This window comes from Labeo rohita, chromosome 2 (assembly GCF_022985175.1).
Source record: "Labeo rohita strain BAU-BD-2019 chromosome 2, IGBB_LRoh.1.0, whole genome shotgun sequence".
Taxonomy (NCBI): domain Eukaryota; kingdom Metazoa; phylum Chordata; class Actinopteri; order Cypriniformes; family Cyprinidae; genus Labeo; species Labeo rohita.
The window spans coordinates 26,939,894-27,008,852 of NC_066870.1; the positions used below are offsets into that span (position 1 = coordinate 26,939,894).

General features: G+C 35.2%; 7 protein-coding genes and 1 long non-coding RNA gene across 14 annotated transcripts in view; 3 read left to right on the forward strand and 5 right to left on the reverse strand.

Moving 5' to 3' along the window:
• Positions 1–898: 898 nt before the first annotated feature.
• Positions 899–17,130, reverse strand: nfatc4 (nuclear factor of activated T cells 4). 2 transcript variants are annotated; one of them, XM_051122164.1, is made up of 13 exons: positions 16,162–17,130; positions 13,804–13,955; positions 10,624–11,130; positions 10,343–10,518; positions 8,584–8,746; positions 8,055–8,155; positions 6,499–6,600; positions 6,234–6,421; positions 5,698–5,838; positions 5,540–5,595; positions 5,304–5,430; positions 3,032–3,724; positions 899–1,235 (listed from the first exon to the last, which is right to left on the reverse strand). In XM_051122164.1, exons 1-13 carry the CDS (start codon positions 16,304–16,306, stop codon positions 1,165–1,167), a joined length of 2,622 nt encoding a protein of 873 aa, XP_050978121.1. In that variant the 5' UTR covers positions 16,307–17,130; the 3' UTR covers positions 899–1,164. The 2 variants fall into 2 exon arrangements, with proteins under 2 accessions (XP_050978121.1, XP_050978128.1); XM_051122171.1 differs by having other exon boundaries at positions 16,171–17,129.
• Positions 17,131–21,954: 4,824 nt separating this feature from the next.
• On the forward strand, positions 21,955–26,316 carry ltb4r2b (leukotriene B4 receptor 2b). 2 transcript variants are annotated; one of them, XM_051093936.1, is made up of 5 exons: positions 21,955–22,217; positions 23,653–24,253; positions 25,396–25,596; positions 25,688–25,728; positions 25,809–26,316. In XM_051093936.1, exons 2-5 carry the CDS (start codon positions 23,735–23,737, stop codon positions 26,014–26,016), a joined length of 969 nt encoding a protein of 322 aa, XP_050949893.1. In that variant the 5' UTR covers positions 21,955–22,217; positions 23,653–23,734; the 3' UTR covers positions 26,017–26,316. The 2 variants fall into 2 exon arrangements, with proteins under 2 accessions (XP_050949893.1, XP_050949885.1); XM_051093928.1 differs by having other exon boundaries at positions 23,712–24,253.
• Positions 26,317–26,571: 255 nt separating this feature from the next.
• Positions 26,572–28,428, reverse strand: LOC127153124 (uncharacterized). Of its 2 annotated transcripts, XR_007825196.1 has the most exons (3): positions 28,127–28,428; positions 27,354–27,785; positions 26,572–27,250 (listed from the first exon to the last, which is right to left on the reverse strand). It is a non-coding gene; the product is annotated as an uncharacterized LOC127153124 (long non-coding RNA). The 2 variants fall into 2 exon arrangements; XR_007825194.1 differs by having other exon boundaries at positions 27,354–28,428.
• Positions 28,429–28,875: 447 nt separating this feature from the next.
• sdr39u1 (short chain dehydrogenase/reductase family 39U, member 1) lies at positions 28,876–32,002 on the forward strand. Its single transcript, XM_051093948.1, has 6 exons — positions 28,876–29,023; positions 29,507–29,613; positions 30,418–30,500; positions 30,608–30,729; positions 30,953–31,105; positions 31,322–32,002. The coding sequence occupies exons 1-6, from the start codon at positions 29,008–29,010 to the stop codon at positions 31,747–31,749; spliced, it is 909 nt and encodes a 302-aa protein (XP_050949905.1). The 5' UTR covers positions 28,876–29,007; the 3' UTR covers positions 31,750–32,002.
• Positions 32,003–36,221: 4,219 nt separating this feature from the next.
• On the reverse strand, positions 36,222–42,731 carry mettl17 (methyltransferase like 17). The gene is made up of 14 exons (XM_051093899.1): positions 42,519–42,731; positions 39,879–40,017; positions 39,609–39,758; positions 39,433–39,520; positions 38,495–38,576; positions 38,343–38,416; positions 37,849–37,943; positions 37,697–37,767; positions 37,492–37,599; positions 37,131–37,199; positions 36,984–37,034; positions 36,789–36,881; positions 36,503–36,702; positions 36,222–36,399 (listed from the first exon to the last, which is right to left on the reverse strand). The coding sequence occupies exons 1-14, from the start codon at positions 42,600–42,602 to the stop codon at positions 36,303–36,305; spliced, it is 1,401 nt and encodes a 466-aa protein (XP_050949856.1). The 5' UTR covers positions 42,603–42,731; the 3' UTR covers positions 36,222–36,302.
• On the forward strand, positions 42,716–51,507 carry parp2 (poly (ADP-ribose) polymerase 2). 3 transcript variants are annotated; one of them, XM_051093872.1, is made up of 18 exons: positions 42,716–42,837; positions 43,091–43,179; positions 43,439–43,642; positions 43,718–43,891; positions 44,878–44,951; positions 45,116–45,166; positions 45,680–45,776; positions 45,875–45,950; positions 46,033–46,135; positions 46,241–46,397; positions 47,667–47,805; positions 48,247–48,310; positions 48,408–48,542; positions 49,154–49,281; positions 49,436–49,535; positions 50,540–50,638; positions 50,903–51,027; positions 51,117–51,507. In XM_051093872.1, the coding sequence occupies exons 2-18, from the start codon at positions 43,107–43,109 to the stop codon at positions 51,274–51,276; spliced, it is 1,959 nt and encodes a 652-aa protein (XP_050949829.1). In that variant the 5' UTR covers positions 42,716–42,837; positions 43,091–43,106; the 3' UTR covers positions 51,277–51,507. The 3 variants fall into 3 exon arrangements, with proteins under 3 accessions (XP_050949829.1, XP_050949837.1, XP_050949845.1); XM_051093880.1 differs by having other exon boundaries at positions 46,244–46,397; XM_051093888.1 differs by lacking the exons at positions 50,540–50,638; positions 50,903–51,027; positions 51,117–51,507 and adding an exon at positions 49,666–50,525.
• Positions 51,508–54,230: 2,723 nt separating this feature from the next.
• LOC127152991 (protein lifeguard 1) lies at positions 54,231–59,713 on the reverse strand. Of its 2 annotated transcripts, XM_051093916.1 has the most exons (7): positions 59,635–59,713; positions 57,535–57,758; positions 57,363–57,430; positions 57,078–57,278; positions 55,054–55,182; positions 54,794–54,937; positions 54,231–54,692 (listed from the first exon to the last, which is right to left on the reverse strand). In XM_051093916.1, the coding sequence occupies exons 2-7, from the start codon at positions 57,755–57,757 to the stop codon at positions 54,540–54,542; spliced, it is 918 nt and encodes a 305-aa protein (XP_050949873.1). In that variant the 5' UTR covers position 57,758; positions 59,635–59,713; the 3' UTR covers positions 54,231–54,539. The 2 variants fall into 2 exon arrangements, with proteins under 2 accessions (XP_050949873.1, XP_050949866.1); XM_051093909.1 differs by having other exon boundaries at positions 57,078–57,430.
• A 2,783-nt stretch (positions 59,714–62,496) lies between these two features.
• The window catches only part of zgc:66427 (uncharacterized protein LOC406256 homolog), a 6,945-nt gene continuing 482 nt past the window's right edge, over positions 62,497–68,959 (reverse strand). The window contains exons 1-5 of the mRNA XM_051093960.1: positions 68,682–68,959; positions 67,279–67,374; positions 67,099–67,204; positions 66,915–67,007; positions 62,497–64,394 (exon numbers count right to left, since the gene is read on the reverse strand). The exon at positions 68,682–68,959 is cut by the window's right edge and continues 482 nt beyond it. Coding sequence (XP_050949917.1) covers positions 66,950–67,007; positions 67,099–67,204; positions 67,279–67,374; positions 68,682–68,959 — 538 coding nt within the window. The 3' untranslated portion in view covers positions 62,497–64,394; positions 66,915–66,949. The remainder of the gene's footprint in view (positions 64,395–66,914; positions 67,008–67,098; positions 67,205–67,278; positions 67,375–68,681) is intronic.

The window sequence follows — 68,959 nt, forward strand, 5'->3', positions numbered from 1 at the left end:
CACGTCTGAACGCCTCAGAACTACTGTAGTGAAATGTTCCTGACTTACCCTCTCACCCATTGCCCTCTCTTACTGAAACATTCAAAGTAAACTTGGCCACTGTTAAGCATCTAAATGGCGTAATAAGATGTCATGGGACTAAATGTGTTTTACAAAACTTTATGAGAAGACTCTCATCCAAAACCTAAACTAAACACGTCGTGGACGCAGTTTCTTGTGTTAGAACATACAAAAATACCACTGTATATGTTAATATCATCTATCTATAGCGTTAAAGCGTTTACCTTGTAAATAACTGTTCACGTTAAAGCCAATATATTTCGAGTATCTCGTACTTAACTTCATTCAGTCACTCTATCGACATCCTGCAAGAGTAGCCTACCTTTTTATGGTTGAAATAGAACAAGAACCAACTAACAAGTACTGCTGTTGGTCCGTAATGTATTCAAAATACCAATTTAATAAAAATGTTACACTTTCCAGTAGGGGGCAGAGATCCTCTGTCATCCAAATAGGGAAGTATGTCACTTCATTTACACTTGTCAACTAACCAAAACAGCCACTAAACTATTCCACATTGTTTTCTGACAGTTCATTGACTGTGGTAATAACCTGTATTTAATTACTGTAAATCTTGATTTTCTGCCTTTACAAATGTTTGGATGTTTGAAAGGGCTGTAATATTTCCTGTGTGGGGGCAGGGGTGAAGTCACAGTAAAGACATTGTGTACAAAGGACATGTTCAGTGATCCCACAAATAGACATTAAGTCAAAAACTGAAAAAGTCAGTTTCTCAAATAACAGAGGGAATGAGAAAGAGTTTTGATTTATATTACCCGTTCTTTAAATGACTATCTTCATGAATGCACATATTAGTGGACTAAAAACATATTATCATGATAATTTATTTTGCATACAGATTAAAAACATTAGTTCCATTCAAATACGCAGTCAGGAAGGAGTAACAGTTACATACTTACATACTTACAACTGTATGCCTGCCTTCTGTTTTACCACAGATTTACCACTTAAGTAGCACAGTCTTTATTATTATTGCCATATTTTAGCAATATACCGTAATTCAAATAAAAAATTATACATGAAATGTTGGTATGATATTAACTATACACTGATTATCATTGGACTGTTAGTGGGAGGATGTTGTCATCCAGGTCGACTGTCCATGTGTGACCCCATCTGAAAGGATCTGATATCCTCTCCAATGAATTCAGTCACTGTGAAGAGGAGAAATTGTGGTAGAAATCATTTAATTGATTCATACAGATCTGTAGGATGCTGGTTAAAGAAACAGTTTACAAATAAAGTAATTATTTAGCAACTCTCATAATGAAAATCAATTTTCATACTGCACACTGCAATGTTGAGATGCCTAAGTTCACTTGTATTTAATTTCAAATTCACATTTTTTTGGACAAAAAAAATATTTTTATTATTAGCCATTTATTGGTTATTGGCCATAAAAATAATTACTGGCTTATGGGCTTATCTGTATCATGACATTCAGAAATATGATTATATTATATACATATGATATTCAAAATTATAATATTAATACAAAATATTACATTATTTTAGTAAATATTTTGTAAATAATTATATAGAATATTAAATAATTATTTCGTATAATTACACTACAACATCAAAAGTTTTAGAAAAAGTCTCTCATGCTCACCAAGGCTGCATATTTTGATTAAAAATACAGTAAAAATTGTAATATAGTACAATTTTACTATAATTTAAAATAACTTCGGAATAGATTTGAAACAGATTTTTGTAACATTATAAATAAGTAATTTATATAATAAAATAAAAATTATTAATAAAGCTAATTTTTTTCTTTTTTTTTTTAAATAGGAGGAAAAAATATTTTAGTTATTAGTGTTTTATTTTAAAAATTTTTAGACAAACTAGTATAGAATTTTAATATGACCAACATGAAATAATTATTGGCTTATGGGTATCTGTATCAGGACATTCAGAAAAATAATTATACTACATACAAAAGATATTCAATATTATAACAATATAATGATTGATATTAAACAAAATTTAATACAAAATATTACATAGTTACAATTTTCTTTAATAATTATATGTAATATTAAAACATTATTTTTAAAAAATATATGGTTTTGAAAAAGTTCTCATGCTCATCAAGCCTGTATTTATTTGATCAAAAATACAGTAAAAACTGTAATATAAGAAAATATTACTATAATTTGAAATAAATTCTGAATAGATTCGAAACAGATTTTTGTAACATTATAAATAAGTAACTTCTAAAATAAAATAATTATAAATAAAACAAATTTCTTAAAAAAAAAAAAAATAGGAGGAAAAAACAGATTTTAGCTTGTAGTGTTTCATTTTTTATTTTTTTTAGACCAACTAGTATAGAATTTTAACTTAAGAAATTTACTGGTTATCAGCCATATAATCAATAATTATTGGCTTATTAGTATCTGAATCAATATATTCAGAAAAAAAGTATATTACATAGAAATGATATTCAATATTATAACAAAGTTTTAGGTGAAATAGTAATTAATACAGAATATAACATTTTTAGTCAATATTTTATAAACAATTATATATAATATTAAATAACAATTTTATATAATTACACTACCAATCAAAAGTTTTGAAGTCAGATTTTTAATGTTTTTAAAAAAAGTCTCTCACCAAGACATTTTTTGCATGTATTTGATTAAAAATACAGTAAAAACTGTAATATAGTAAAATACTACTATAATTTAAAATAACTTCTGATTAGAAATGAAATAGATTTTTGTAACATTATAAATAAGTAATTTCTATAATAAAATAATTATTAATAAAAATAAGTTTTTAATGTTTTATTTAACCTTTTTTTAGACAAAGTAGTATAGAATTTTAATATGAGCGACTTATTGGTTATCAGCCATAACATAAAAATAATTACTGGCTTAGTCATTTATAATCTTAATTTTGGTGCATCTGTAATTTGACACACACAATCAATTATACTCACCTTCCTCTAATGTGATATGCTGCATTGGAGAGGGGCCTGTGAAATCCGGTGGTCCCTCCAACTTCAGACCAGGGCCTGTGTCTCTTTCAGCAGGACGCATCTGGTGCTCCCAGCTCTCGTATTGGCCGTACGGAGGCGGGCACAGGTCCTGATACTGGCTAGTGTTTGATGGAGGTGAGGAGCACATCTCTTGGGGGCAAGGACAGTGTGGATATGGAGAGTGAGAGAGTGGAGGAAGAGGCGAAGTGGAGATCGGACTGCTTGCAGGGAACGGGCTCAGAGAGCAAGAGTGTGAGGGAGAAGGTGAGGAAGACAGATAGGGTGAGTCAAGCCACGGAGAGGGAGACGGGGAGGGGGAAAGAGGTTGTGAGGCTCTTGGGTACATGGGAGGAAGAAGCTCTGTGAAGCCCAGCTCCAGGCTCTCAAAGCTGGGATGCCTTTCGGTCAGGGCACTTCGACCTCCACCGTCCTCGGAAACCTCTGGTTTGCGGCAGTAGTCCTCCTGGTAGCCATGCGAGGGGTAAGAGTACTCATTGGGATATGGTGGCAGGTGGAAAGACATGCTTCTGTCATCTGCGGATAGGTCTGACCTCATGTCGACAGAGCTGCCGCTCCCCATGGGGCAAAGCGTCACCCCATCCAGGGGCAAGATGGAGGGACGGGACAGCAGCGGGTCTTCCTCTTTAAACATGACTAGAAAATGAGGAAAACACAGAAGCCAACATCACAGATGTGCCATGGCATTCAGTAAATAATCAAATTTTATAAACTGAACATGAATTATGATAAAATACACTGACGTTCAAAAGTTTGGGATCAGTACGATTTTTAATGTTTTTTAAATATGTGTATGCTCATCAAGGGTGCATTTTATCTGATTGAAAATGCAGAAAAAACAGTAGTATTTTGAAATATTATTGCAATTTAAAGTAACAGTCTTTTATTTTAATATGCTTTAAAATATAATTTATTCCTGTGATGCAAAGCTGAAGTGTCATCAGCTATTAGTCCAGTCTTAAGTGTCACATGATTCTTCAGAAATCATTCTAATATGCTGATTTATTATCAATGTTGAAACTATTGTGCTGTGTAATTTTTTTTCAGTATTCTTTGATAAATAGAAAGTTTCAAAGAGCAGCATTTATTTGAAATAGAAATATACAATATACAATACCATTCAAACATTTGGTGTCAATACATTTCTTTCTTTCTTTTTCTAAAAGAAATTAATACTTTTATTCAGCAAGGATGTGTTAAATAAATAAAAAGTCATAGTAAAGACTTAATTTGTTAGAAAAGATTTGTATTTTGACTAAATGCTGTTCCTTGTAACATTTTATTCAGCAAAGAATCCTCAAAAATGTATCACAGGTTCCAAACAAAATATTAACCAGCACAAATGTTTTCAACGTTTGATAATAAATCAGCATTAGACTGATTTCTGAAGGAACGTTGAAGACTGGAGTAATGGCTGATGAAAATTCAGCTTTGCATCACATAAATAAATTATATTTAAAATTGAAACTATTATATTAAATTGTAATAATATTTCACAATATTACTATTTTTGATTAAATAAATGCAGTCTTTTTGAGCATAAGAGATTTTAAAAAAAAAAACATTAAAAATCTTACTGATCCCAAACTTTTGAATGGCAGCGTGTATATTACCTAATATACAACACCAAATTGTTTTAATTTATTGTTTTACATTTAATTATATGTAACATTATTTTATATAATTATTAGACTACCATTCAAAAATCTGGGATTGGTAAGATTTTATAATGTTTAAAATCAGTAAAAACTCATATAATATTGTAAAATATTATTATAATTTAAAAGAAGTTTTCTACTTTCTATTTTGCTGTTTAATATTTTTGAAAATTGTAATATTTTATAAAATAAAAAAGACATTTATTAGGCATTTCATTTGAAATAGAAATCTTTTGTAATATTATACATCTTTACTTTCACTTTTGATCAAATTAAAAAATCTTTAAAAAATTAAAATTAAAATGTATTTAAAAAAAATGTAAAACTGCTCTTCTGTGATGCTATTTGGAACATTTTATTGGAGATCAAAGCAGCATATGATGCTTTGATGCTTGAACTGAAAAAGCCTTTAGATTATGAAAGAGAATCTGTTCTGTATTACACACAACATGCAAAAAACATATTTTGCATTTCTTGTCAACAGCACAGATAAATACAATATGCAGAGGGATTCTCCCATGTAAAGCGTAGCTAATTTTCACCTGTGTAACACTTACTGGGCAGATATTTAAAACAGTGCGTGCTGCTCCTTTTCCTCTTCCCATTGGACACATACAGGCACACAGATACTGGGTGATTCAGTGAAAGATCGTTATAGGCTGGCACTCGTACACACAGCAAATTCTGCACCATTGGAAAATACATAAAGACATAAAAAATTTTCATTTATTTTCAATTTACACACTGTGAAAACAGTAACCTTTTTCATAGATACAGTTTATAGTTGATTTACCTCATTGCTTTTGTCCCTGTCCACATGTGCCTCCTCCTCCCACTGGACTTTGCCATCTAGAAATAAAAAATAAGCAATAAATATGAAATCAGCACTAATCCTGTGATATTATGTCAGTTTTTTCCTTTGCCTTTACTAATGTAGGCCTACTACAATACCTGATCCTCTCTCCATAAAGAAAACTCTGGAGGTGGGTAGAAAGTTGGTCCCACCTAGAAGTAGTTCCTCACCTCCCTCTGTTGAACAGGAAGTAAGACTGATAGACTCCACTACAGGAAGTTCCTGTGCAGAGCGCTGTGCTGCAGGCAGAAATTTAAGCTTAAATTTGCACCTTGTTTTGACGTAAGAGTGAGGCCATTTGTAAATTTTATGGGTTGTCTTCCGGTCTCAGCCGCGTTCAGCTTTTTTTAGCTGTACAAACCTCGTTTTGCTGCTTGATATTGCAAATTGGTGTGTCTTACCATATTATTTCAATGTATTATCTTAATTATGAACACACTGGTTTGTGGTTCAAACAGTTTTACCGTTTACTGCACGTTGTTATTCTTCTCATTATTTCCCTACAGCGGCTAATAAACCAGAAGTCTCTCCCATACGCTTACTTCCGCGTTTGGAAAGTAAGGTGGATAGGACAAAATTAAAAAGTGAAATAAGAGACCATTAAACATGCATAATTGTGATTTGCCACACTCACAGCATTCAATGGGTAAAGAGGCCACCTGCAGGGCTAAGACTCGTCCCGGAGGGACAACGGGTGGAGACAGAGGAAGGTGTGTGCGGAAAACCAAACGCACTCGAGTGTTCTTTCTGCCTACATCCGTCTCTCCTTTCCGGAGCTCAATGTCAGAGTTCCTCAGCTTTAGAATACCTGCACAGTCAATGCTGAGAGAGAAACAGAATTCTCATATGATCATTTACTGAGGTGTCTAAGACACACAATCAGGGGACAAGAATCTTACAGGGCAGTCATGTTGTTCTCTGGGTTGAGTGGGATGTCCAGGAGTTTGGTGCCAGCCTGGATGCTCTCCTGACTAGCTGTGCCTACCATCTTCCCTGTTACTCTGTGTGGAGAGAAGTATTTCATGTTAAAGGAATAGTTCACTTTCAAGTGTTTCTTTCTTCTGTCGAAAAGAAATTAAGGTTTTTGTGGATATATAAGTCCATATAGTGGACTTCAATGGGAATCAATGTGTTGAAGGTCCAAAGTGCAGTTTCAATGCAGCTTCAAAGGACTCTACACGATCCCAGCTGAGAAATAAGGGTCGTATCTAGCGAAACGATTGGTCATTTTCTAAAAAATTAAAATGTATATACTTTAACCACAAATGCTCATTTTGCACTACCTCTGCGATGCACATGTAAGTCTTCACGCAGTACATAATCATGTTGGAAAAGTCACGTGTTGTTAGTTCTTTGTGTACTTTGTTTCAAAAAAGTAGGGCAGGGCAAAAACTCTATCTCGTTTTCTCCTCCAACTTCAAAATCACCAGAAATCGTTGTTTTTTTGTAAAGCGCATTTGACATTCTTTGCACGTTCCCTTTTGTAAACACTGAGTTGTGGTTAAATAGTACATCAACTTAAATTTTTTTTTTTAGAAAATTACCAATCGTTTTGCTAATAAATAAATGTTTTCCTCGGCTGGGATCGTGTATAGCCCTTTGAAGCTGCATTTAAACTGCAATTTGGACTTTCAACCTGTTGGCCACCTTTGAAGTCCACTATATGGAGAAAAATCCTGGAATGTTTTCCTCAAAAACATTAATTGAATTTTTAATTATCAGGAAATATTTATTATGGAATTGAACTAATCATTTAAGCCATGTGAGGGAGTTAATATTCTCAATTCTGAGAGAAAAAGTCAGAATCGTAAGAGATAAACTTGCACTTCTGAGTTGAAATAAAGCTAAAATGAAAAAAGAAATTAGAAGAACCTAATCTTAAAAATAAATAAATAAGCTAAATAATTTAATAAAAAAAATTAAAACTACTAAAAATGACATAAGCATATAACAAAATGACAAAAAATTTCACAATAAAATTCACAATATTAATAAATGCTGTAATAGTATATAAATAATGTTTAAATATCTACTGCTGGGCAATGATTAATCGCGATTAATTGCATCCAAAATAAAAGTTTTTGTGTACATAATATATGTGTGTGTGTGGTGTATATTTATTATGTATATATAATTACACACACATGCATGTATATTTAAGAAAAATATGTTATGTTTATATATAAATATATTTATAAATAAAATAAATTATATGAATATAAATATATACATGTAAATACATGTAAATATTTTCAAAATATATGCTGTGTATGTGTCTTTATATATACATAATAAATAATAAAAATATAAATAAATACAGTACACATACATATATAAACAAAACAGTATTGTTAACTAAAACTAAAATTAAAACTTAAAAATAGTTCTCATTAATTGAAATTGAAAGCTAAAATCTACCAAAAACACATTGTGCAATGTTATGTGAGAGTTTTACCTGTGTATTTGATAAAAAGGATGAGGACGTATTGATCTGTCATCGGCAGTTCCTACAAACACCTGTAAGGAGAGCGGCTGTCTCTCAGTGTAACCCACGAGCTAGACGACAGAGAGAAAAGAGCCAAAAATGAACATCAGTTCAACTGCAGTAGCTATTTGAAGTTGATCAAAACCTTTCATCAAAGCTGTCCTAAGACAACAACTGGTATTGTTTTGGTTTTAGGACAACTTTGATGAAAGGTTTCGATCCACTTCAAATGCTGACTACTATAGTTAAAGAAAATATTTTACTTTAAATAGTTGGAGTGTTTTCTTTTTAAATAGTGTGTTTTTAAATATGTGAGAGTTCACAGAGGTCATGCCTTTTGTATTGATTGATGTATTTGACATATTTTTCAATTATTGTTTCTTTCACTACAGAACAACAAACAATCTAAAATTCAAATATGTAATACAAGCAAGTCACACAAGTATATAGTAACAGCACCCACTGTACAGCATAGTACATTATAGATTCTGAGCATCACCTTCACTACTGGATGGCCTCCAGGTGATGCCTTTACTGCTCCTCGACTTCCTTCGGTTTCATAATGAGCACGATGGTGTGGTCTGGGCTGTACCTCTATGCGCAGTTCATATTGGTCAAACTGTGAAGGCAGCGGCCAGTCAAGTGGGGGCAGTGCATTAGATCTGGGGCAGAATTAAGAAAGTAGAGACATTATTCTGATTTCTATCAGAATATAAACCTAAAATAGTGAGCAATACAGCATGCTTCATTCCATGATTAGTGTATTAAACTGTAGCATACTATATTTTTATCACATGACCTCAGAATATTGCATGTTTAATTCATAAAATGGCGTATAGGGATTATCTTAGAAATAAAATGGTTATTTTTTTGTAAAAAAATGTCATAACTTTTGATAGTCTTATCAAATAATCAGTAAATGGATTTTTTTTAAATCAAGTGTAAATTCATGTTCCAGTCACATTTTCTTGGTTAAATAAACACTACTTACATTACTAGAAAAAAACTATTCTTTTTTATATTTTTGCATTAACAATATAATCAATATTTTATTTATTAAAAGTATTATTCTCATCAAGTTAGTGTTTTAAGCATTTTACATTTATTCCAAAATAACAACTTAAGGCAGTAACAATTTAAACAATATATTTTATTTGTGAACTTATGTTTAGCTATTCTTTTTAGTATTTAACTGCTAACTGTTTTTTAATTTTTCGGATCATCAGTCATCAAAGCTTGGTAAATATTGGTCACAGACACAGAAATTTACTTTAAAAGGTGAACACTCACTAAAAACTCCCACAGATCTCCTCTCATAAAGCTTGAAATAAAGCTCTTAATTTTCATTGATGACTGCAATGTGTTAATAAGGGTTTAATAAGGGTTAAGAATATCTTAATTATGATTTCAGGTTGTCTTAAATGTGGGGACTGAAAGACAAAAATTTCGATGAAACTTTAAAAGGCTATCCACTGAATAAATATGAGCGCTGCATGTTTCAAAATCAGCTGCTGTGCTGCGTTGTGTACTGCCGTTCCGAAAGCGCCACCTGCTGGAAGAGATTGGTGATCCATTTTCAATCAGCCCGTATGTCTGCTGTTGTCAATATATTTATGTTACTTAATTAATGTAATACTTGATTGATAATAATCGTTTAAATTAATATAAGAATTGATACTTTTGACTCTTAAAATCTGAAATGTGAAGTTTAACAATTTAATAAATCTCTTTGTTCTTGTAAAACCTGCATCTGAACTGCAAATCATGCTTTTTACAGGCATTTTAATTTTTAATTTATTTATTTATTTTGTGCAGGTCTTAAAAAAGGTCTTTAAAAGTCTATAACTTAAATATCCTGCAGATACACTGGATCAATTGTTTTTATATATAATTGTTCAGACCTCGGCTGGTGAGGAGGGTTCCTTACTGGACCTCGAGCCGTTTTAGTTGAAGACCCCTGCTTTAGGGGGTCTGTTAAAACTCAATGGGCTCAGAAAGGTCAGAGATGCGGACTCTTGCCACAACTTTACACGCGTTTTATATATATATATATATATATATATATATATATAGCTTATGCATATTTTAAGTTTAAATTAAATTAAAAACTTGACATGAAAACGTGATGAGGTCATGTGACAATGTATAATACTGCTAAGATTTTTGCATTCTCTTGCACATTCTATTCATGCTGTTTTCATTTTTAGGCAGTATTCAGTGCATAATTCACAATATGCAATAAGAAGATGTGTGCAAACCTAAAGAGAGGACTGTGAGCGCTGGCCCTGGTCCTGCCCCAGCCCAGAGCAGGAGGCACAGACAGGTAGTCCATCCCTAGTGTGGGGGGCTCCCTTCTCAGCTGAGCCACCTCTGGAAGGGGGCAGGGAGAGGTCTGAACAGGGGTCAGCTCTGGCTCGATATCTCTTGATGACATCTGGATTTGCACAGGGATTGTGAACACCCAGAAACACACCAAAATGCTCATGTGAAAGAATGAATGAAATCAGTGTGTTTACCAGCCATATTTCAAAAGGATCACCTGTTCCAGAGAGGTCTTCCTGGTCTTCTGTGGGATGTTGAGCTCACAGCTCGCTGGAGCCTGAGACTGAGCAGAGGTTTCTCCTGTGTCCGGGAGGGAGGAGAGATCCTCGGAGTAGCTGCTTCTGCGGGAGGTGCTGGGGGAGGCCAGTGGCGAGTTCCTGCGCTTTTTGCCTCCAGGAGACGTGGGGCGTGAGGAAGGCGATAGGCAGAAGTGGGCAGCAGCTTCGTTGAGCTCGTCCTCCTCCACCAGGAGAGAATCACAGCTGGAAGCTGGACTCAGCCATCCACGAGATGAGGAACTGGAAGCAGGGCTGGGGGTGGGACTGAGGGAACCTGCCCCTGTCATGACGTCACGGTAAGAGTCCAGCAGGGGCAGGTATAGACGCTCCCTGTCCCAGCCACCTCCGCCGTCCCAGTAACGTCCCCCCGCTGGCCCTGAGTCATCTTCAGGGGAGATAGTGGTGATCTGGATGCTGGGACACTCAAGCACTCTTGACTCTGATACCTAAAACAGAAAAAGAAGACGGTGAGATCATTGTGGGCTAATAAAGAAAACAACTGTGATATCATTAAACTATTATAGCAGCGCTACAACACAACTAATGAATCTACAGCATGACTGAAACACACAGCAGTGGTTTTATGAGTAACAGACTCTTGTCAGGCAGTTCTTTTTAGTGAATCAAAAACATTCAGCACAATCACTGTAGTCTGACACCTGAACGAAACACTTTTACCAGTCCGTTTCTCTGGGATTTGTTTAATGAAATAAAAAGAAAACAAAAGCACAACCAGCGTAGTCTGACTCCTGACTATATGACTCTTATGAATCGGTTATTTTTAGTAAATCAAACACATAAATCATACAGCTACCTGTAAATAGTTACTGACTGGTGATTCATATGCAGTGTTATTTAACATTATTTCTATACTATTATAGCATTACTATTATAGCATTAATATTGTGAATTAGCTTTTATTTTTAATAATTTTAGGTTTTAATGGTTTTGTTATATGTTTTTGTCATTTTTTTTTGTTTAAAGGTTCTATTAAATTATTTAGCTTTTTTTTTTTAGTTTTTTTCTCTAATGTTTATATTTTTTTATTTCAGGTTTTTATTTCAATTAATGAGAATTATTTTTAAGTTTTAGTTACTGCTCATATGACATTGTATAGTTTAATATTATTTAAAAATCAGACTTTTTAAAAACTTTTTAACGTTTTTGAATAAATTATTTGGCTTATTTATTTATTTATGTATTTTTAAGTTTAGGTTCTTCCTCTAATGTTTTTTTTTTATTTTAGCTTTTTTTCAATTAATGAGAACTACTTTTAAGTCTTAGTTACTGTTCATATGACATTGTATAGTTTAATATTAGTTAAACATCAGACTTTTTTTTTTTACTTTTAAAGTTTTTGAATGAATTATTTGGCTTATTTATTTATTTATGTATGTATATGTATGTGTGTATGTATTTTTAAGTTTAGGTCCTCTAATGTTTTTTTTTTTTAGCTTTATTTTAGCTTTATTTCAATTAATGAGAGCTATTTTTAAGTTTTAATTTTAGTTTTAGTTAACAATACTGTTCATATGACAATGTAAAGTTTAATGTTAGATAAAGATCAGATTTTTCTTCTCAGAAGTTTATATCTCACAATTATGATTTTTTTCTCAGAACTGAGAATATTAACTCACTTGCAAACCATTATGACATTTTTTTAATAAATATTAATGATTATGGGATTGCATTTATTGTATTTATCTCTAAACAGTGAATATCAATAAAACAGTTACACATCTTTTGCAAAAACTGTTTTAAACTTGAGTTATTTACAGTGCTGGGCAATGATTAATCGTGATTACTCGCATTGAAAATATACGTTTTTATATAGTTATTTATATTTTTATTATTTATTATGTATATATAAAGACACACACACGGCATATATTTTGAAAATATTTACATGTATTTACATGTATATATTTATATTTATATAATTTATTTTATATATATAAATATATTTAATATATAAACATAACATATTTTTCTTAAATATACATGCATGTGTGTGTAATTATATATACATAATAAATATACACCACACACACACATATATTATGTACACAAAAACTTTTATTTTGGATGCAATTAATCGCGATTAATCATTGCCCAGCAGTAGTTATTTAACATCATTTATATACTATTACAGCATTTATTAATATTGTGAATTTTATTGTGAAAGTTTTTGTCATTTTGTTATATGCTTTTGTCATTTTTAGTAGTTTTAATTTTTTTATTAAATTATTTAGCTATTTATTTTTAAGATTAGGTTCTTCTAATTTCTTTTTTCATTTTAGCTTTATTTCAACTCAGAAGTGCAAGTTTATCTCTCACAATTCTGACTTTTTCTCTCAGAATTGAGAATATTAACTCCCTCACACACCTTAATGACATTTTTATTTTCTAAAATAAATACTAAAAATTATGGGATTGCATTTATACTGTGAATATCAATAAAAAAGTCACACATCTTTTGCAAGAACTGTTTGAAATTTGCTGACAATTATAGTAAGTAAAAAATAATAATTATAACTTTTCTCATGACTTGGCATTGGACTCGCATTTCTTATTCTAAATACTTTTTTCACAGAAGCACTGAAAGAACCATTAACGGAACCTCATAAGTTATGAGGAATCAAAAGAAAGACTGCAATGATTATATTTTTGTACGATTCCTCACTCGAGACCCTTTTCACTTTGCATTTTTGAGTGAAACAAGACATTCAAAGAGCAAGTACTCGATCTTATCCATCACAATGAGATTACAAAGATAAACATGTTTTTCTATGCAATAATTTACAGATGAATGATGTACAATAAGGCCAAAAAACGGTCGATTTGAGTTTGATTTGGTTGACTTTAAATGCTAAAGGATACTTAAATTTAATTGAACACTAACATTTATTTGCAGCCCTTATGTGCCAAAATAAAATATGCACAACAGCTCATGGCAACCGATTCTGTTCACAATAAACATTACTGGGCAACAAAAACTAACTCCTGAAATTAAAACCAGACCTCTGGATTTATTTCACCATAATTAATCACAATGTGAAACATGATCTTTGAACCAGGATGTTTCAGAAATCTACGATTCAGTCAAATGTGCTTCCCACCTGTATTGATCTCGCTGGTAGACTCTCATAAGTCCCACTGAACTCCCTGACTAATGCCCGTCTTGGGGGCGGGGAATGCATCCCAGCCCTGCGACCGGATGATGATGGGATACCCATGGGTTGGCCAGCCTGTGCGGAAGTCAAGTGAGTATCTGTGACAAGAAAAATAAGTTATTGTACATGGCAAATCACAAGCTTTCCGAGCAAGCATATGCATATGGGATAAACAATTGCTGAAACATGAGACACGAGGCCTCACATTGGAAAATCATAACAAACACAGGGAAGCCTTTGTGGAGACGTCATTTATTATTTCCACAAGTACACACAGACTTGTTTACCTCAGAATACATCCACAAGGTTTTCCAAATGGGATGATTTCTAAAATCTCATCCCTCAAAACTACAATCTGCCACACCAAACATTAGCATAGCAATGACAGTTTCCACAAAAATGCTAGGTTCATCATTTTTCAACAACAACAACAAAAAAAAAAACTGGGGTAACTCTGAACACGTCATTTTTATTCTCATTTGATTAATTTTGGATTTTTTAGCTCACTCGATTGCTTCACACTCCTTCTTGCTCTAATACCAAATATGCACTATTTGATTATTATATTTTTAATTACAACATTTTAACCCAACATATTTTCATATAACATAATAAATTAATACATTACCACTTAAAAATATTTGTCTGATTGAATGTTGCGAATATTATAAAAGCTATTTTAAAATATCCATATGTTTGTATACGTGAAAGTCAATTTTAAAGTAATTCAGGACCTACACAGCAAGTTCTAATTCCTAAATTTGTTAATATAAAGTAAAAAAAAAAAGTAAATATGGCAACGCTTAAGAATGAAGCACTTGTAGTAAAAGGCAGCAAAGTGATGCAGTGTGGACAGCAACCTTAAGTGCATGTTTCTACAACTTCACACCAGAATGAAGGGCGGCGGGTGGGTGTACAACAGAATGTGTGCCAGGAGGGGAAAACAGGGCAGAGAAAAGGAGGGAATATTGGAGGGAGGTATCTAAATGCATGCTCAGTAAACAGAGATTGAGGGTTCGGGTCCAGATGGCAGCTGTTAACTCTGCTCACACGCACAGCTGATTAAAAACACATTGCGCTGTGCTCCACACTTACCCATAAACACACGCACACTTCAGCGGATAAAACTTAGTTACATAGGCAGTGAGTCAGACCACATGAACATGTAAGCATTCTTTAGAGACATTAAAAATCGTGCCCCTTTCTAAAGGTAAAGACTCAAAGAGTCAAAGTCTCCTAAAATATGCACAGTGTACGAAATTGTATGATGTCCACGATGAGAAAAATGTAAAAAGCAAGCTCAAAACACAAGATTTCTTTACAATAAGAAGTCCTTTGTTATCGTTAGTTTATATATTAACTAACACGAATGAACAATGAACAATAAATTTATTACACTTTAATTATTCATAATGCATTATGAAATGCTTAAATTAACTAAAATTAATAAATGCTGTAGTAGTATTGTTTATTCTTAGTTTCTGTTACCTAATGTAAACTAATGAACCTTAAGTGTTACCATACATTTATGTAAAAAACTACAAAAATGCAAAGTGGTTTAACTATCATCAAGCAAACCCTACTCAAATATTTTTTTTCCACCTTGAAGAAACGGATGTCCTCACTTATACATTATTTTAACAACACTTCTTGTCCCATTTCTAAGGAAGTTTCCTTAAAATTTCTTGAACAAATGGTTCCTTCTCAGAAAAGGTGAAAATATGTGATTTTTAAACAAACTTAATGACCTGGATACACCATGAAGGTCCTTTCTGTTTATGTTTTTTCAGTCACGTGACATCAAAATGGCTTCAATTGCTGATTTGCCAGACAAACTTTTCTTTCACAAATGTTAAAAAATATTTTAAAGCAAAATTGCTTTAAATTTTAAAGAAATGCAAATAATCAGCCGAACTATTTATGCCAACCTTAAATTCGCTTTTGATTATAGAAAGTTTGTTTTAGTCTTAAAATTTCTCTGAAAAAATTAAAACGTTATCGTCATGTCACTTGACCCATTTGTTATACGCTTTCAAAATAAGTTTGTGTTTATTTATAATGTGCACATTCTGTAGGATTCTAGTATAATGAACGAAACGCTAATTACTTATCCAAATGTTGTTATAAATACAGCCCCCTGAAGCAAACTGACTGCTCGAGGGGACAACACAACAGTGGTAATTTATATGATACGCTTCACGGTTTTTAGACCTAGAACATCGGTTACCAGCCCAGACCCTTATCCACTTATGTGCACCATCCTAGTTTGTATAGCTTCGCCACTCTTTCCATCTCTCAACTGACCGCTCATACCGGCAGGCTCATGGTGCGTCTGGCCGCTCTCGGTCTCCTCTGGGCCGCAGCGGCTCTGGCGCGGCGGATCCTCCTCGAACACGAGCTTGAACTCGAACTCTCCCTCCTCCCATCCCGAGCCCGGCGCGGCCCCCATCTCTCACTCCGACAAAAGTACTCCGAAACCGGCTACAGATGAATCACTGACCCTCTCTCTCACACACACACTTCTCAATATCGGCTCCGTTCAAAACTCATGGGACTCATGCATCTTTTCCAGAATGTCACTGTTGCACGATCCGCTTTCTCCTTCGTGCGCCTTGCTTTTATTATACAGTGAAGAATCAAAAGTTATCCTCAAGTATCACATTTGCATGGGTCTTTTTTTTAATTATCTCCGCATCGCTCCGCATTGCAGTTTATCGGTTGGTCATCTTCTCGTTTAACTTTTTTCCTCCCAGTAGATTCGCTTGCGATTTCCGTGACAGTCGGTTATTATAACTTCATCTCACGAACTTCCATCGTCCAGAACCGGCCATGTTCACAGCATCAAGTCCCACATACGTTGAGGTTCAATAGCAAATACCCGTTGAATTTACATTCATTCCATTACTCCTCCACCGCCATAGAACAAAAAAGTTATATCAAGTTCTTTTTCGTTCTTTACCCTTAATTGCCTTTGGGCGGGTTCCTCAGTACCGTTACTCTCTCCCTATTGGCTGTCTCAGCTGTCAATCAACAAACCCCCTCTTTCTTAACTTTACATGCCTGCTTTTGCTGTAAAGTGTGTTGATTGGCCAGTGAGCACAGCTACATATTTCAGAGTGAAGTATAACTTTATGATACCCGCAAGAATCTATTCCAGCACACATTTTTTACAGCAGAAACACATTCTCTTCTGTCCAATAGAGAATTCCCTGGACAGGCACCAGCGAAAGCCTTGTCTGGCAAACAGGTTCTGAGAAAAACATATTTCATTCCTTTTCCACAAGCTTAACACAACATAGTGGCTATTTTTGTTTCAGACAAGACACTGATGCTGAAGGCTGATCCATCCATGACGCCACAACGATGGTCATTCCCTCTCTTCCCATCATACTTTCCCCCTACTTTGTCCCTCCCCTTCCTTCTCCCCAACTCTATCCCAGTTCTCCCTCCCCCTGTAAGATCTGTTTCTCATTATCCACTGTAGTCTGCACTCTGTCTGAGACGGGAGATGAAAAACTTAAATAAACATGTTCTCCCTCTCCGTCTTTCTCCTGCTCTCTGACAATTCTCACAATAATTATCTTTTGTCTTATTTTAAAGCTTGTCTCACTTTTGATGCTTGGAAGTGATCTTTCCGTGGCATCTGTTGCTTGATAAAGTTGATTCACAAAGGCACTCGTCTGGCATTCATCAGTGCTGGAATTGCATTCCCATTTAATTCACTGATGTGAATAGCCATAATTCTGGAGCCTATAAAGAATATGAGCCTTTTGTAATCGAATCAGGGCTTGATTATGAGGAGGCACATTACATCAAGTTGCAAAAATACCAAAGCTATGCATGAGCTTCTCATCAGCAGCAATCTGTGCTGTCTGTAGCTATATATATATATATATATATATATATATATATATATATATATATATATATATATATATATATATATATATGTGCTAGACCAGAAGCACATTTATGGGAGAATGTTGCCATCCTGTGGACAACAAAGATAGCTAGTATGTTTAGTTCCCACACAGCCTCCAACTACGTCACTATGACATACATGCAAATCTGAGCTACTATAAACTTCATGCAAAGCAATGATTAAACTGCTCACTTGGCGCTCCAGTGAACCCAGTCATGAGAGTTTGGAGCAGCTTATGTTACTCATGGGAAACAGGTCAATGAATAATGACCCAGAGGTCAGAAACACGGAAGTGGATTTTCTCGCAAGGTTTTCCTCATTCTTTTTCTCTTTCTGGTATATAACAGTAGTTTCCCATTTGGGGAATGGTTAGAATGTGTCATTTATCAATAATGGACACTTATAGCTTGACTCATGCAAAGAGTTTGTGTGAAAATATCTTTAACTATTCACTGACATCATTTACTACCATACACTCTAAAAAAACAAAGGTTCTAAAAGGGGTTTTTCAAAGAAATTGTATAAATGAATCATTTTGTATTTCCCAAAGAACCTTTCGGTGAACAGTTTTTTAAGTTTGATGAACATTTTAACCCTATAAAGCCTGTACGGTGTCATTTTTGCTGTGTACCTTTCTGAAGCCTCTAAGTTAGCGTCATGATTAAAGCTTTGCTGAGAAATCTGTTTTACACAATCTAAAACATTGTCTTATCTTGAAAGACGAAAAATAAATAATTTTGTATTTCCCAATGAACCTTTCGGTGAACAGTTTTTTAAGTTTGATGAACGTTTTAACCCTATAAAGCCTGTACGGTGTCATTTTTGCTGTGTACCTTTCTGAAGCCTCTAAGTTAGCGTCATGATTAAAGTTTTGCTGAGAAATCTGTTTTACACAATCTAAAACATTGTCTTATCTTGAAAGACGAAAAATAAATAATTTTGTATTTCCCAATGAACCTTTCGGTGAACAGTTTTTTAAGTTTGATGAACGTTTTAACCCTATAAAGCCTGTACGGTGTCATTTTTGCTGTGTACCTTTCTAAAGCCTCTAAGTTAGTGTTAGATTAAAACTTTGCTGAGAAATCTGTTTTATACAATCTATAACATTGTCTTATCTTGTGTAACATATGTCTTCTGATTGACTGATTTACTTTTTTAGAACGTAAAAGGCCTTTTACTACAGTATAATTCTAAAGATGTCCTTTAGGTTGTGGTACATACAGTTAAAGTCAAAAGTTTACATACACCTTGCATAATCCGCAAAATATTAATTATTTTACCAAAATAAGAGGAATCATACAAAATACATGACCTGAATAAGATATTTCACATAAAATTTACATATAGACCACAAGAGAAAATAATATTCAAATTTATTAAAATGACCCCATTCAAAGCTGTTTTGTTTTGTTTTGTTTAGTTAGTTGTTCATGAGTCCCTTGTTTGTCCTGAACAGTTAAACTGCATGCTGTTCTTCACAAAAATCCATCTGGTTTTTCAACATTTCTGTGTATTTCTACCCTTTCCAGCAATGACTGTATGATTTTCAGATCCATCTTTTCACACTGAGGACAACTGAGAGACATATATGCAACTATTACAAAAGGTTCAAATACTTACTGATGCTCCAGAAGGAAAACTGATGCATTAAGAGCCGGGGGTGAAAACCTTTGAACAGCATGAAGATGTGATTATTTTTCTTATTTTGCCTAAATATCTTTATTTTTTAATTTAGTTCTACCCTTCAGAAGCTACAGAAGGTACTTACATATCTCCCAGAAGACAAAAGAAGTTAAATTTACCCTGATATTCAAATTCAAAAAGTTTTCACCCCCGGGGTCTTAATGTATCGTGTTTCCTTTTGCAGCATCAGTGAGCATTTGAGCAACTGTATTTTTAACTGTAAATGTATTTTTATTAACTAACAGTAACAAACATGAATAAACAGTGTAAAAAAAGTATGGTTCATTGTTTGTTTATGTTAAATAATACATTAATGTTAACAAATTACATCTTTATTGTAAAGTGATACCATACATATTTATCTTTTTTTTTTTCAATAAATACAATGTCAGAATCAAATATGATATATCGAGCATATTTCAGGAAACATTTATTTGTACATCTCTCAGTCTTAATTGTATTGCATATTTACATGTTTCAGCCCCCACAATTAAAACCACAGAGCTTTGATCACATAACTAAGCATTTAAATATAATCTTATCAAGACATTATTTGGACATATAAAGGCCTCTGAATAAAAAATAACTTTTTTCACTTGGGCTCCATATTTAGCTTTATGAGCAAAAAAAGTATGATGTATTAAATGTGATACTTAACAAAAAATAAACATGCAAATGTTTTTGTAATATTTTGTCTAAACAATCCACTTAAAAAAAATAAATTTTTCTGAATATTATTTTATACTGCTGGCATTACAGGGTTAATGATCTAAAGATTTTTTTTCATTATCCACCTTTTTTTTCAACATGAAAGTATGGGTGAGATTTATCTGCTTTAGGGAAATAACAAGAAAAATAACAAGATGCAGTAAATTGTAAAACTGTTTGCACTACAAACCAGTGTGTTTATAATTAATTTTTTACATTAACATAACATGGTAAGACAGAGGCAAAACAAGCTGTTTTGTACAGCTAAAAATAGCTGGAAACGGATGAAACTGGAAGCCAGACCCATAAAATTAACAAATGGCCACACCCACTCTTACAAGAAGAAAAAAGTTAATAAAGAACCTTGTGTAATGAAACGTTTCCATTAGGAATGTGACGGGATCTCTTTGGATGTGTATCCTCATAAAACATTTTGCAGTGTATACATTATAGCTGCACGATTAATCCTTAAAAATATAGAGATTTCGAAACACCCACACAATATTTTTCCTGAAGGACAACAATTTAGCTATGCCTATTAGGACTGTGTGGAGCGTGAGAAGCAGGTTTTGTCACTGCCCATGTTAATGAATGTCGGGGTAAATGTGAACGCAGAAAGAGCAACACAAACAGTCTTTTCAACCACATTATAATCATTATCTTTCTTTATAACTGCCCGTTAAAAAAGTACGTCATTGAATAATTCATTCAAGAGATTTCAATAGTCAAACAAGTCTTAATAAATTGACTCCATCATTTAATTTTTTTTTTTTGTTTGAATTAATATGTTTATAAAAGTCTTCAGTAATGAACAGTTAGAACCACTAGTAAATTACATTATTTTGTTTAGTTTTCTAATCTTTTTTTCTCCAGAATCATGGTCTTCAATTTATTAAAAACAACTAGGATTCTCAATTTATCCAGAATCGTAAAACTCTTGTTTAAATGTTGTTTATTACTGCATGTAATTCATTAAAAAGGTTTAAGTTTAATTTCATAAAGTTCAAAATGCACCTACATTTTTTTTTTTTTTTTTTGCATTTTGTCTTTTTTAGTTGAATAAAAGACTATTTTCCCTATATATTTCATCATTGAGGATTTCTTAAAAAAAAGTTTAAAAATTTTGTCTCGTTCTCGTGAACCCAGTCTCGTGTCTCATCTTGTCTTGTGGGATAAGCGTCTCGTCACACCCCTAGTTTCCATGGATGGACCATAGTTTTCTCATGGAACACATTTTCTTGGATGAACCTGACTCTTGTGTTCTTCTCTGTACTTTCTGTTTAATACTCTTCTGAGTACCATCCTACAAATAAGTATGATTTCAAAAGACGTGCAGGATGAGTTGTATGAATCACTTTTATCCGTTAATTTGGGAGCCTAACAGTACCCCTTTCCTTTCATTACATAGAAAAAAAAAAACATTAGTCAGAGTTTCTCCTGCTGTGTTCCACAGAAAAAAGAAAGTTGTTATGGAATATGACAATGACCATATGATTCAACCATTCCTTAAATAAACAGGAAAAAGTTGTATAGTAATCTAAGATTACTATGAAAGCTGATAAGACCAGGTAGAAGAAATGTGGGTTTGTGTTGAGGTGTTGAACTGTGTCATCAACTCCAACGCCCACTCCATCCTGCATTCTCCTTGCATGTTACAGCCTGCAGGTTAGAAAAAACGAAGTTGTACTTTTGTTAATGGAAAAAGACATGGAGAAATTGGTGTGCTGAAATATTAGGGAGGAGGAAGGATGGGGGGGTGGAGTAAATATGATCATGAACATGAATCTAGGAAGTTAGTGACAGTGAAGAAGCAGCTGGACATTTATAAGTATAAGTGTGCTTGATATCTATAGTATATATCTAAAATTCTGTAGTGAGATCACTGAAAAATAAGAACTCACAAAATTTAGAAGAAGCAGTTTGGAAGTTTATCTAGGACAGAAGAAAGAAAAAGAGAGGCCAACTCCGAGACCAACACGACCTAACCAGCTCCATCTGGTCACTTCAGGGGGAATATAGTCCAGCCATTCGGATCTAATCAATATTGGTGAGTTACAAGAAAGGCTCTTTGATTTTGTTCCTTTATTTTTTTTCTCTTTCATCATTTCCCAGTTGTCTACTTTTAATAAAGCCATCCTTACAGAAATACATGACAGTCCTTCCAGTTATTTCTTATAATCTGCCCATTTTTTCCATCTCCAACTCTCTGTGACCACTCTTTGTTAATGCAACTCTGTCTAGTTCTGTCTAGTTTCTTAATTCTACACATCTTTGAGGCTCTGAGGTCAGCATTGTGCATAATCAGGGACAACTTCAGTGACAGCATTGCAGAAAGGACAATCTTATCTTTTCGCACTGTAGGGATTTCAATACTGATAGGATCACTATAGTTCACTTTACATATTCCATTTCTTTAAATTCCTTATGTCCTTTTAACGTAACTTTACATGTGATATTCTTTTTTAACAATAGCTGTAATAACATAAAAATTAGGATGCATGTAGGTGAATGTTTATAGAACTGTTTCTTTCTGGATGAGGGTAAGTGTGAGGATGTGATATTACAGCAGCAGTGGCGTTCCTAGTAGTTGAGCTTAACATCACAGCAAGTTATAGCATGTTTTTCCAAGTAGTTTCCAAGTTGTTACTTTTTTAAATTGATGGGAAACTACTGGCAGAATTTCAATGTTTACATGGTTGCTGAGAGCCCATCCTTAATACTGGCACACACTGATTTTACCTCTGAAGGAAAATTACAAAAGGTAAAGTCCTCAATAATTCATAATACGCCATCTGAATTGAATAACCTGTGGTCTCTCTCTCTCTCTATGCACTGCCCTTAAAAGTTGGGATCAGTAAGAATATAAATTTTTTAATGGTGTCTTTTATGCTCATCAAGGCTGTATTTGAACAAAAATACAGAAAAAACAGTAATGTTTTGAAATATTGTTTCCTATTTTATTATGCTTTAAAATAGAAATTATTTCTGTGACGCAGCACTGAATTTTCATCAGCCATTACTCCAGTCTTTATCAGCTATTACTCCAAACACTGTTCTTTTAAATTTTTTATTTATCAAAGAATCACTGATAATAAATCAGCATATTAGAATGATTTCTGAAGGGTTGTGTGACACTGAAGACGGGAGTAATAATGCTGAAAATTCAGCTTTGTCTCACAGGAATAAATTGTATTTTAAAGTATATTAAAATAGAAACTGTTATTTTAAACTGCAATAATATTTCACAAAATTATTTTTTTTTCAGCATTTTTTATCAAATAGATACGGCCTTGATGAGCATAAGAAACTTCTTTAAAAACATCTTACTGTACAATGATTTTTCAAGTTGTTATATTATTCATTTTCAGTGAAAAGTAAATCCTGCAGTTTTTGTGAAAGTTTTTGTTTCAGAGTAAAAAAATAACACATGACAACATGATTTCCCCACTGAAGAAGTTCTTTCTTTCTTTGCTTTTTTCCAGGGTTAGGGATATGAAAGCATTTTACAGATATAAATAACATTGCTTTCTGATTCCCCCAGTTTTTGGGAACACCTCCTTCAACATGACAGACAGTCCCAAGGATGAAATTAACATCTCTTTTACCTTTGGGGCCCTCATCCTCAGCATCGTCTTCCTCCTGGGTGTTCCTGGCAACCTCTTCATTATCTGGAGCATCCTGGCACGTGCCCGCAAGCGCTCCGTCACTACCCTGCTTATCCTCAACCTGGCCTTTGCAGACGGTTTTCTGATGTGTCTGACGATTTTCTTTATAATATACCTTGCCAAGCAGAGCTGGATATTTGGAAGTGCCATGTGCAAGCTGCTTTTTTACTTGTGCAATACAAACATGTACGCTTCTATTATGATCATTACACTGATGAGCCTACACAGACTGGTGGCAGTGATGTGGCCCACATATTTGACTGCCTGCACTCGTAGACGGATGGTATTACTTGTGCTCGGGGGCCTGTGGATTGTCGTATTTCTTTTGGCACTTCCTGCTGTGATATTTAGAGAAAACAGGACTCTAAATGGGACGCACCGCAATGTGTGCACAACTTATCACGAGAATTCAAAGCATGTGAGTCTCTTTGCTCCATTAACTGCTCAATGTTATATTTCATATCTCTCATATCATACCACAGACTTGCTCCTGTTTCATATAAACCAGTGGTACTCAAATAGGTTGCTGGGGCCCAATAAAGGCCCTCAGCAAACTAAAGGGGTGACTGAAATTGATTAAAGGGATAGTCCACTCAAAATTTAGTATTCTGTCATTCCAAATCTGACTTTCTCTCTTCCGCAGAACAAAAAAAAGATACTTTGAAGAATGTCGGAATGTCGACAGCCCACACTTGCACACATACGCCTCAAATCATTAGATTTATCCGTGGAGCTGTGCCGATCCACAACCCACGTAGAGAAGATCATTCCGCAAATAGTGCAATTGCAGTTTTCAAATAAAGAAGGCGACAAAGAGTACAGCTTTAGAATAATTTAACTTAATTAAAAGGTGCAAACTATAGATATTAATAATTGTTTTTTAAATATTATTATCCAAATTTAATTCCTGTTTCCAAATAATAATAGGCCTAACAATAATTGTTATTATAGTGTTTTATGAAAGAATATACAGTTGTATAGCTTTAATTATTAATAAATTAACACTCCCAGTTTTAAATATTGTGTTGGACAACTGGGGGCCTTTAAACGAGTAGCTCACTTTCATTTTAGGATTTTTCTTCATATAATGGACTTCTGTGGTCCCCGTGAGTTTGAACTTCCAAAATGCAGTTTAAATGCAGCTTCAAAGGGCTAGAAGTCCATAGAAGTCCATTATATGAAGAGGAATCCTGAAATGTTTTGTTCTGGAAGTGAACTACTTTAAGTCAAAAGATTGAGATTCATTAATATAAGCACAATTGGCACCTCCTTGTGTTCAGTTATCAATTATATTGAAAACAGCCTCAGTGGACTGCGCTATTAATATTACCTTACGACAGGGGTGTCCAAACTCAGTCCTGGAGGGCCACTATCCTGCAGAGTTGAGCCTCAACACACCTGTTTCTAAGTTTCTAGTATGCCTAGTAGGGGTTGGAGTTAACTCTGCACGGCAGTGATCTTCCAGTAGCAGGACTATCTAAATATTTATTTTCTGATAATGAACTGTGCCTATCCCTTACACATTTTCATAATTCATACAAAAATATCTTTTATTAACAGGCAGTATTTCAGTACACACTTGAGACAGTGGTGGGGTTCCTGGTGCCATATATGATCATAGTCAGCAGTTATGTGTGCATCCTCCGCCGCCTCAGACAGACAAAGTTCAAGAGAAGGATACGAAGTGAAAACCTAATTCAAGCCATTATTGTGACGTTCTGCGTTTTTTGGCTTCCTTACCACTGCATTAACATAGTGCAAGTAAGTTGTTTTTATTTCAATCTGTCTTTGGTAATCTTTTCCCAAATCTTCATAAAATATAGAACTGAATTTTCATTTGTGTTCTGGTCAGGTTGTAGCAGCTCTTACAACAAAAGAATCACTCAAAGAACAGTAAGTAAAGTATGGTCCACAGATATTTCTCCAAAACCCATCAGAACCACTCTGTAACCACATTCTCTGTCTATCCTCAGACTGAAGAATTTCTTGCACTTCAGCCGTCCTGTCACCTCTGCTCTGGCTTTTATCAGTAGTTGTGCCAATCCGGTCCTCTACACCTTTGCTGGACGTTCCTACATCAAAGCCGATGGTCTGGCATTCATGGCCAGACTCTTTGAGGGCACTGTCTTGGACTATGGCGCACGGATTAACAGTCAAAACACCAATGTCATCAGGCTCTAAACCTCATTGGCGCTCTTTCACATAAAAATCAAATCTTGGACAATTAATTGGATGCTTCTGCATCAGTTTGTATTGTGACTGACATGGGGAATAAGAAACAGCAGTCTAAAGTGTTCTTAAATTGTTTTAAATCCATTATGAATAAACTTATTTATATATGCAGACTGCTTTCATATTAAGTCAACATTTCAAGTTTGTAACATTTGAAGATTGCATAGCCGTTACACATTCATCGGAATAACGATCACATTTTAGTCATACTGTGCATTCATTTTTGAAAGTAAACAATCATATGCAGAAATAAAACCTTTCTGGACTTGTTGGAAATGTTTAAAACCATTCAATGAGACATGATTACATGAGCAACTAAAGGTACTTTGCCTAACGCAAAAGGATTTTAGCAACCCTTGTCTTTTAAAGTAGACTTTACGAGTACATAAGTCACACATTGAAGGAGGCATACATTTTAAAATGAGAATTTATTGTAGCGGTTTCAAAACATTACATTACTGACAGTATGTGAACCTGGACCACAAAACCAGCCATAAGGGTCATTTAAAAAAAAAAAAAAAAAAAAAAAAAAAAAAAAAAAAAAAAAAAAAAAATTCTGAAAGCTGAAGAAGCCTTCCACTGATGTACGGTTCATTAGGACAGGACAATATTTGGCAGAGACGCAACTACTTGAAAATCTGAAATCGGAGGGTGCAAAAATAAAATAAATTCTAAGCAACATATATTAATCGATCAAAAAATAATATATTAAGGTAGAAAATTCACAAATTATCTTCATGGAGAATGATCTTTACTTAATATTCTAACGATATTTGGCATAAAAGAAAAATTGATCATTTTAACCCATACAATGAGTTTTTGAATATTGCCAGAAATATACACATGCTACTAGAAAGTAATAGTCCACTTCAAGAAGTTTCTTTACGACTGAAGTCAGGCATGAAAATCTTGGACGACAAGGGGGGGGCGAGTACATTATATGTGAATCTTTGTTTTGGAAGTGGATTTCTTTAAGACTGGTTTTGTGGACCAGGGTCACGCATTGCTGGCATCTTGGCAATATGTAGCAAGAAAACATGGACATACAGCACACTCCAGATTACAAACTACAGTTATACAATCTAATCTTCTGTAACAATTGGGTTTTTATCTCTGGGGAAATAAAGGTCAGGAGACCTCATTTTAAATCCATAGCAAAAGTTCGGTCACATGAAGTAAATACCTAAAAAAGGAAAAATGGAATTAATATAAACAGACATTAAAAGATAACGCTTCATAATCAGAATGATTACTTCTAGCGTATTAGAATAAAACACCAAGCCTACCTTATTCAACACTTCCCCTGCTTTCAAAAGTTGAAGTTCCTGCAGAACATTAGTGAAGATGTTAAATGGGTTTACACTAAACTGTGGTTCGTTTTCACCTCTTAACACTTTTATCAGAGCATGTTAATAATCACTTCATCAGAAACACGGACTACATGCAACTCATCACCTCAAGAGAAAACAATAGTCTATGAGACATGAGATTTGTACTCGCCTCATTTTCTGTAAAAACCGGTCCCTGTAAAAAAGTAAACAATGCACATTACAAAATATTCTGTGGGAAACCAAAATATTAACACTTTAGTCAGAGCATGTTACTAATCACTCTTTTAGAAACACGGACGACATGCAACTCATCACCTCAACGGAAGTCACTAGTTTGCAAGAGGCACAAAAGATTTGAACTCACCTCACTTCCATAAACGCGGGTCTCTGTAAATAAACAGAAATAAATATCAGAATGAATTCCGGGGGAAACCAAAACATGTCGTCGCTTTACTCCGCAACTTTAACCAGTCAGTGCAGTAGGTTTGTAATCATTTGATTCAGGTGAAACACGGACTGCAAAATCATCACGTCTGGTCTGAGCAGCGGCGGACTGGGTTCAGGCTAAAACCCTACAGTAATAACACAGCCGGGCTTACAACATGAGGCATCTGGATGTAGTTAGCAAAGCAGATGCACCTGCCAATTCGGCGACCAACAAAACTTATTTAAACCACACATTAGCTTTCAGTATTGCTGTTAAATATGAATAAAAATTATCAACTTACAGAATACGATCCAATGTGTCCACCGGCATGATCAAGAAAACACCTCCGTTTAATCTCATTTACACTTTACAAACTTAAAAAAAAAAAAAAACGCACATAGCACCAGAAAGCTGACCACCTTCTTTTTCGTCTAAAAGCTTTACATTTACAACATACATATGTTAAAAACAATATAACTAGTAATTAAATTAGTGTAAGTACTAACAACTAAAACCGCATTTAAAAACGATTTCGCTGACTATACTAACGTTAATACTCCACTGAACGTCGCCTGCTAAAAGGATGTTACAATAGCAAGAGGCCGTATTTATCTCCTAATCAACCACGTGTTTCTACAGGGAAAAAAAGCGCTTCCGGTTGCGGTACCCCCCACTTCCACAAATTATTAACTGGATCATATTGAACTCATTACAGTCGGTCTGACATGATGTGATTTCTGTATAAAAAGCCTTTAAATAAATGTTTTATGCTGTATTTTCAGCACACCTAGTATTATGCATTTCTTACAGTGGCTGTAGGCATTATAAATGCCTAATAAATTACAAAAGGATGTATTTGAAGAGAATTATTTCAAAAGTGTATGTTAATAGAGTGTAAATAATTTACTATACCACGTTTTTATTTTCTTATATGATTAACTGCTGTATAATATTATTGATACATTTAAAAACTTAAGCACAAGATTGCTGCTGATTAGTTTGCTGTTTAAACAAGGTCACCAGCCGCCCTTATCAAAATGGCTGCGGGTACGTTCCAGTTTGTGTCGATCATGCGGTAAACATACGACACTCTCATTGGTTTAACCTTCGTTGGCAGAAATATGTAAAAGAAGTGGATTTGTGCAAGTTGTCGGAATAAACGGACTGCACTTTACAAGCACAATGAGAGTTGTAATAGGTATATCGCTTATATTCATTTTCGCATTGTTGCGTAACAAAATAGCTCATTTTGAGTGCTAGTGTGTAACATTGAGAGCCTCTTACAATGTAAACATAGCTGTTATATATTAAAATATCCTGTCACCTTATTTGGACGCATGTGATCTTGTTCTTGTGGCATGACTGGCTTAATTTATCGGTTACTGCATAAATGGGAATTTAATTTTGCTTAAGGTGATTTGTTTCGTAAGTGCTTTAACAGCGCATGCGCGTCTATACGTGAACGGGATGGTTGCAAACATGTAGAATGTCATGAATCGATCCACACGGCTGTGCAGTATGGAAAAATACATCTACAGTCCATATACTAGTTGCAATACTGTAAATACTGTACTATTATTTTGCTTTTCCCCCAATCAACCCCTTTAATGTTTTACCACATTATCTATTTGATTGTAAAATTAACAAAACCTTGTTTTTCTTACTTTTTCACTTCCATCAGGTGGAGGATCAGGATTTGTGGGTCGGGAGCTGACACGTTTGTTAAAAAGCAAAGGTCATGAAATCACAGTTATATCCAGGCAGCCTGGTCCAGGAAAAATAACATGGGTATGGTCTACCTTACTTAAAAATTTTGCATTGATGTGCATTAATGATGAATTTGACTTCTGATTTGGTATCTGTGCATAAATCAGTGGTAAAGCTGTATTTCTGTCATTAATTACTCACCCTCATGTCATTTCAAATCCATAAGGCCTTCATTCCTTCAGAACACAAATTAAGATATTTTTAAGATTTTTGATGAAATCCAAGAGCTTTCTGACCCTGCGTAGACAGCAACACAACTACCACATTTTAGGACATCGGTAAAATAGTCCATGTCAAATTAGAGAATCAATTGTAATTTTATGAAGCTACGAGAATACTTTTGATCTGCAAAAAAACAAATATAACAACTTTAGTCAACAGTTCTTCTTCCCCAAGTTACATCTTCTGCCATTATCGCGAATACCACGTTGTATGGCACGTGATTTTCTGTGGTCGTAAACAAGGCACAGCGCTGTATTCTTGATAATGGTGGAAGAATTTTTGAATAAAGTCATTGTTATTATTATTTTTTTCTCTGTACAAAAAGTATTCTGTAGCTTCAGAAAATTACGGTTGAACCATTGATGTCACATGGACTATTTTGTCAATGTTCTGATCGACCTTTAGGTACAAGCAAGTAATGCCAAACCTCATATAAACCTGACAAAGTTATACAGTATAGAAGTAATAACAGTGAATTGCCTTGCAATGCCCAGCTCTGGAGTCATTAACTAAATATGTGATGTTAAAATACCCCATAAAGGTATAAGTTAAATCTAAGTGTTGCATTTGGAAACTTTGACCTGTATTCACCTATGCAAACAGGCTGAAGTAGAGTCAGCAGGCCTCCCGCCATGTGAGGGTGCTGTGAATCTAGCAGGGGAGAATATTATGAATCCCTTAAGATTGTAAGGATTTTTTTCTTAGTGGCAAATTATAAGAAATAATTGCATTAAAATAAAGAGGTCTTCCTTTTAATATGGTTATATTAATATAATTTCAACGTTTTCTCTAGGTGGAATGAAAGTTACAAAAAGGACCTGGTTTCCAGTCGAGTAAACACAACCAGAATTCTCGCCCAAGCTATTGCTGCTTCACCTACTCCACCACTTTCATGGGTGCTTGTTACAGGAGTAGGTAAATAAGGGCGTTTTATAGCTAGCTAAACAAAATATTATATATATTGTGTTTCATATAATGAAGAATAATCCTATTCACGTCTCTCTCCGTGTATATTCTTGTCTCCTCTATACTGATTTGATCCATTTATACAAAATGCTGTTTTCTGAGTACAGTTATTTTTAATAATGTAAATGTAAGGTAGACTTTTCATGCAGCTTTTCTCTGACTTTGTCTTCAGCGTGTTATAAACCTAGTCTGCAAACCCAATACACTGAGGAGAGCAAATGGACACCATTTGACTTCCTGTCTCGTTTGGTGAAAGAGTGGGAGGCGGCAGGTCAACTTTCTGAAAACAGTGCTGAGAAAACAAGACAAGTGATTATCAGACCAGGTGAATCTAAACAAATGTCTTGGCAGAGTGCTAGATCTCATCTGCAATTTTAAATTGTAATAATATTTCACAGTGTTACTGTTTTTTACTGTATTTTTGAGCAAACAAATGCAGCCTTTGTGAGCATCAGAGACAGAAACAGAAAAAAAGGCACCGATCCCTAACATTTGAACGTTAGTGTAATTACTGTATGTACTTTCTTCCACTCACCCTCAGGTGCAGTGTTGGGGCGTGACGGAGGCGCCATGAAACAGATGTTGATTCCCTTCTGGCTTGGCCTGGGTGGGACGCTTGGCTCAGGACGACAGCCCTTCCCTTGGATCCATGTGTCAGACCTTGCTGGCATCATCGCCTATGCCCTGGAGCCCAAAGAAGAGCCACCATCCACAGAGCCAGATGTATTTAATGGAGTTGCCCCTGCACTGAATACCAATTTTGAATTCACTAAGGAATTGGGCAGGACTCTAAAAAGACCTACTATCTTTCCTGTGCCTGGCTTTTTCTTGGATGTCTTCCTCGGTTCTGAGAGAGCTGCTATCCTCACACAAGGCCAGAAAGTGGTGCCCAAGAAAACTCTTGAGTCTGGCTTTGAGTTTCAATACCCAAATCTTACTGCTGCTTTAAAAGAAATAGTTGGAAATTAGTAATCAGTCAATACAGAGAAGATACCTAAAGAGATTGTGACTTTTTAAGCATACAAGTGCAGTATGTTTCTTATAATATATAATTTTTTAATTTAAATTAAGCATATAAAAATAAAGCTTTCTTGATTTAATATAGATACTCAGACAGACACATTGTTCTCTGCTCCTTTATCTGTCCCTCTTAAGAATTAGTTATATTTGTCTGTGTATACAAAATGAGCACTTCATTTGTAAATAAATGTTTATACGAAAAGTATTGAGTCCAGCTGTTGTATCTGTGGTATATTCCGTTATTATAATAATCACAGCAGATGTTATGTTTCTCATGACATGAGTGGCTATATTTGGGTCATCTATATTTGGGTCATTCTCTACATGGAACATTTACATATTTTTCTTCAAACACTACTAGAACAAACACTGCTAGAACAAATGCACATCAACACTTGATAAAATCTATATATGGACATGATTCACATACATCAACTGTTTAATTTTAGATATGCTCAGTAAGCTTCTTAAATTATGTTTCACATTATTGACTGCTGTAAAACTAGAAATATGTTCAAAATAATAATTAAAACTTGCTAAAAATAAAATGAATCATGTACATACACAGCAAAAAAATAAAAAAATAAATAAAAAATGAAATAAAACTTGGAACTGGTAGTGGAAAGTTTTACTATCCAAAATCCTTAACTCATGAAATACTTCTGTGAAGCTGACATTTCTGGTGGTGTATTATAATATACACCATGTAAAGAATTAAAAACTTTTACAAGTATTTTATAATTATTATGCATGGACTTTTAAGACATGGGATTTAGTTTTAGTTTGTTTGAAAAGGTTTATGTATTATTTTAAATCATGTAGAAAATGTAAGAAATTTGGTTTGTCTGGATAGTGTTTTTTTTTTTTTTAATCAAATAGATCATTTCATAATATTATGTTTTATATTCCAAAATGTAATTCTGAAAACATACAGCTTTGAATTTATATACATGATGTATGTTTATATATATATATATATATATATATAAGGTTCGTGCACACGTCATGCACCAACTGCCCAATCACCGCGAAATCATTTACATAAACACCACCCTGAACGTTCGGTCGAGATAAATGTACAATATTTTAGCTAATAAACAAACATATATTTGGGAAACGAAGCTGACCTGAAATGTTTTACAAGTTTATGTTTTACAATTCTTTTACTTCCAGTCGTCTAAACGACTTACCGTCATTGTAAAGTGTAGTACAGTGGCGAGGCTATATAAGGAGGCACAGACTACGTCACAGCCCGGAGCGGAAGGAAGCTTACTGTAGAGGTCACATGCTGAGTGCTCGTCACTCGTCCAATCACCTCGGGGAAGGTCTGAGACAAGAGCCAATCGCTGTCCTCACAGGACATCGTCTGAATAGACGAGCGAGTGCACAGGAAACATGGGTCACAGCGCGGTGTTCTCGCACAAGACGTTGATACTTGCACGGTTTCAGCAAATCAGCTGATGCGATCCCCGCAGACTTGGAAACACTCGCGGCTGGCGAATGAGTGCGATGTGTAAGCTAGTACAAGATACTAGAACCCAATTCAGACTACTCTCCCTCCGCTCTTTTGCTGATTTCTTTTTTTAATGAAAATAATGTAGGACGATTCCAAGGATTGCTAATATATGAAAATATACAACAATTTTACTCAAATACTTTGGGGACGTTGACATGTTGTGTAACATTGTACACACCATGTAAAACTATTTTTAAAATGATTTTTAAATAATTATTATACATTACACTATTGAGAAAAGTCTTTTAAAATAAAAACTAGGAAAAAAATTTTAATATACAGCTTTCCTCATTTGTTTTAATTAAATGCCACAAGAACATAGTCACATTATTTACAATGCACAGTGCTTTTTTTGTTTTTAGTCTGTTCCAAAATGTTAATATATTATTTTAAATGCAAGAAATCAGAAAGATGTATTGCCAAGTATGTTCACACACACAAGGTGTTTGTCTTGGTGAAAGAAAAAAGAAAAAACTTCCAGTGCACAGAGGCAGGAAGGTTAATAAAAAGTCATTTAATAATAAAAAAGTAAAAATTTAGAAATATTTTTACTATTTAAAATAACTGCTTTCTATTTGAATACATTTTAAAATGTAATCTGTTTATGTGATTTCAAACCTGAGACTCCAGTCACATAAAACTTAAAAAAATCATTCTCATATTCTTATTATAAACAGTTATTATTATTATTATTATTATTATTATTATTATTATGTTGAAAACAGCTGGGTAGATTTTTTCAGGTTTCTTTGACAGTGTATAATGTTACAAAAGCTTTTTATTTTAGAGAAATACTAATATTTTGATCATCAAAGAATCCTGAAAAAAACATAAATAAATAACTGATAATAATAATAAATAACTGATAATAATAATAATAATAATAAATGTTTCTTGAGCAGCAAATCAGCACATTAGAATGATTTATGAAGGATCATGTGACACTAAAGACTGGAGTAATGATACTGAAAATTTAGCTTTGATCACAGGAATAAATTATATTTTAAAATATATTCAAATAGAAAACAGTTATTTTAAATAGTAGAAATATTTCAATTTTTTTTACTCTTTTTGCTGTACTTTGGATCAAATAAATGCAGGCTTGGCAAGACTTCTTTACAAAACGTAAAAAATCGTACTTTTCAAAAAATGTAACTGCTAGTGTATATACAGTATATAAACAAAATAGATCAGTTCGTATGTAGAAGTTTGCTGTAAACAGAATTACCAGGGAATGGAATAAGAAATAGGGTATTTTATTGCACAGTGTGGAGAACCTGGGGCATTTAACTGGACATGACATTGTTTGTGGAAAGCAAATGGTGCTCTGTAGTCTGTAGCACCAATCAGATAGCAAAAGTGCAGATGACAGACTGGTATTGTCTTGGTATTACAACTGGTATAATGTAATACATTTCAAAACGTAATTCTAAAAATATAAATCTTCCCTTATGCATTTATGCTACCTGATGTATGTAGCCTAAATAGTTACGTCATTAACACGTCATGCGTCAACTACCCAATCACTGCGATCTCCAAACAGTTACAAACACTGGCTTAAATGTTCTTCCGAGTTATATTAACTAACAAACGAAAAATTATCTGGGAAAACAAGATTACCTTAAACGGTTTATTAATTGCGTTTTATAACTGTTTTACTTTCCGCCGCCTAAATGACTCACCGTCAATGTAAAGTGTTGTAGAGTCGCGAGGCTATATAGAGAGGCATAATCGGCGTCGCTACTCGAAGCGGAAGGAAGCTTACTGTAGAGGTTACATACTGAGTGCTCATCACTCAACCAATCACCTCGGGGAAGGTCTGAGACAAGAGCCAATCGCTGTCCTCACAGGACATCGTCTGAATAGACGAGCAAGTGCACAGAAACATGGGTCACAGCGCGGTGTTCTCGCACAAGACGTTGATACTTGCACGGTTTCAGCAAATCAGCTGATGCGATCCCCGCAGACTTGGAAACACTCGCGGCTGGCGAATGAGTGCGATGTGTAAGCTAGTACAAGATACTAGAACCCAATTCAGACTACTCTCCCTCCGCTCTTTTGCTGGCGGAATTTAATGTTTTAGTTTAGGTCAGAATGTGATAAGAATGTTTCAGTTTAGATTTCACCTATCTGACAACATTTTAATGAATGTTGAAATGAACATAAATTAAGAATAATAAATGCTTTAGAAATTGTTTTTATTGTTAGTTCATGTTAACTAATGCATTTAACTTACGTTAACAAATGGAACATTATTGCAAAGTGCTACCAAAAATAATATAATGTCTGTCCTATTTAAAACTATAGAATGTTTTCACGATGCTGAACTGAACTGATTTTTATCAGCATATTTTGCTGATCATTTCTGCTAAAAATGGTCAATTATTGTCATGTTTTGGGCTGTACTAATCGGTCGGACTGGGAAAAAAAACATTTGGAGTACTATAGACTACCAAAAGGAGAAAAATGGAAAAAACCTGTCTGAGGAACAAAAGGCGTTTGTGGTTGGCCATACTGAACCAGGATTTCCAGGGCAAGAATCCTGACAACATTTGTGTTTGTTCTTATCATTTCCAGTCAGATAGGTGAACTATTATGCTAATATCTTAATTCATAATAATAATATCCTAATTAAATAATACTCTATATGATTTAGCAGCTTCCACATGTTTTTCCCATGGTATAGACAGCATAAATTAGCAGAACAATGTATTCAGTAATACATTAACCATTCAATCCGTGCTTGTTGTTCACCAATATGGCCACGCATCCGGGTAGCTGACCAAATCAGAAGTGCAAACACTCTATATTAACCTTTAACAGATTTGGATTTTGGGCTTTGATATTGGTGAATGAAAAGCATTGGGTTCAGTGAAAAAAACAAAACACAATCAGGTTGCACAGATGAACTATTGTATTGGAAATAAACAAACAACATCCAACTGTTATCTACAAACACTGCATAAACAGATTATCGTAGTAAGTCTCATTGCGTCTCGTCATTTTTAGTGTCATCGTCTTCTGCATGAAACATTGGCAGCAGATCTCCCCAGTCACTACTACGAGCACATCTGTACATGTCCCTGTTAAAAGAGAAAATGAAAATTATTGTTAAAGGGAACCATTCATTGTCATTCACTTAGTGAAAATGCATGTAGAGATCTGTTAAATTAAAGGATTACATACTTTCCATGAAGACGGGTCGTTACAGCAAGCTGTTTGAGTTCTCCATTGGCACAACACAGCTGACACTGAACATGTCTTGGGCGGCGACGGACTTGTGTGACCAGTCTGGCCATATCCCAGTGCTTAGTCTTCTGAGCCTTCTCCTCATCGGACCTGGATATAATCAAGTAACTGAACTTCTCCTGCTGCCTTTCTTGCCTCTGTAATGATTGATTCACGGAGTAACAGTAATTGAATTATTCATGACGAATGTCACAATTCGAAAGCCATCTTGTTATGAACTTACACTAGACAAGGGCAGAGAATAGTAGAACTGGGAGAAGTTACAAGGCACTACAGGTTGCTTGATCAACTTGGGACAATGCAGCTCATGAGTGCACTGTCCAAAATAAAACAGAGCAGAAGATTATGTCAGTAAAAGGCATGAAAAAAGAATGTATCAGGTTAATAGAATAAATAAAAAGTTATTTTTTTAACGCACAGGGGCAAATACAGATGGTCTCCTGAAGTCATGTTTTATCTCCTCTTCTCTCTATAGACATAGAGTAAATGTTTGTGAGAAATTGTTCTACCACTTTAAACTAAAACTCATGTTAGCAATATTTGAGCAAAAAATCTCAAATCAAACCTTCAGTATAATGTCTCTGGCCTCCATAAGTATTTGATGGCCATCCTTGGTTCCATTCTCCACCAATACCTTTAAGAAATACCAAGAACTACATTAGGAAACTATTATAGCCACTGACTTGCAATGCATAGTATTTTTTCCACACTATGGAAGTCAATGGCTATCAGCAACTGTTTGGTTACCAACATTCTTCATTATATTTCTATATACAGGTTTGAAACAGCTTGAAGATTAAGTAAACAATGACAAAATGTATCCCTTTTACAGTAACAACACAGCAAAATGTTGTATATAAAAAACTTGGATCTATCTAAACTAAGAAATTAGTTTAATCATTATTACACAAAATATCATCACTCACAAGATAGGAGTTGGTTTTTCTCCAAAGTGTGAAAATAACATTCATCCGCTGATCCAAAGTGGCCAGTTCTGACAATGAGTAAGCAGCTATCACAAGATCAAACTGCACCTGCAGAAAAAAAAAAACCCTTTTGTTTTATTCAGATGTGTAAAAGCAGTGTATAATTTGGTAAATTAAAATAATTAAGCATGGCAGCTGAAGATACCTTCGGAGAAACAGGGAGGAACTGGCGGAAATATACTTGTTTGATCTCTGGATTACCCACCTCACTGCCTTCTGTTTGGTACAAATGAACATTTCTGTCTGTAGATCTGTTTATATAACTCTGTTCACAAAAGTCCAACTGAATGTTCTTACCTCTAAGAAGCTGTTCTGCCAAGGTGTTCATGTCTCCAGAGCTGTCTACACAAACATACTCCTTCAGAGAGTCTCCCCAGAGTGTGTGAGATGCCCTAAGTCAAAGAATTGAATATAGTATAAATTCACTAATCTTTCAGGCATCTTTCAAAGCAAATTAATTAATACTCTGTTGAAAAACAGCATATGCTGGTTAGGTATGTTTTGAAGCATGACAGAGCTGGTTTAAGCTGGTCCTTAGTTGGTCATGAGCTGGTCCTGAGCAGGAGTTAGTTGCTTAGGACCATTTTAGGAGCACCTGACCAGCTTATAACCAGCTCATGACCAACTAAATACCATCTTAAGCCAACTCAAATTGGCTGCCATGCTTCAAACCTGCATATGCATTTTTTTAAATGGTACCACTAAATGCAATCAGTTTCTTAATATTTATAACCTTTTGTGTTTGTTTCACTTCATAATATTACACATATTCATATCTAAGTCATACTTACCAAGTACATGTTCCAAGTCCTGATCCAAAGTCCAGGAGAGAATATGGTACAAACAAAGGATCTCTCTTCTTTATCTATGAAATATATCAAAAAGATTGTTTATGTTTTTGAACAAATGCAAAGAGAAACAATTGATAATGTGTATTAAATACCTCATTTAATGCTCTGAGGACAGCAGCATATCCACCCGCTAGCCTAGCAGCCATATACACCAGCCCAAGATCTTCATCGTACCTTGAAACATGCCAAAATAGTAGAGAAATCATTATTATCTAGTAATGCACAAAACCTCATGAAAAATGTATTAAAGGAAAAGTCCACTTCCAGAACAAAAAATTACAGATAAGTTACTCACCCCCTTGTCATCCAAGATGTTCATGCCTTTCTTTCTTCATATGATAAGAAATTATGTTCCTTGAGGAAAACATTCCAAAATTTTACTTCAGTGGTGCCCCAAGTTTGAATTTCCAAAATGCAGTTTCTAATGGCTCTAAATGATCCCGACCGAGGAAGAAGAGTCTTATGTTGCCAAACGATTGCTCATTTTCGAAACAAAATGACAATTTATATATTTTTTAACTTCAAACGCTCGTCTGCATGAACTCAGTTTTTCTGATTCAATATGGTCAATACAGTTGGGGTATGTCGAAAAAACTTTTGACGCTGAAGAAGAAAACGAGATGGGAGTTTTTCAACATATCCTAACTGTATTGACCCGGATTACACAGACTACACATCGCAGAGACGAGACAAGACAAGCGTTTGAGGTTAAAAAGTAAATAAATTGTCAATTTGTTTTAACAATGACCGATCATTTTGCTAGATAAGACCCTTCTTCCTCAGCTGGGATCGTTTAGATTCATTTGAAGCTGCATTTAAACTGCATTTTGGAATTCTAACTTGGGAGCACCATTGAAGTCCACCATATGGACAAAAATTCAGGAATGTTTTCCTCAAGAACCATGATTTCTTATCGAATGAAGAAAGAAAGACATGAACATCTTGAATGACAAGGGGGTAAGTAAATTATCTGTAAATTTTTGTTCTGGAAGTGGACTTCTCCTTTGAATTGTCTTAAATGCATTTGTACCTTAGGGGAGTTCTGTGGTATGTTGTTCTTCTCAGTTCAGATAATACTCTCTTTCTTATTTGAGCCTCTATTTTGTGGTCAATGTCATCTAAAGGAAACATTTTATTTTCAGTTAAATTTTCAGTCTTTAGTGGACAGGTCTCTTACTGAGCTTCTCTCCTCCATCTTTAACTCACCTCTATGGATATCCCTCTCTTGCTCCAAAAATTTCTTCTCAAGAAGAATGGCTTTCTCCCTGAGTTGAGAGGCTTCTATTGCCCGCTTCCTGCTCCATAGGAAGTTGGACAACTTATGTGCCCTTTCAGTCAGACTTTTTACCTCTGCCCCTGCATATCAAATAAAGGCATATAACAAGCATTTGCACACTGTACCACTCAGAACACGGAGCAATTTGAATGCTTGAAACACTACAAATTTACACTGGTGGATCATTAATGTTTACTCACTTTTTAAGACAGATTGTGCTGCTACCTGCAGTGGCTCCGGCAGCTGCACTGTTTTGAGGTTTGTCACACCTGGGTGCTTTCTGTGAGGAGCACCTTTCAAGAAGTCCGCCTGTTCCACAAGTGCTGCAGAACTCAAACACTTTAAAAAAACAGTAAGACAGAATGTAAATTTCACATTTACTCAAGGCAACATACAAACATCTTTTGCAAATCAGTTTTAGTCCCACAGTGTGACATACAGTACTGTGCAAAAGTTTTAGGATGCTAGTATTTTCACCAGCTTAAAAAAACGTTACAAGTCAGTTATTTCTATGTTTTGCTGTAAGGTGTCAGTAGGAATTATTAGTTTACATTTCCAAACATTCATTTTGCCATTAATTTGAATAATCCAGTGAGATTTTTGTTTGCACAAGGAGTCTATCAACAGCCAGTGCTCCACACAGAGATCTGATCTCATCATCATTCAGTCTGTCTGGAATGACATGAAGAAACAAATCAAACTGAAACAGACTAAATCCAGAAGAACTGTGGCAACATCTCCAAGATGCTTCAAGAGACTTCAAGTCACTTCTTTGGAATAAGGCTGACCGATAACTCTCTGCTGAACTAAAGGGATGCCTCCCATTCAGTGCATTTATTAACCGCCTTATCCGTTTGGATTAAATCCACATCTAACCCCATCCCAAAAACCTAGCTACAGAAAGTACAGGTCTCTGCAGGAAAATAATGGGAGTTACCAGATTGTTGGGTGAGGTGAAATGAAATGAAGTTTTCGACCATGTTGCCTGATTGGCTCATGTCACAGTGACGGTTATGTTTAGAGGTGGGTTCAAGTAAGGAGGATAATTTTCATTGCATGATTTAGAAAAACCCACTAGTTTGAAAACACCTACTTTTTCTTTGCAGAGACCTCATTCTCAGTCGCACTCCGTGAGAGCAAATCACATAAAACAGTTGTATAATTCCCACAGATTAGGAAACACCCTTAAAGGAATATTTCACCCAAAAATTTAAATTCTTTCATTAATTGTTGTTTCAAACCGATAAGACCTTTGTTTTCTTCAGAGCACAAATTAAGATATTTTTGATGAAATCTGAGAGCTTTCTGATGCTGCATAGATAGCAATGCAACTGAAACGTTCAAGGCCCAGAAAGGTAGTAAGAACATCGATAAAATAGTCCATGTGACATCAGTGGTTCAACCTTAATTTTATGAAGCTACAAGAATACTTTTTGTGCACAAAGAAAACAAAAATAGTGATTTAGAGAAGAGGAATTTCTGAATGTATCCCTTATTTTTGTTTTCTTTGCGCACAAAAAGTATACTCGTAGCTTCATAAAATAACAGTTGAACCACTGATGTCACTTGACTGTTTTCCTGATGTCCTTGCTGTATATGCAGTGTCAGAACGTTCTCGAATTTCATCAAAAACATCTTAATTTGTGTTCCGAAGATAAACAAAGGTCTCACGGGTTTGAAACGGCATGTGGTGGGTGAGTAATTAATGACAGAATTTTAAGTTTTGGGTGAACGAACCACTAACTCTTTACGGGGGCAGCCGTGGCCTAATGGCTAGGGAGTCGGCTAATCGAAAGGTTGTGGGTTAGAGTCCCAGATCCAGCAGGGATTGAAGATGGAGGGAGTGATCCCCCAACTGCTCCCCGGGCGCCAAAGCAACAGCAATATGGCTGCCCACTGCTCCGGGTGTGTGTGCGTGTTTGTTCACTACTCAGTACTGTGTGTGCACTTGGATGGGTTAAATGCAGAGCACAAATTCCGAGTATGGGTCACTATACTTGGCCTCACGTCAGGTCCTTTCCTTTCCTTTTCTCTTTAATTGATTGTTCTACGCCCCCTAGTGTACTGCAGAGACCTACACTTGAAATGCTGCAGTGCTGCAGACTCTATAAAATATTTTTTTATTATTTCACATTTAGAGATATTTAAATGTATAAGTGTTAGAGACTATCCAAATATAAAATTGATGAATTACACAATAATCACTATAAAAGTATTGGGGGAAAAACACAAGTTTAGCCAATCACTGCGCAGCAAATAACATTCTGAATCTTTTATTTTTTACTGTATTTAACTCGTTTAAACAACATATTTCGTCAATAAATACCTTTTCCCAAGGAATACTTTTAATCGACCGAAGAAGGATTTGTTAAAAAAAAAAAAAAGATTAACAAATGTAACTAACTATATCCCTCACCGTCGTCCAAACGAATAGCTTGGCTTCAGCGGTATATACAGTACTTCACTTCAACAATAACATCGCAGCGGCAGGAAGCTTACTGTAGAGGTCACAAACAGGGTGTTAATCACTCATCCAATCACCTCGGGGAAGGTCTGAGACAAGAGCCAATCGCTGTCCTCACAGGACATCGTCTGAATAGACGAGCGAGTGCACAGAAACATGGGTCACAGCGCGGTGTTCTCGCACAAGACGTTGATACTTGCACAGTTTCAGCAGATCAACCGATGCGATCCCGCTGACTTGGAAACACTCGCGGCTGGCGAATGAGTTCAATGTGTAAGCTAGTACAAGATACTAGAACCCAATTCAGACTACTCTCCCTCCGCTGTTTTTTAGTCCTAAGAATTCTGTATATAAGATACATGACAGATATACTCACCCGCTGCGCTTCTTTTAAACATAAAGCCGCGTGGCATCTTGAACATTTAACATTTAATGTTATTCGGCTGCGTAGTAAATACATGTTTATTCACGATGATCAAATCTAACAACAAATATTAGATAATTAAATAGCACAGAATACAGTCTCTATGTATGCATGTGTCAGTTCGCATGCTCATGTGGTCGTCGGGAATACGACTTCAAAATAAATCCGTCTGGAAACAAGCTCAACGTTCAATTCGTTCCTAGACAAACGGTCCGTGCTAATATACTTTTCGCGCCATTCAACACACCGAAGCAGTGAGCATTAATCTTAGGTAGGTGCTGATATCCGTTTAAATGTTGTGCTTATTTACATTTTAGTAAGGTAAAGTGTGACTTTAACGTGTATTATGTTGTAACATTTCTGTAGAATTGTTTTGTACGTAATATCCATAGTTACGGGATGATGAGGAAGTAGAAAGAAACTTGAATGATATGAGTCACATCGCCACGTTTCTGAATAACGTTTATGTAATAATTGCGTAATACGTAAACCATGGCTAAGGGAAAGGTTTCCTCTCATTTTAGCTGTTCTGTGGAAAGCATGCGACGAACAAGGAGTTGCCGGGGCAAGTCTGTGGCAGATTCGGCCAGTGACGCTTCAGAGACGAAGACAAGTATGATTTCACTTTTAGTGAACATGCCCAACCAACTCAAAGTGTTATAAACAGCATTCAAAGCATGTTAATCAAAAACTGAATCTGACAAATAATGCACATTCACAGTAATTACATTTCCAAGTAAATATGTGTAAATCTATAGCCACACCTATTTGATAGTGTTTAATCTCTAAACCACTTAAACTGTATAGGTGTGACACTGTTTTAGATATTCACGTTTCACATAGTGATTATCTTAATATTTTGTTCTTTTCAGTTTGGCTGTGGAAGGGAGATGAGGGTGAGTGGGAACCGTATCCTTCAGATGTCTGTGTCCAGCTGGATACAGCAAAGCAGGCCGGTGAAAAGTCAGTGTCACTGGCCCTTGGACCTGGTTATGAAGTGGATCTTGTAAAAATGACTCAGACTAATACTGTCACCAAGTATAAGCGAAAAATACGCCTTCAGAAAGTGAAGTCGGGTATGTACCCATGTCTGATGTTCGGAATGAGTATCTGTCACAGAAATCTCATAGATGTTTTTTTTTGTGTTGCAGAGGATCTGAATGACGAGAAGGCTCTGAATGGGAAAAATGAAGCTACGGGTGTCGTTCAGATTAAAGAAGAGAAAGAGGAGGAAGATGAGCAACCGGTTTCCAAGAAGAGACGCAATGAAGGGAGGAGTCAGAAAGCGAATAAAGCCAAGCCTGTTGTAAAAGAGGAAAGCGAAGGTTCTTCGACTTTTCTTTTTGTCTGATGTTACCAGTCCAGAAGTTTTCAACCCTTCTTCAATCGCCTGTCAGATTGAGATCATTTTCCACAACCCGTTTAATTCCCATTGTCCTCTCCTACAATATTTTTTATTCAAAAATGCATCACATTATGTTACATACAGTTGAAGTCAAAAGTTTACATACACCTTGCAGAACAGTTAAACTGCCTGCTGTTCTTCAGAAAAATCCCTCAAGTCGTGCAGATTTGATTTTTGCAGCATTTTTGTGTATCTGAAGCCTTTCCAACATGATATTGAGATTCATCTTTTCACACTGAGGACAACTGAGGGACTCATATGCAACTACTCCAGAAGGTTCAAATGCTTCAGAAGGAAACACAATGCATTAACAGCTGAAGGGTGAAAACTTTTTTTTTTGAACTTGAAGATAAGGGTAAAGGTAACTTATTTTGTTTTGTGCGGAACATGTAAGTATCTTCTGTACCTTCTGAAGGCCAGTATTAAAAGAAAAATCATCTTTAGGCAAAATAAGAAAAATGTACACATCCTCATTCTGTTCAAAAGTTTACACCCCTGGTTATTAATGCATTGTGTTTCCTTCTAAAGCATCAGTGAGTGTTTGTAATAGTTGCATATGAGTCCCTCAGTACGAAAAGGTAAATCTCAAAATCATACAGTCGTTGTTAGAAAGGGTTCAAATACACAACATGCTGAAAAACCAAAGAATTTGTGGGACCTGAAAGATTTTTCTGAAGAACAACGGGCAGTTTAACTGTATGTAAACATCTTTTATGTGAAATATCTTGTTCAGGTCAGTACTAAATAAAAAAAATAACATGCATTTTGTATGATCCCTCTTATTTTGGTAAAATAATGAACATTTTGCAGATTCTGCAAGGAGTATGAATGTGTATACTTTTGACTTTAACTGTACATTTCAGGTTGACTTTAACTATTGTTGTTTTCCCCCCTCATGTTTTCTAGAAGAGGTTGTGAAGACAGTGGTTATGAAAGGAAAAGCCCCAGTTGATTCAGAATGCAAGGCAAAAATTGGAAAGGTAAATGCATTTTAGAGTCATGGGAAGTAAAATTACTGTACAATATTTGACTGTTGTGTAATCACCTTTAAAAACTATTAAAACTTCCCTTTTTATTTAAATATAGACTTTGTTTACTTCCGTGCATTTTTCTCATTAGATTTCTTTTCTTTGGTTATTCACAGGCTCACGTCTACAGCGAGGGGGCCGATGTATATGATGTTATGCTGAATCAGGTGAATATTGAAGATGTTTTGGGTCGATAAGATTTTCCTTGCCTCTTATTCTTAACAAGGTTGCGTTTATATGATCAAAAATAAAAACAAGCAATATTGTGAAATAATAATATTATAATATAAAATAACAAAAGGTTAGTTCTCAGTGTTTAGTACTTTTTTTTAATCATAGAGAAAAAAAGACTTTTATTTTTTTTAAAGGCCATTTATTTACAAAAGATTTCTATTTCAAATAAATCCCGTTCAGCTGAACTTTCTATTCAAAAATGTATCACAGTTTTCACAAAAATATTAAGCAACTGTTTTTAACATTGCTTCTTATAAGAAATGTTTTCGGCATATTAGAATGATTTCTAAAGGATCATATGACAGAGTCTAGAGTGATGGCTGCTGAAAAATTAGTTTACATTTTGAAATATATCAACACAGTTTAACAGTATGTGTATACGAAAAAATAATGTGCAGTATATGACATTGTGTAATATATTTTTCTTTGGCTTTTAACTGTTACAGACTAATCTTCAGTTCAACAACAATAAATATTACCTGATTCAGCTTCTTCAGGATGACAGTGGAAAAGCCTACAGCGTTTGGATGAGGTGGGGACGAGGTATGTGCCGAAACACCTCAGACACTCTTTACCAGGCTGAGCTTTATTATCATGACTCTTTATCATCCATATTCTTTTTTTTCCCTCTCTCTCTTCAGTGGGTAAAGTAGGACAGAACAGCTTGGTTAACTGTGGGGGAAATCTTGCTCAGGCCAAAGACACCTTTAAAAAGAAGTAAGGTTTTAAAATTTTTTTAAACTTAACCAATGTTGTTTATTTGTATACGGTATAAGAGGTAGAATTTGCTTATGTGCAGATTCTTTGACAAGACCAAGAATGAGTGGGAGCATCGAGCAAATTTCGAGAAAGTTGCAGGAAAATATGACATGGTATTTGTAGACTACAGCACTGACGACAAGGTAAAAATTAATTTTTGCTCCCCATAGCACATGATCCATTGCTCTGTACTGCATTTATGTTTCATTCCTCATTATAGTCATACAAAGACCTAATTTTTCTCTCAGCAGGAGAAGGATGAGGCTGTGGTATCCTCTCCTCCTCAGATAAAGCCCTGCCAACTGGACAGCAAGGTCCAGTCTCTTCTAGAGCTTATATGTGACCTCAAAGCCATGGAGGAGTGTGTGCTAGAAATGAAGTTTGATATCAAAAAAGCCCCACTCGGTGAGTGTGTGTGCATTTGTGTACCAAACGACAGCGTGGATTGGACGGTTAGTGCACTAATGAATATGTTGGTCTGCTAATTTATGCTGTCTAAACCATGGAAAAATGTGTGAAAGCTTCTAAATCATATAATGAAGGACTTAGTAAGCATGAAAGGGTGAAATATTTTGACAAAGTTAAGGTAAAGGCACAATATGTAAGTTTTCGCCGCTAGGGGTCGCAAAAAATAGCAGAGGTGAAGCACAATGACACAATGACTGAGCATGGAACGTTGGGAGATGCCGTTTTTACAAATCATGCTTATGGATGAGGTAATTTATTAACGTACCTGTACATTTAATAGCAGTATTTTATGTCATCATAATGAATTATCTGCAAAAACATGAAATTTGATTCAATATTAGCCTTTTATTGATGTGTGACTGTTTGTCATAATTTGGCTGGTTAATGATGCGCATTTTTACATGTGTAAAACAGTCGTTCTAAAAGTAAATTTGAACGAACCCACCGTATTTGCAAGTATGGCTAAATGTTTTTGTGCAGCACATACATTACTATAGGTTTGCTCACCAGACTTGATAAAAACTAGGGATGCACCGAATTTTCGGCTGCCGGAAAAAAAAGAAAAACGGCCGAAAAATATGTATATATAATATAGGCCTATATATAGAACTTCTCTGGATTTACAAACCCTTGAGAACTTTGAGATAATGCAAGTACACAACTGCATGAAATATATAACACTGTGCAAGTGGTTTTTGGACATTTTATTACAAAAATCTTACATATTGTGCCTTTAATAGGTCGTAAAAATACGAGTGAGCAGTATTAATTAAGATATTAGCCTAGTATTTCACCTACCTAACTGGAAATAATAAGAACAAACACGAATGTTGTCAAGATTTTTGCTCTGTAAATCCTAGTTCAGTTTGGCCAACCACAAATGTCTTTTGTTCCTCAGTTTTTTTTATACACTCTTCTCCTAGATTTGTTATAAGTTTTGGCAGTCTGTAGTACTGCAAATGTTTTTCCTGGTCTGACTGATTAGCACAGCCCAAAACATGAAAATAATTGACCATTTTCAGCAGAAATAATCAGCAAAATATACAAGTTTCATTCAGTTTAGTTGCATTATTTACGTTCAGTTCCGCGTTGTGAAAACAATCTATTCTTGGTGATGATGAATGTATTCAAGCCAAACAACTTGAACATTTTTATATGACACAGTTGCAAATGAAAACCATTAAATTATTTTATTTTTTGCTAAAGGAAAACTAACAACAGAGCAAATTCGAGCTGGCTACGCCTCTTTGAAGAGGATCGAGGAGTGTTTAAAGAAAAAGAGGAGTAATAAGGAACTCTTGGATGCATGCAACCAATTTTACACTCGCATCCCCCATGACTTTGGGTAAGTCACACTAGTATTCAAAGGTTTGGGGTCAGTAAGTTTTTTTTTTTTTTTATTTATTTTTTTTTTTTCCAGCAAGGATGCATCAAATGACCAAAATTGGCAGTAAAGACTTCATCATTTTAAAAAGTTTTCAAATAAATCCTGTTCTTTTAAAGACTGATGTCTAGAATAATGGCTGCTGAAAATTCAGCTTTTCCATCACAAGAATTAATTACATTTTAAAGTATATTAAAATAAAAAAACGTTTATTTAAATTGTAATAATATTTCAGAATATTGCTGTTTTTATTTTTTTTTTCAAAAACACAAAAAAATCTTGACCCTACTTTTTTTTTTTAAACATTAGTGTGGCTAATATGACCTAATGAGTCTGATTTTACATTCACTATGTATATGTGTATTTATATCTGTTGTTCCTGACTTCTTGATTTTCTTTTAGGTTGCGGACACCCCCCATAATACGCACAGAGGATGAGCTAAAGGAAAAAATTGCTTTGCTTGAGGTGTGACATTATAGTTGCTGCACAATATCGCTGATGTTAAAATTTCACTGCATTCTCATAGATTTCTATGTTTATAGTTATGTTTTCTGTCTTTTAGACCTTAAGTGACATCCAAATAGCAGTGAAAATGGTTCAGTCTAGTGTTCAGAACGATGAGCATCCTTTGGACAGGCAGTATCGCTCTCTACAATGTCAAATGCAGCCGCTGGATTCAAACAGCAATGAATACAAGGTACAGTATAGGACTTAGCTCTTTTATTGCTAAAGTACAAGGTTATGTTAAAGAGATAGTTCACCCAAAAATGAAGATTTTGTCATTAATTACTCACCCTCATGTCGTTCCAAACCAGCAAGACCTCCATTCATAAATTTGATGAAATCCACAAGCTTTCTGATCCTCTATAGACATCAGGGGAACTACCACGGTCAAGGGACAGAAACGTTGTAAGGACGTTGCTAAAATAGTTCATGTGACATCAGTGGTCCAACTGTAATTTTATGAAGCTACTAGAATACATTTTGTGCACAAAGAAAACAAAAATAAAGACTTTATTCAATAGTTCTTCTCTTCCACTTCACTCCGCTCCACTCTGCCATGGTATGCGTCATGGTACTCTAGACAATAGGTTCCCTTGCTGTCTATGGAGGCTCAGAAAGCTTTCGGATTTAATCAAAAAGGTTGTACGGGTTTGGAACGACATGAGAGTGAGTGAGTAATGACAACATTTTCATTTTTGGGTGAACTATCCTTTCAATTGTAGGATTTTGGATGGTGGATGTTAAAAACTTAACTAGTCTTTTCAAATATATAGTTTTAGACACAAACTGTCTGTCTTTATGAAGGTTATAGAGAAATATCTTCAGTCCACTCATGCACCCACCCATGCGGACTACACGATGACCATTCTGGACATCTTTGCTGTGGAGAAAGAGGGAGAGAAGGACAACTTCTGCTCTGAGCTGGAAAACAGGTACCAAACCCCCCTTCTCAATTACAATTTTGTACGCTCTTTGTAAACAGGAACTCCCTGGTCTCGTGTGTCCCAACTGATTTCACTGAATTACAGCAATCTTATTTCAGATAGTACAAGTTTTTGTTGTTGTTGTTGTGTGTGTGGATACTAGAATGCTCCTGTGGCATGGTTCTCGTCTGACGAACTGGGTGGGGATCCTAAGTCAGGGGTTGCGAGTGGCCCCTCCAGAGGCTCCCGTGACCGGGTACATGGTGAGACAAAGAGATAAACTGAATCACACAAATAATATCAATATAAAATGTGTAGTTAATGAATAAGTTTACTTCCAGAATGAAAATTTCCAGATAATTTACCAAGATGTTCATGTCTTTCTGTCTTCAGTCACAAAGGTTTTTGAGCAAAACTTTCCTGGATTTTTCTTCATATAGTGGACTTCAATGGTGGCCAGTAGGTTGAAGCTGCAGTTTTAAAGCAGCTTCAAAGGACTCTACATGATCCCAGCTGAGGAATAAGGGTCTTATCTGCTGAACCGATCTAATTTTCTAAAAAAAAATAAAAATGTATATGATTTTTACCACAAATGCTCATCTTGTCCAGCCTAACCTCACACATTACGTAAGCTTGTGGGAAAGGTCACACATGACTTGGGTAAGTACCAACCCAGTGTTTACAAAGCAAACGTGCAAAGAAAGTCAAACTCCCTTTACACAAAAAAAAAAAAAAAAAAAATTAAACCATGTTGGTGGACGTTTTTTGCCCTTCCCTACCTTTTTGAAGCAACACAAATGAAGAACTAAACACATGTGATCTTTCCAATGTGATTACGTAATGCGTGAAGTCGCGCATCACAGAGCTTGTGCAAGACGAGCCTTTGTGGTTAAAAAGTATATAAATATTCTTTTTTTTTTTGAAAATGACACTGTTTTCCTCAGTTGTGACCATGTAGTGCCATTTGAAGCTGCGCTGAAACTGCAATTTGGACCTTCAAACCATTGGCCATCATGGAAGTCCACTACATGGAGAAAGTTCCTGAAATGTTTTCCTCAAAAACCTTATTTTCTTTGCATCTGAAAAAAAGAAAGACATCTTAAACATGGGGGTGAGGAAATTTTCAGGAAATGTTTATTCTGGAGTGAACTAATCATTTAAATCTTTGCAGATAAGACAGCTGCCACCATTACAACATTCTTTGTGAAAGCAATGGACTACAGAAATTCAAATTAATATAATTTTCTAACTTTCCCTCCCCCTCAAGTATGGTAAGGGGATTTATTTTGCAGACATGTCATCTAAAAGTGCCAATTACTGCTTTGCCAATCAGAAGAACAACCAAGGACTCCTGTTGCTGAGTGAGGTTGGTTTTTTCATCTAAATGATCTGCTTCCACTTCTACAGAGTTGCTTAATATTTTTTGTGAAAACTGTTACTTTTTTTGGGATACTTTAATGAATGAGAAGTTGGATACATAGAAAATGACAGCGTTTTTGTAGGCCATGTATTTGAGTAAAAACTGCTAGTTTGAAAAACAGTGATTTTAACACTTATTTTTAAAGATAAAAAGGTTAAAAGATACTAGTTAAATGAAAAGTAATTTCAAAGATCAATATTTTGTTCACAGGTTGCCCTTGGGAATAGTAATGAACTTCTGGATGCAGATTACAATGCTGATCAACTGCCTTCTGGGAAACATAGCACAAAAGGCCTGGGGCAGACTGCGCCCGACCCAAACAACTATGTTGCATTGTGAGTTTGCGTTTCGATTTTCTTTTTAATGTTTTACATGACTGAGTCATAAGTGCTGTTCTGAAGAATTTTTTCTCATTCTCTCTCAGGGATGGTGTGACTGTACCCATGGGGCCCTCTGTGAAAACTGGGGTGGGGCAGAAGGGAGGTTACACCCTTCTTTATAATGAGTATATTGTTTATAACCCTGCTCAGATACGGATGAAGTACCTTCTCCGAGTTCAGTTTAACTTCTCTTCGCTGTGGTGAGACAGAGGGGATTTTTACAGTTCTTTTAGAACAGTTTTACAGTCTGAGGTGATGGACCTACTATAATACTATAGTTATACACTATGTAGCTTATGTGTTTATATAGAGACTCAAGTATATTGTTCTGGAAATGTCTGTTGTAAATTTAATAGCTGTTTGAAGTTGGAGTTATTTCTGCTAACAAGTGGAATATTGCAACTGTTAATAAAATAAAATAAAATAAAATATATTTTCTACTGATATAGTGTCATATATAATTTTGTTTACGTTTTTTGTTCACATTTGTGAAATACAAACAGAATTTATTAATTTGGTAGAATGTATAGTAGTAGCTGTACATCAAAATAAATACAAGGGAGAATGAGTATAACTTCAAGTTTAATTTGCATATGAATGGTTTTATGCACAATTTACACAGAATTGTGTTGTGGTGTATGAATGAGGTCATGACATGGATTTTTTAAAATTATTGTAATATGTTCCTTGAGGTTTACTTATAATGTTAATTAAGTTTTTTGCACAGAAAAGTGAAAAAATTATTTTCAACTCTCATTCTGACCCTCTGTCTAAAACAACCTGTTTTAAGGGGCGGGTCCTTTAAGGCTTGTTAGTAATCGGCCACTGTTATGATTGGTTAACGTCAATGCATAGGAAACAGTGTGCCACGTCCCCTCACTATTGCATAAGAGTGTTTTGAAATCATAAACAAACAATTTACTTACCGTTAGTGATGCAGCTGCATTCAGATCTAGTACCGCTTCATCTTTTCTTCATCTTCTCAAATGTTTCTTTGTGAACTCTCCCTGACACTTGTTTCCAAAACAAAATACTCAGAACACTCCTCAGACACGATTCGGGATGCCATTAAATGGGATCATTCTAATATCTGTAGAAAGATGTGAACGAGCTGTTAAAACCAAATGCTAATGTTAAAGCGAACGTTCTTGCACTCCATTTGTCCTATTGACGACAGACTCAAGCGTGAGGACTGTCTGAAAGCGAATGCTCATCTGTATCCAGTGTAGACAAGACGATTGTAATTTCTATTTATTTTTGACGCAATGCAACACTCGCATTCAGTGTAAACAGGTGTCAGCCGTTGAGCGACTGAACACAAGTGAGCGGGGCCTATTGGGAGAAGACCAGTGTTGCCAAGTCCACGTTTTTCCCGTGTAATTAAGCTGCTTTATCACTGTTGTGGCGGTGGCTTTTTTATGTCCAAGGGTTAAAGCGACCCCAATCGTGTGATATTTATCTTCTGGAATGCAAACTTCATCAGGGGAACCCCACCAAAAATGTGCATTTTACTGTGTGGAATGCAGTTTTTAATAGGGGACCCTCCTCAAAACTCAACTGGGCTAGATTCGGACTAGTTTTGAGCAGTTTGGGCAGGTTTTGTTGTGAAAACCTGACAACCCTGAAGAAGACCATTCATTGATGTCTTGTTCTGGAGGCAGTGTTTATGCAAACAGCTGCGTCCGGGTGACATCACCTAGCACCTGTTTTCTGTGTTACATAAATGCTTTTTCACTGACAATGTGGACATTTGACGTTATGAAACTTGCAAGATGTATGCATTCAAAGATCTCTTCTATGTTACGATCAAGGGAAATTTGGTTTCTCATGTCATGACCCTTTTAAGGTGAACACTAAAAGACACTTTTGAAGTGTTCACAAAGACTAGTATATGATCGAACTACATCAGCTCATTCTAAAAACTTTCATTCAGAGGTAAAGTGTTGGCGTTGATAGTCATGCGTACAGCACGCTGACATACAGCGCTCTTGCGCTACGGGTGTCCCGAGTTCAAATCCCGGCTTGAGGACCTTTCCCGATCCCGCCCTCTTCTGTCTCTCCCACTTTGCTTCCTGTCAGCTATGATCTGTCCTATCATAATGAAGGCCAAAAATAAATTTTAAAACAAAAAACAAGTAATCTGCAGTGGTGAAAGTGGTTTGCCATGTTTAGTAACTGGACACCTGACTGCCATGTCATGTGTCTGATGAATAATCTGTATTTGGAACATATACTATAATATAATTAAAATACTTGCAGTTTGTTACTTGGAAATACTTTCATACAATACATTGTAATTTTGAATTTTCTTCAGTATGTAAATAAGATACCAGCGTTGTAGTGTAGTTACAACATCTACCAAATGGTTATTCTAGACAATTATTTGGATGGAAATGTTAAAGAAACTTTATGTAAGTGTTTTTTCTCTTTCTTACCTTGAAACATCAGTTTCAAATTCACTTTGACGGTACACTGACTTTGAATGAGGTGAATGGCTTCTCTTTTTTTCCCGCGTTCCAGTGTTGTTTATAAAGATGTTACGAAATTCCGTGCGTATCGCTTTGCTTTATGGCAGCAAGAAATTCGCACTATCCAGTATCACAGTGAATTACACTCACTTAACCCCACCCTCCCCCCAAACTACACTCAGTTGCTTGAACGCATTATTTCTCCAGATTTATTTGTTTTAATGCAGGTCTTTCCATACAACAGTGTACTGTGAACCGGTCAAACTCCAAAAGGACAAAAACACTAACAATTTTATGTTGATATTTCGTGAAAATCCTTCTTTCCCTTCCTCCTTGTTGTCCTATTTAGCTTGACATGATCACAATAAACTGTAAGTGTCATTGTATTGAAAGCTCTTGTGTGAAGATTCTTTAGAATATTTCTTTTGTGTTCACTGGAAGAAACAGTAGCAGAGATTTTGAATGACATGAGAAAGACTACACCCTTTACTACAATGAATATTATTATAGCCCACTTCATCTTAGTTCCACCTTTTTTACACTGTGGTAAGGCAATATATAAGTAAATAACAAAGATACAGTCTTTACTATATTATTATTTTTTAAATAATCAAATTAATGTGTTACATTTATATGCAACATCTTTTATTTGCTTATGTAAAATATATATGATTTTGTTAAAATAAACAATTTATTTAATAACAATTTATTTAAGTAAGCAGCCACATGTTTACAGGGTCGCAAGTGGCAAGTATTTCATGATTCACATCGGTGGGATGTTTTTCACATTTATAACATTTAAGGCATTTACATAAGGCATAATATTTAAGACTTACAAAAGGTTCTTGTGATCAACAGTTGGTAATTTACAATATGTGCCATCGAGTACCATGATGACTTAACCAGTAGAGAAAGCATAGCAGTGCTGTAAGAATATTTGAGGTCAAAAGGTTGAATATCAGCCAGCATGTGCAGACAGGGAGTGTCACATGTGTAAGTTTAATTTTTGGAGCCTCCACCCAAAATCATGAGTATGTAGAGGAATATCATAATGATATCCAAGTAGATAATTAAGGCACCAAAGACGTACTCTTCAGGATCAAGGCTGTACTTTTGCCTCCCCATCACCAGCTGACAATCCACTGCCAGAAACTACATGAGAGAGAGAGAGAGAAATTGGTAACAGTGAACCACAAATTACATCATGTAGTTTCTTAAGTGGTTACTGTTATTAAATGTTGATTATGCTTTACCAAGGCATAAAGAAGAGCTCCCAGACATCCGTAGACAATTTGCAGAACAGTGGAGTAGAAAAAGATACTGAAGAATCCAAACATGAGTAAGTCGATGGCCAATATGAGCAGAATACCATTACAAATGGTGAAGTCCAAGCGAGTCTGAAAGGATCACAGCAAAGGAAATGAGGTGATTCAGTGCTTTAAATTACATATAGCTACATTTAACTTAAAATTAGCTGTTAGATAAGTGCCATTTATAGAGAAAGTCAACATACCTGTGCAGAGAAAATGATGATGGTGAATGAGATGATCATAGTTGATCCTAAAGCGATGATCACAGCAGGTGTGTCGTGATATGAGGCTACGGTTCCCACCATGTAGGACAGACTCAGAGTGACCACTGACTGCAGGAAACATAAGGCCATGTTAAGCCTAGGTGAATTCAGGGGTGAATTCAGGTTGATCGGGACACTTTTTGTCATTGAAATGGCTTGGGAAAAGTGTCCCAATCAACCTGAATTTACCTATGTGAAACAGTTCTACCAATGGAATATAATAAACAGTTGCTATCAAAAGTTTACATACACCTTGCAGAATCTGCAAAAAGTTAATTATTTTACCAAAATAACAGGGATCATGCAAAATGCATGTTGTTTTTTTAATTAGCACTGGCCTGAATAAGACACTTAAAATAAAAGATGTTTACATATAGTCCACAAGAGAAAATAACAGTTGAATTTATAAAAATGACCCAGTTCAAAAGTTGACATACTGTGTTGTTATCTGAATGATATACAGCTGTTTTTTTGTTTAATGATAGTTGTTCATAAGTTCCTTGTTTGTCCTGAACAGTTAAACTGCCTGCTGTTCTTCAGAAAAAATCCTTCAGGTCCCACAATTTCTTTGGTTTTTGAACCCTTTCCAACAATGACTGTATGACAACACTGAGGACAACTGAGGGACTCATATGCAACTATTACGGAAGGTTCAAATGATGCCTCAGAAGGAAAACGATGCATTAATAGCTAGGGGGTGAAAACTTTTGAACATAATGAGGATATGTACAAACAATGCCACAGAACCAAATGTAACTTGTAAATGTTGATGATTATTGCTTTGGAAAATGGTCAATTATTGTCATATCTTGGGCTGTACTAATAGGTCGGACCTGGAACAACATTTGGAGTACCATGGACTGCCAAAAGTTAACAAACCAAGGAGAAGAGTGCAAGACTGTCTGAGGAAGGAAGGTGTTTGTGGTTGGCCAAACTGAACCAGGATTTCCAAGAAACTTGACAACATTGGTGTTCGTTGTTATTATTTCCAGCTAGGTAGGTGAAATATTAGGCTGATATCGTAATTAATACTGCTTATACATATCTTTACCACATATTAACCTTTTCCCTTTCCTGCTTACTAAGTCCTTCTCTATATGATTCTCAATAGCTGTGCTTGTAGTTTCATAACTCTAGTCCTCTTTCTTCTCATGAATTAATATTTTACGTCCATTTATTTGGCTGAATAATAAACAAGATAATGTAGAGTCTACATTATAACAAAAATAAACCTTTTCACTCTATTTTTCTGATGATAACTGGTGGGCATAATGCTCACATAAACCTTTATATAGGCCACTGCACTTACAGAGGAAATACGGGCTGCACTAGTCTGCCGTGGTCATGAAAAGGAAGTTACAAAATGTAATGGCTGACTTAAGGGAAGGAGATTATGTCCTGGGTCAACATGTATACTACAGAATGTCGTTAAGTAGTAAACTTTGTGGAAGATGCAGGAGGAACCAAGAGAAGGAACCAACTTAGCAAATTGAAATGCTGAAATGCTGCCTTTCCCGTAAGAACTGACACAGCCATTTGTAAATTTTATGGGTCTGGCTTCCAGCCTCATCCGCGTCTAGCTATTTTTATCTGTACAAAACAGCTAGTTTTGCTGCTTGATATTGTAAATAGGCGTATCTTACCATGTTATTTTAATGTATTATCTTAATTATGAACACACTGGTTTGTAGTGCAAACAGTTTTACCGTTTACTGCACGTTGTTATTCTTTTTGTTATGCCCTATAGCGGATAGTGAACCAGAAGTCTCACCCATAGGCTTACTTCTACACTGAAGAAAAAGGTGGATGGAAAAAATGAATGTGATTTTTAAATCTTGAACCCTACTGTCGCACTCTATTCTGATAGAAATGTTCATCATCTTCTAACTGTAGGTGACTTTTCTGTGTTGCAGGTCTGTTCATGTAATGCACTGCGTGAAGACATGTCAATAAAAGATACTCACCAGTCCCACCAGGTTCCAGGGATGTTTGCGACTGAATGAGGAGAACACAGCAAGACATGTGCCCACCACTACAAAGATAATATATGAACTGAGGTACACCCAGATGTTTCTCTGAACCGCTAACTTGACCGTATTAGAGAAGGTGAACACGCACACTACAGTGAACGTGACTAGTAACTGAATTGTTACCACACTGAACACCTGCATGGGTAAAAAGAGAGATTTGAAATGATAATGAAAATCAGTATTTGGAGCAATCATTACTTTTACGCCTGAAATGCTCACTTTTCTGATAAATGCCTTCCGAATGATTTTATCGTCAAATGATGATACAATCAACTCTGGATATACAGCTATGTTAAAGAAAAACAAATATTATTGTGATGACATTTATGTCATTAGATGGTTAGATTTTTAGATTCTTTCAAACAGTAAAAAATTCAGTGAAATAAAACACCTGCTGGGTCTGGACCTGGTTCTTCTGTTTTGGTGATGCCGACCTCTTCTGGTGGCAAGTTGGGTGGGATAAAGCCGACTGGCACAGGAACAGGTTGGGGGTTCATAACAGGCCCCGTAGGATAAGGAGGGGGCATGTATGGAGGTGGGGCATACATTGGTGCTGTTGCTCCATAGCTAGGGACACTCTCAGTCACAGGTTTTTGGTTTTCTACGTCTGTCATCCTAAACAAGATGTGGTTAGTTAAGAATGCAGTGTCAGAATGGCAAAATAACAGGAAAAGATTTTATCACTGACTTGTTATGTAGAAGTGACTGTTACGAGACAAAGAAAAAAAACGTGTATCAACAGCATCACAGTGCACAGGAAGTGGTGGTCTCAGCAGTGTTTCTTTGTTATTGTGTGGTTTGTTATAGTTCCATTATATGTTGTAGTTGCAGACAGGTTAAGATAGAAATACATAAAAAATGATTCTGAAAGAACTGATTTAATAATTTTTGTATTTTATTCCATTGTTGTTTTTAAAAATATCTTTTTGATTTTTTAAAAAAGTAAAGTTAAACAAATATATTTATTTCATATTTTCTTTGTAAATTATGAAACTTTATTTTAAAAAATGTATCCTGCATTTTCATGTCATTACCTAAACAGTATATGTTTTAGTCCACTGGCTGAGACCCATCATTTTGAGGTAAATGTGTTCAAAAGTATGAAAAATGTCACTACCGAACACCATTTTTAAAAAAAAAATTAAACACACTATTTGGGCGTTTTTCCATTACGTTTAGTTTTTATATATGTACTGTTAAGAACTGTGCTAGCTAACCATGTGCTGACTAGCATCTTTGAGTTAGGTTCAAAAATATCTAAAATTGTTACTACTGAAACAGTAATTTGGTGAAGTTTCGGTAGTGACGTCTTTGTTTTTTTGAGTGTTATTCCCTAAAATTGTCACTACCGTAAGAGTCACAACTGAAACATCTGATGATGTTTCGGTAGTGACATCTTTGTTTTTTGGGTGTTATTCTCTAAAATGGTCACGACCAAAACATTTGGTTATTCCCTAAAAATGTCACTACTGTAACAGTCACCACCGAATTTGGTGAAGTTTCGGTAGTGACATCTTTGTTGTTTTGGGTGTTATTCTCTAAAATTGTAACTACCGTAACAGTCACAACCGAATTTGGTGAAGTTTCGGTAGTGACATCTTTGTTTTTTTGGGTGTTATTCCCTAAAATTGTCACTGCTGTAACATTCACAACTGAAACATGCTATCGTTACAGGAGCGACAATAGGGAACACATAATCCCTATTTGGGGGAAATAAACAAAATGTTAGTAGAGTTATGCAAATTTTTGGAATTTTAGTTTTGTATTTAAGTATGTTTTAGTATGTGGGTTAAAATTCTGTAATGTGATGTAGTGGCTACCAAAATATTACTGTCACTACTAAAAACATGGGATGTTTTGTCAAAAATAAAGTATACTGAATAATCAGCTAAGATGTTATGATAGTGAACATGAATGTTATGAATCCTTAACTTTGAAATCAGTATGATCAACGTTTTGCCTTTTACAAAGAAAATTTGGATTAAATCTCGTAAATCACACTTGAAATATTGTTAAAATTTTAACTTATTGATTTACCTCTTAAATGTTTTAATAAAATATACAAATATATATTTACAAGGATAATGTAAGCTAAATCTTTGATAGGTCAATACAACCCTTCTATTTAAAGTATTATTACTGTGTTTCAGTAGTGACAAATTTGGGGAGAGGACAAATATTCCATAACTTTCTGAAAATACAATATGAGAATTAACTACACAGTTACTAGAAATGTGTACCTTGGATATTATACAATTTGCATACATACAAAACTTGTGGAAAAAGACATTTCCGACTCTGACCTTGAACCAGTTCTGTAGAATTGCCTATATAAGCTGATGTTATCACTTTATTTCTAAATGGTTTACTGATTTATTATAATTAGATCAGATTTATTTTACAGATTAGTAATTAAATTTCAGCATGCACACATGCAATTGATATTTTATAGTATTATATTAAACATTACTAAAAAAAAAAAAAAACTTACCTTGACTCTTCTCGCCCTCAGTGTGGTCTGGTGTGAAAGTCTGAGCTCTCAGATGTTTAATGTCTCACCTTTGTTTCACACAGGCAGAAGTAGGTTCTACATCCTCCTATTACATCATTTACAAAAAACCCCTCTGTGGAAAATCTGCTGTGAAGAAGTTCACACAGTTGCACACAACTGCCCAAAAGTTTCTAATGTGAAAGTTTACACCACTGCCTTCCTTTCTCAGTACCCACTTTTTGAACAAGTTCAGTTTTGTCTCCACTATTAAATGACAATAATTCTAATATGCAATCTTTAAGCATTTGTATTCTTGTTTGACAAAAATAGGCAAATCCTAAAATTTTGATTATGCAAGCAAGTGTACATTTGCAGATATAAAGCAACATCCTAGATTCTCTAGCACATTGTCTTAGTATTATTATAAAAGTAAGTCGACAATAGTTTGTGTATAGTATATGAGCAGGGTTAACAAATTCCACAAATGTAACCACGAAATGCACGTGCAGCAAGAGCTGTCGAAATATAGATTATACAGGATTTTGACACTTCATGGCAAAACCCACTTAACTCAGACCCAAGTGCTTCCTTTTTAACAGAATTCAAAATGCTTATCATAAAAACGAATATGAAATAAATGTGAGCATTAATTATTATTATTATAATTACTATAACCTTTTAAAAAAAGGAAACATAAGTACTTCCATCACTATTACATTCACAATCATAAATCCAGTCATAAACCAAGTATGAGTCAGTTTACTTATTTGCAAGTAATGTTATATTGATATATACATGTAAAATGTAATATATGAGACCCTGGGCCACAAAACCAGTCATAAGGGTCAATAAAAAAATCACATTTAAAGTTGTCTAAATTAGCAATGCATGTAACTAATCAAAAATTAAGTTTTGATATATTTACGGTAGGAAATACACAGAATATCTTCATGGAACATGATCTCTACTTATTATCCTAATGATTTTTGCATAAAAGAAAAATCATCAATTTTTGACTCATACAATATATTGTTAGCTATTGCTACATATACAGTAGTCAACATTTGAAGTGGATCAAAACCTTTCAATAAATTTGTCCTAAAACCAAAAGGAATACCTGTATTTGTCTTAGGACAACTTTAATGAACTTTTTTTGATCCACTTCAAATGTTGACTACTGTATACCTGTGCTACTTAAGACTGGTTTTGTGGTCCAGGGTAACATATTTCTATTAACATATTTCTCTGTAAACTAAATAAAAAGTTTACTTTTTATCTACAAACTTTAAGTTGGCTTGAGAAAGCCTGATAAGAAAGTGTGAAAAAGTTTTGAAAAAGTTTTAAAAGTTTAAAGTAGTTTTGAAGCTTAAAGTTTAAATGTTTTGAAGGCAAAACAGTCCGTCAGCTAGATAGATAGATAGATAGATAGATAGCATGTGTTTAACATTTTACTAGCATGATGCTAGCATGTTTCTAACATGATTAGCATGTTTCTAACATGTTGGTAGCATGATTAGCATGTTGCTAGTATGTTTTAACATGATAAGCAAGTTACTATCATGTTGCTAGCATGTTTCTACCATGATTAACATGTTGTTAGCATGTTTCTAGCCTAATTAACTTGTTGCTAGCATATTTTTAACATGGATAACAAGTTACTAGCACGTTTCTAGCATGATTAGCAGTTTTTAGCATGTATCTAGCATGATTGGCGTGTTACTAGCATGTTTTTAACATGATTAGCATGTCACTAGCATGTTGTTAGCATGTATTACACTGTTTCTAACATGATTAGCAAGTTATTAGCATGTTTCTAGCCTAATTAGCCTATTGTTAGCATATTTCTAACATGATTAGGAAGTTACTAGCATGTTTCTAGCACATTTAGTAGTTTGTTATCAGGTATCTAGAATGATAAGCATGTTACTAACATGTTTTTAACATGATTAGCATGTCACTAGCATGTTGTTACCATGTTTTAGCATGTTTCTAGTATGATTAACATGTTGTTAGCATGTTTCGAGCTTAATTAGCCTGTTGGTAACATATTTCTAGCATGATTAACAAGTTACTGGCATGTTTTTAACATGATTAGCAAGTTACTAGAATGTTGTTAACGTGTTTCTATTGTGATTAACATGTTGTTAACATATTTTAACATGAATAAGTTACTAACATGTTTCTAGCATGATTAGCAGTTTTTAACATCTAACATGATTTGCATGTTACTAGAATGTTTTTAACATGATCAGCACGTCACTAACATGTTAACGTATTACAATGTTTCTAGCATGATTAGCAAGTTATTAGCATGTTGCTAGCCTAATTGTTAACATATTTCTAACATGATTAAGAAGTTACTAGTATGTTTCTAGCACATTTAGCAGTTTGTTATCAGGTATCTAGAATAAGCATGTTACTAACATGTTTTTAACATGATCAGCATGTCACTAGCATGTTAATGTATTACAATGTTTCTAGCATGATTAGCAAGTTATTCGCATGTTGCTAGCATGGTTCTAGTATCATTAGCATGTTGTTAGCATGTTTCTAGGCTAATTAACCTGTTGCTAATATATTTCTAACATGATTAGCAAGTTACTAGCATGTTTCTAACATGATTACCATGCTTCTTGCCTAAGCAACCTGTTGCTAACATCTCTAACATGATTAACAAGTTACCGGCGTGTTTTTAACATTAACGTTTTGTTAACATGCTTCTAACATGATTAGCATGTTGCTAGCATGATTCTAGTTGCTAGGCTTGGTCAATGAGATAGATGGATACAAACATACCAATCTTACTTGTGGTCTAGGTTCACATATTTCCATTAACAAAGATGATCCAAAGCACAACAACCATCACACTTAAGCATATTTATTGTAAAAAATACATATAAAAACAATTTTTTCAGACATACAAAAGATTTAGGCATAGAAACAGCATCATGGACAAACGAAAGACAAAGCCATTTTGAAATGCGATACATATTTACACTTTAATAAATAAATACTCAATTGTTCTTTAGCAGAATGAAGGCAGATTGTCTGTGTTTGGGGATGTGAATGCAAATCATATTGACCTAAAAAAACATTCCCAACTCATTCATATTTGACCGACAACTGTCAAAACACAGGATCAAGCGGGTAGAGACCCTTAGCACTGAATAATTACAGAACTTGCTATGGTATTTATACTGTAATAATATTTCAAGAACAAAAACAAACACCTCCTTTGGAGTTAGGTAAGCCCCAGGTTAGTATAGTAAATATGGATATTGAGGTATGGCACCACATAAGTTAAAGGGCAAAAGCTAACTTAGAGAGCTTAAAAGATTGTCAAAATACTCTGACAATACCTCCCCTCCACTCCACAATGCACTACACCGACACAAAACATAAATGTAACTGTAAAAATGACTTTTGCCTTTGACTCGCACAGACACGCTTGGCATTTCTCATGTTTTCAGTTGGAACCGTCAGACTGTCCTGTAAAGGAAACGCACTGCAATACTCTCAAAAAGGTAGAAGTAATCTTTGAGAATCCTCGAGCTAAGGCAAAAAAGTAACAAACCTCTACAAGACACGATAGAATAATGAACATGATAACACCCACAATCAGGAAACCCCGTAAACCTCATAACCTTTACCCTGTCTAAAAAAAAAACAATTACCTTTCCATCTTATTTATTCCATTGTTCTTCAAGGGGGTCGATGACAATGTCATATTTACCCATCAGCTGTTCTCAATCACCATCCTCAGGCAAAGCATACACCATATGGCGTTACAGTGCCTGACATACATCTCCGCACCACAGATGGCCTCATTCAAGTAGAGGAGGCCTGGTGTAAAGAGTGCAAAGTGACTGAATTTCTCTAGGCTACTACGTCTGAGACGCAGAGAGGCAATTTCACAAACCTTCCCTCCAAGAGTAGCACACGCTGTCAAAATCTTCTGCATTTGAGTACACTTGAACACAAGCACTTCACTGCAACCAATAACATCCATTAAGCTAACTAGTGGAAGTGTCGCTCTGATCTGTTAACAATATACAGTTCAACTGAGTAAAAGTAATCAGATCAAGTTAAAAGAGCTTGATGTGGTAATGAGAGGGAGTTTTGCCTCAATGATGGATAAAATAACTATTCATGGTAACTATTGTAAATTTCACTCTGCCTTCCTATAGTTACAAAAAGGGTAAAAGATTATCCCCCAAAAATATAAAACATCATGCCTCATATGTAATCCTGTGCAATATTTACGCATGTACAACTCATTTGCTTTCATCTGGGATCTGCCCAACAAACTCCACAATATCAAGTAGTTCATTTCAAGCCAATGCACAAAGCCAAATGCTAAGCCCGGCATAAATTACAGATCGCCACGTTTCCATGGTAAGAAGAACACCATCCCTCTGGGAGATCGAGATGTCCACGCCGAGAGATGATCCTTGTGTAACTTCTCTCCATTTACATGTTTCTTTTACAAAGTTCTATTCAGTTTCACTCTGAGCTTTGAAGTAAAGAGTTAAGAGAGGAAAGGCAAGCAGAGCAAACCCGCCATTCGCGCAGGTGCCGTAGAGCAGAGAAAAGCCAAGTTCTCAAGAGTCACATCAGATAGTTAAAGCCAGGCTCACTCGGGGCCAGCCTGGTTAAGCTGACCACAAGTGTTGATGCTTGTTATTTGTTTTTGTTCCTTTGTGTCTTTCTCTCAATCCTCTCATCAGAAAATATAAGCTCCTGCCAGGGGGTATTGTCTCCTAGAAAGTTGAAACAGAAAAAATATAGTAAGAAAAAAAATCTAAAAACGTTAAATTAAAGCTTAAAGGAATAGTTCACCCAAAAATGTATGTTTAAAACCTAGATGAGATTGTTCCCCGAAAGAATTTAAAGAAATTTAGCATTACATCACTCGCTCACCAACGGATCCACAGCAGTGGATGGGTGCCGTCAGAACGAGAGTTCAGACAGCTGATGAAAACATCACAATCCACATGACTTTGGTTTTTGACTAAAATATGAGTCCTCCATCTATAATATTGCTTTTTTCCAGTGAAAAAGTTGTCTTGTCTGAATCAGGAGAGAAATAAACATTTATGTGGAAAACAAGGGATTTATTCTTGCAAACATGCAGTTTTTTTTTGCTTTACAAGACATTAAAGGAGAAGTCCACTTTCAGAACAACAATTCACAAATAATTTACTCACCCCCTTGTCATCCAAGATGTTCGTGTCTTTCTGTCTTCAATCGTAAAGAAATTATGAGGAAAGCACTTCAAGATTTTTCTTCATATAATGGACTTCAATTGTGCCCCCGATTTTGAACTTCCAAAATGTAGTTTAAATGCAGCTTCAAAGGGCTCTAAACCATCCCAGCCGAGAAAGAAGGGTCTTATCTAGCGAAACGATCGGTCATTTTTTTTCGGAAAATAAAAATATGTATACTTTTTAAGCACAAAAGCTCGTGTAGCACAGTTCTGGCATGCATGTTCACGACACTACATACTATTGAATCAGGTCGAAAGGTCACGCGGAACATAGGCAGACCCAGTGTTTACGAAACAAACTAAGAAAGTCAAATGTAGGAGAAAATAAGATGGAGTTTTTCGCCATACTCTACCATTTTTAACCGGAGTACACAGACGATGAACTTAGACATGATTCGTAGTAGTGATGGGAAGTTTGGATCATTTTACCAACTCGGATCTTTGAGTCTTGTTCAGCAAAATGAACAAATCTTTTTGAGTTATTTCGTTCATTTGAGCAAAATCAGCATCATGTGACAGCCCCATAAGATGAACGAATAACTCGAAAAACCCGAAGACTCGAAACAGGTGAACTAATTCCAGTACAGAACGTAATAGGATGTTGTGCATGCGCGACTGAACAAATTACTCCCAGAGACGACTTGTTCTTCGTGAGTCACATTAAACATTCGTTCAAAATAAACGAATTGTTCAAGAACGACCCGTGGATGCGCACCCGAGAGCCTATGCTATGCAAGCTTTTGTGCTTAAAGTATACAAATTTTTATTTTTCAAAAAAAAATGACCCATCGTTTCGCTAGATAAGACCCTTCTTCCTCGACTGGGATCGTTTAGAGCCCTTTGAAGCTGCATTTAAACTACATTTGGAAAGCTCAAAATCGGGGGGCACAATTGAAGTCCATTATATGGAGAAAAATCCTGAAATGCTTTCCTCAAAAACCATAATTTCTTTGCGACTGAAGACAGAAAGACATGAACATCTTGGATGACAAGGGGGTGAGTAAATTATTTGTGAATTGTTGTTCTGGAAGTGGACTTCTCCTTTAACTGATTGACTTGAGTCGTGTTGATTACTTGTGGATTGTGATGATTTTTTATCAGCTGTTTGAACTCTTATTCTGACGGCACCCATTCACTACAGAGGATTTGTTGGTGAGCAAGTGATGTAATGCTAATTTTCTCCAAATCTGTTTAGATGAAGAAACAATCTCATCTACACTACCAGTCAAAAGTATTTGAACAGTAAGAATTTTTTTTTTTTTTAAATAATTCCCTTCTGCTCACCAAACCTGCATTAATTTGACCCAAAATTCAGCAAAAGCAGTAATATTGTAAAATATTTTTAGTATTTAAAATAACTGTTTTCTATTTAAATATTTTTAAAATGTAATTTATTCCTGTGATTTCAAAGCTGCATTTTAGCATCATTACTCCAGTCACATGATCCTTCAGAAATCATTCTAATATCCTGATTTGCTGCTCAAAAACATTTATTATAATGTAATTAAATTACATTTTAAGAATATATTGAAATAGAAAACATTTATTTTAAATAGGAAAAATGTTTAAAAATGTTACTGTTTTTGCTGTACTTTGGATCAAATAAATGCAGGCTTGGTGAGCAGAAGAGACTTCTAAAGAAACAAAAACAAAAAACAAAACTACAAATATTACTGTGCAAAAACGTTTGACTGGTAGTGGATGGCATTTTGGATGGCTCGAGGGGGAGTACATTTTCAGAAAAATTCCTATTCCTTTAAATCCTTTATTCACTCAAATGTTCAAAAACTTGTATGGCTTCTTCTGTAGAACACAAAAGATGATTTTTTGAAATATTTTAACATCCATACAACTAAAGTCAATGTCGTGTAAAGTCGAAACAGTTGAAACATTGCATATCTTCTTTTCCACAGGTTTGGAACAATAAAAAATGTCAGTGACATGACATTTTAAGAAATTTAACTTATTTCAAAGTATTTTCAACAAAGAAAAGTACTTGAATAACCAAACTCACCTGAGTCAAAGTGTCACTGCACATGAAGACATGAATCAATCAAAAGGATGCTCAGGGCAGCACGGCTTCACTTTGCTCCATGTGTCAATGCAGCTTTTTAAAGAAATATCAGCCATTACAAATTTGAAAGCCTTTGTACAGCAAATCCTGATTTTCTTTTTGGATTTAGGTTGGTTATGGTTACCTCTTATGGTAGACACACAGGCAAGCCAGTCGAGCGATGGTTTCCCCCTGTAGCAGGTCTTCGAGACAAATCGAACACTCTCCACTGTCCTTAGCTAGCACATCAGCTGTTGTACAAGATATGATAGAATTAATAACCAAGATATTAACAGATGAAAGAAAAATGAAAATGAAAACTTACTGTTATAAGGGAGAGGTGGAGAAGTCAGACAACTTAGAAGATGGTCCTCAATTCGCCCTCCAGGGAACGGCTTGGTGCAGAAGGGGCAACGAATAGCTGGAAAGAAGGGAAAACTATAAAACAAGATGTCTAGCACTGTAAAAATGGAGATGGAGAAAGGATTTGATTGTAATATGCAGGTCAGTCACAGTAATAGACGGGCAAGTACGTGTCTATGTGGCCCACTTTTCTGAACCCTCTGGCTGGACTACGACCAACTGACCAATATTGTGTAAAAAACAACACAGAGACCATTAGTAAACTGTGTTTACTGCGTCTTTGCGTTTCAATCCATCATGGATCATCCTGTCAGGAATGCTGGAAATGTCTGTAAACCCCAACGCCTAATTACACCACAAGCTCATTAGTCTCGTGCAGAATCATTAATCTTTTTTTAATCCCCTTCCATGTTTTATTTAGTTTAAAACAAACAAACACAGAACTGAGATTGGGCTTTGTGTAATTTATTATGCACATAAACTTTCAGTAACCCTTTGCAATAAAGTCCCATTAGTTAAAGGATTTAACATTAACAATGTGCTATATGTTTATTACAGTATCTTAGATAGCATGGGTGTATTTGTAGCAATAACCAAAAATACATTGTATGGGGCAAAATTATCAATTTTTGATGCCAAAAATCATTAGGATATTAAGTAAAGACCACATTCCATTAAGATACGTGTATCAAAACTTGTTTTTGATTAGTCACATGCATTGCTATGAACATAATTTGGACAACTTTAAAGGCAATACTTTGATTTTTTGCACACTCAGATTCCAGATTTTTAAGTAGTTGTATCTCAGCCAAATATTGTCCTATCCTAACAAACCATACATCAATGGAAAGCTTATTTATTCAACAATTCAATTGACCCTTATGACTGGTTTTGTGGTCCAGGGTCACATACTAATAAATGTTTAAGTTACATTAACTAATGCTTTAGAATATTATTGCTAGTCCCTGTTAATGAATGCTAACAAATGGAAGCGTTACCAAACTATTGACGTTTGCATGTGGAAAACAAAACGAGATGAATAATAGAGATCTCACTTTCTTTGCTATTTTTTTTTAAATTAGTGTTAATGGTGAATAAAGCCGTCGTTAAGTCTAATGTCTTTTGTTGAACCAACATAGATTTGAAATGACATAGGCGACATAATTTAAATTTTTGGGTGAACTAGCTACTTTGAATACCATGAAAAGGAACATACAGGATTGTTTTGCTTTATACGAAATGTATTCCGCTATTGAACATTTTTTGGCTATCACTCAGAGTAAACAGGGCAGGTTTAAATGACAAAACTGGAGCCGAACAGGGTGTAACGTCTGAGGGAAAGAAACGATGAGTCTTTCAACTTACCACCGTGGCGGTTGTTGACCCTGTAGAGGCCAATCCACGCCTCAGACACTGGCCGGGCGTGAGTCCCTCTCACTCGTGCGGACCTGGCTGTGACGCCGCCGGCGGAAGAATGGCGACCACCGGGCAACCGCTCCGAGAAAGTGCGCTGCGGTGCACGGCCTATTTCCTCCCCGCTCACAGGGCCTCCCGGACTGCCATCCTCCTCGCGTTTGTCCTCGGCCCCGTTCTCGTCCGTCGGCGAGGCCTGGCTGCTCAGCGAAGGGGACATGTGGCTGTCG

Bases quoted from the DNA above. Each gene is read 5' to 3' on its own strand.
- LOC127152991 (XM_051093909.1), bottom strand. From the start codon at position 57,757: ATGACAGACGTAGAAAACCAAAAACCTGTGACTGAGAGTGTCCCTAGC. The intron at 55,183-57,077 runs GTGAGTATCTTT...TGTTTCCTGCAG, and splicing joins CCTGGAACCTGGTGGGACTG to TCAGTGGTCACTCTGAGTCT. The intron at 54,693-54,793 runs GTAAAGCATAAT...TCTCTCATGTAG, and splicing joins GAGCTCTTCTTTATGCCTTG to TTTCTGGCAGTGGATTGTCA.
- parp2 (XM_051093872.1), top strand. From the start codon at position 43,107: ATGCGACGAACAAGGAGTTGCCGGGGCAAGTCTGTGGCAGATTCGGCC. The intron at 44,952-45,115 runs GTAAATGCATTT...GGTTATTCACAG, and splicing joins GCAAGGCAAAAATTGGAAAG to GCTCACGTCTACAGCGAGGG. The intron at 46,136-46,240 runs GTAAAAATTAAT...TTTTTCTCTCAG, and splicing joins ACTACAGCACTGACGACAAG to CAGGAGAAGGATGAGGCTGT.
- ltb4r2b (XM_051093936.1), top strand. From the start codon at position 23,735: ATGACAGACAGTCCCAAGGATGAAATTAACATCTCTTTTACCTTTGGG. The intron at 24,254-25,395 runs GTGAGTCTCTTT...TTTTATTAACAG, and splicing joins ATCACGAGAATTCAAAGCAT to GCAGTATTTCAGTACACACT. The intron at 25,597-25,687 runs GTAAGTTGTTTT...TGTTCTGGTCAG, and splicing joins ACTGCATTAACATAGTGCAA to GTTGTAGCAGCTCTTACAAC.
- nfatc4 (XM_051122164.1), bottom strand. From the start codon at position 16,306: ATGGGGGCCGCGCCGGGCTCGGGATGGGAGGAGGGAGAGTTCGAGTTC. The intron at 5,596-5,697 runs GTATTGTAGTAG...TTTTATTTCTAG, and splicing joins CTTTATGGAGAGAGGATCAG to ATGGCAAAGTCCAGTGGGAG. The intron at 3,725-5,303 runs GTAAGTGTTACA...CTCATTTTCTAG, and splicing joins CTGTTTTAAATATCTGCCCA to TCATGTTTAAAGAGGAAGAC.
- sdr39u1 (XM_051093948.1), top strand. The intron at 29,614-30,417 runs GTATGGTCTACC...CTATGCAAACAG, and splicing joins GTCCAGGAAAAATAACATGG to GCTGAAGTAGAGTCAGCAGG. The intron at 31,106-31,321 runs GTGAATCTAAAC...ACTCACCCTCAG, and splicing joins ACAAGTGATTATCAGACCAG to GTGCAGTGTTGGGGCGTGAC.
- mettl17 (XM_051093899.1), bottom strand. From the start codon at position 42,602: ATGTATTTACTACGCAGCCGAATAACATTAAATGTTAAATGTTCAAGA. The intron at 37,200-37,491 runs GTGAGTGATGAT...TATTTCTTAAAG, and splicing joins GAAAAACCAACTCCTATCTT to GTATTGGTGGAGAATGGAAC. The intron at 36,400-36,502 runs GTATGTAATCCT...CTCTTTTAACAG, and splicing joins ACGACCCGTCTTCATGGAAA to GGACATGTACAGATGTGCTC.